This window comes from Uranotaenia lowii, chromosome 2, assembly GCF_029784155.1.
Source record: "Uranotaenia lowii strain MFRU-FL chromosome 2, ASM2978415v1, whole genome shotgun sequence".
Lineage (NCBI taxonomy): Eukaryota > Metazoa > Arthropoda > Insecta > Diptera > Culicidae > Uranotaenia > Uranotaenia lowii.
The window spans coordinates 337,573,392-337,642,130 of record NC_073692.1 but is presented as its reverse complement, the minus strand read 5'-3'; the positions used below and the strand labels follow the sequence as shown (position 1 = coordinate 337,642,130).

Sequence of the window (68,739 nt, the reverse complement as noted above, 5' to 3'; positions counted from 1 at the left end):
AGAAACTTAGAAATTCAATAAAATTGTTGTAAAATAATACTTTTTCTGCATTTTATAGAAGCTCAGATAAAAAATTGTGTCTTTGTTATTTTTCTGGAGCCTCCGAACCGTAGGAACCATCTGATCCGTAGGAACCGTTCGAACCGTTCGAACCGTAGGAACCGTCCAAGCTGTACAAACTGTCCCAATCGTTCAAAATAATAAAGAAACTTTGAAATTCAATAAAATTGTTGTAAAATAATACTTTTTCTATATTTTAAAGAAGCTCAGATAAAAAATTGTGTCTTTGTTATTTTTCTGGAGCCTCCGAACCGTAGGAACCATCTGATCCGTAGGAACCGTTCGAACCGTTCGAACCGTAGGAACCGTCCAAGCTGTACAAACTGTCCAAATCGTTCAAAATAATCCAGAAACTTTGAAATTCAATAAAATTGTTGTAAAATAATACTTTTTCTATATTTTAAAGAAGCTCAGATAAAAAATTGTGTCTTTGTTATTTTTCTGGAGCCTCCGAACCGTAGGAACCATCTGATCCGTAGGAACCGTTCGAACCGTTCGAACCGTAGGAACCGTCCAAGCTGTACAAACTGTCCAAATCGTTCAAAATAATCCAGAAACTTTGAAATTCAATAAAATTGTTGTAAAATAATACTTTTTCTACATTTTATAGAAGCTTAGATAAAAAATTGTGTCTTTGTTACTTTTCTGGAGCCTCCGAACCGTAGGAACCATCTGATCCGTAGGAACCGTTCGAACCGTTCGAACCGTAGGAACCGTCCAAGCTGTACAAACTGTCCAAATCGTTCAAAATAATCCAGAAACTTTGAAATTCAATAAAATTACTGTAAAATAATACTTTTCCTGCATTTTATAGAAGCTTAGATGAAAAATTGTGTCTTTGTTATTTTTCTGGAGCCTCCGAACCGTAGGAACCATCTGATCCGTAGGAACCGTTCGAACCGTTCGAACCGTAGGAACCGTTGGAACCGTAGGAACCGTCCAAGCTGTACAAACTGTCCAAATCGTTCAAAATAATCCAGAAACTTTGAAATTCAATAAAATTGTTGTTAAATAATACTTTTTCTATATTTTAAAGAAGCTCAGATAAAAAATTGTGTCTTTGTTATTTTCTGGAGCCTCCGAACCGTAGGAACCATCTGATCCGTAGGAACCGTTCGAACCGTTCGAACCGTAGGAACCGTCCAAGCTGTACAAACTGTCCAAATCGTTCAAAATAATCCAGAAACTTTGAAATTCAATAAAATTGTTGTAAAATAATACTTTTTCTATATTTTAAAGAAGCTCAGATAAAAAATTGTGTCTTTGTTATTTTTCTGGAGCCTCCGAACCGTAGGAACCATCTGATCCGTAGGAACCGTTCGAACCGTTCGAACCGTAGGAACCGTCCAAGCTGTACAAACTGTCCAAATCGTTCAAAATAATCCAGAAACTTAGAAATTCAATAAAATTGTTGTTAAATAATACTTTTTCTGCATTTTATAGAAGCTCAGATAAAAAATTGTGTCTTTGTTATTTTTCTGGAGCCTCCGAACCGTAGGAACCATCTGATCCGTAGGAACCGTTCGAACCGTTCGAACCGTAGGAACCGTCCAAGCTGTACAAACTGTCCAAATCGTTCAAAATAATCCAGAAACTTTGAAATTCAATAAAATTGTTGTAAAATAATACTTTTTCTATATTTTAAAGAAGCTCAGATAAAAAATTGTGTCTTTGTTATTTTTCTGGAGCCTCCGAACCGTAGGAACCATCTGATCCGTAGGAACCGTTCGAACCGTTCGAACCGTAGGAACCGTAGGAACCGTAGGAACCGTCCAAGCTGTACAAACTGTCCAAATCGTTCAAAATAATCCAGAAACTTTGAAATTCAATAAAACTGTTGTAAAATAATACTTTTTCTACATTTTATAGAAGCTTAGATAAAAAATTGTGTCTTTGTTATTTTTCTGGAGCCTCCGAACCGTAGGAACCATCTGATCCGTAGGAACCGTTCGAACCGTTCGAACCGTAGGAACCGTCCAAGCTGTACAAACTGTCCAAATCGTTCAAAATAATCCAGAAACTTAGAAATTCAATAAAATTGTTGTAAAATAATACTTTTTCTACATTTTATAGAAGCTTAGATAAAAAATTGTGTCTTTGTTATTTTTCTGGAGCCTCCGAACCGTAGGAACCATCTGATCCGTAGGAACCGTTCGAACCGTTCGAACCGTAGGAACCGTCCAAGCTGTACAAACTGTCCAAATCGTTCAAAATAATCCAGAAACTTAGAAATTCAATAAAATTGTTGTTAAATAATACTTTTTCTGCATTTTATAGAAGTTCAGATAAAAAATTGTGTCTTTGTTATTTTTCTGGAGCCTCCGAACCGTAGGAACCATCTGATCCGTAGGAACCGTTCGAACCGTTCGAACCGTAGGAACCGTCCAAGCTGTACAAACTGTCCAAATCGTTCAAAATAATCCAGAAACTTTGAAATTCAATAAAATTGTTGTTAAATAATACTTTTTCTATATTTTAAAGAAGCTCAGATAAAAAATTGTGTCTTTGTTATTTTCTGGAGCCTCCGAACCGTAGGAACCATCTGATCCGTAGGAACCGTTCGAACCGTTCGAACCGTAGGAACCGTCCAAGCTGTACAAACTGTCCCAATCGTTCAAAATAATATAGAAACTTTGAAATTCAATAAAATTGTTGTAAAATAATACTTTTTCTATATTTTAAAGAAGCTCAGATAAAAAATTGTGTCTTTGTTATTTTTCTGGAGCCTCCGAACCGTAGGAACCATCTGATCCGTAGGAACCGTTCGAACCGTTCGAACCGTAGGAACCGTCCAAGCTGTACAAACTGTCCAAATCGTTCAAAATAATCCAGAAACTTAGAAATTCAATAAAATTGTTGTAAAATAATACTTTTTCTATATTTTAAAGAAGCTCAGATAAAAAATTGTGTCTTTGTTATTTTTCTGGAGCCTCCGAACCGTAGGAACCATCTGATCCGTAGGAACCGTTCGAACCGTTCGAACCGTAGGAACCGTCCAAGCTGTACAAACTGTCCAAATCGTTCAAAATAATCCAGAAACTTAGAAATTCAATAAAATTGTTGTAAAATAATACTTTTTCTATATTTTAAAGAAGCTCAGATAAAAAATTGTGTCTTTGTTATTTTTCTGGAGCCTCCGAACCGTAGGAACCATCTGATCCGTAGGAACCGTTCGAACCGTTCGAACCGTAGGAACCGTCCAAGCTGTACAAACTGTCCAAATCGTTCAAAATAATCCAGAAACTTAGAAATTCAATAAAATTGTTGTAAAATAATACTTTTTCTACATTTTATAGAAGCTTAGATAAAAAATTGTGTCTTTGTTATTTTTCTGGAGCCTCCGAACCGTAGGAACCATCTGATCCGTAGGAACCGTTCGAACCGTTCGAACCGTAGGAACCGTCCAAGCTGTACAAACTGTCCAAATCGTTCAAAATAATCCAGAAACTTAGAAATTCAATTAAATTACTGTAAAATAATACTTTTTCTGCATTTTATAGAAGCTTAGATGAAAAATTGTGTCTTTGTTATTTTTCTGGAGCCTCCGAACCGTAGGAACCATCTGATCCGTAGGAACCGTTCGAACCGTTCGAACCGTAGGAACCGTCCAAGCTGTACAAACTGTCCAAATCGTTCAAAATAATCCAGAAACTTAGAAATTCAATTAAATTACTGTAAAATAATACTTTTTCTGCATTTTATAGAAGCTTAGATGAAAAATTGTGTCTTTGTTATTTTTCTGGAGCCTCCGAACCGTAGGAACCATCTGATCCGTAGGAACCGTTCGAACCGTTCGAACCGTAGGAACCGTCCAAGCTGTACAAACTGTCCAAATCGTTCAAAATAATCCAGAAACTTAGAAATTCAATTAAATTGTTGTAAAATAATACTTTTTCTGCATTTTATAGAAGCTTAGATGAAAAATTGTGTCTTTGTTATTTTTCTGGAGCCTCCGAACCGTAGGAACCATCTGATCCGTAGGAACCGTTCGAACCGTTCGAACCGTAGGAACCGTCCAAGCTGTACAAACTGTCCAAATCGTTCAAAATAATCCAGAAACTTAGAAATTCAATTAAATTGTTGTAAAATAATACTTTTTCTGCATTTTATAGAAGCTTAGAAGAAAAATTGTGTCTTTGTTATTTTTCTGGAGCCTCCGAACCGTAGGAACCATCTGATCCGTAGGAACCGTTCGAACCGTAGGAACCGTCCAAGCTGTACAAACTGTCCAAATCGTTCAAAATAATCCAGAAACTTAGAAATTCAATAAAATTGTAGTTAAATAATACTTTTTCAGCATTTCATAGAAGCTTAGATAAAAAAAACTTTGGTAGAAGGATAAAATCATAACTATGTTATCGCAACGAACTGTCCAGCATGTGCTACGGCTTTTTCAATATGAATTAAAAAAAATCATGAGAAAATAGTTTCTTCATCATAGTATTTATATTTTTGCTTTTCCGATTTGAAGTTCAAGTAATTATTTGGGGAAAAAAAATGCGATTTTACATAAAATTTTGATCTAATTTTTTAAAAGTTTTTTTGTGAAAAAAATAAATTGTTTTTTTTTATTCAAGTGCAGTTCATTGATATTTCAGGTACCAAACTGAACTATTTGAAAACAAACTTCAACACTCGATTTGAAATTGGTAATAGAGATTTTCATTCTTTTGAAAATATAATACATGTGTCTACATTGCAAAAAATCATCTTTTTTTGTTTCAAGCTTTTATCGCAGAACTTCTTCTATAAGGAGGGTCTTCAGTTTTCACATTAAAAGTAGAAAAAGCACTCAAATAAATGTCAAAAGCTTTCAACTGTAAATTTATTTATGACGCTTACATTTGAAATTCGCCGGTGTTCATGATGCTGAAAATGTTAACGATATATAAGTTCATCTGATGATTCACAATTGAAAATCAAAATCTTATTTCTCAAGTGGAAATTAAAATTAGTTTATTTTAAAGTATTTATTTTCAATTGGTTTTTATCAAAATTTAAAAACTTAGTTCATTTACAAATGAGATACATTCATTTGGTTAAAGCCAAACCCCTATTTAGTGATCAGACGTGCAAAATTTCGACAGTAATATTTTGCCTGTAATAAAGGGTGATACGGCCAAAATTTGGTCAATATCAACTTAACCCTTCGTTTCATAAAGCTACAAATCTGCAACAATTAATTAAAACTGTTCTAAATTTCACATTTAGCTAAAAAGTCAATTTTTTTTTCGATGGGTATAATATTTCTAACTTCAAGATCACGTTCAATTAATAAAAAATACTTTCAGTGTTTAAAGGTACAAAAAAAACCAACTTGAATCTGAAAAATATGGAATGTGGAAAAAGCCATATTTTTCAAACTTTTGGCCTAGTGTAATTCATATTGAGAATTTTTTTTCGACTCAAAAAAAATATTTTCGAATTCCCACTAAAGTAATTCACATATTAAACAAAATTTGAGAATTTTTTTTTGTTTTTTCTCTGATATAATGGGTTTTCAATAATTGTTGCAAATTTGCAACACCATGCAACGGTAGTACCCTAGCTAGTTACATGGGTTCCATAGTGTGTTTTCGAAACTTGCATCGTTTAAACAGTGTAGGTATTTGTTTCCCGTTAAAAGTGTTTTCGTTATTAATGATTTATTATCATGTTATGGCTGTATTAGGAGAGGGGGGGAGGGGATGGGTGAAATTGAAACCCTCCCCCCCCCCCCTGGATTAAGAGGGCCCCGAGGTGAAAAAATAAAAAGTTTTTCTCTAAACCGTTATCAAAAACTAGAAAAATATTATTAAAAGTTCAAAATTTATCAAATCTTAAACTAGGACGGGTCCGAATAATTAATTTATTTATGATTTGTAATTCAGCGTATGTAAAACACATTATTTTGGTTTTTTTTTTCACGGCTCGTTGGTATTACAAATACATATTTTGAATAAAAAAAATGTCAGATGCCTTCATAACTTGCAAAATAAGTAAACACTAATTTCCAAAAGTTCTGCAATATTGAACATGATTGAAATTCAAGTACGGGGCATTATCCAGAGAGTTTGAAATAATAACAAACAACGTATACTTTTTTCATTTTTCCACTTGAAAATTCAGTACTACCTGCCAACATTCGATAACCGAGGTTTGAAGTATTGTTTTGCTTTTTTTTTCTTAGAGATGAATGAATGGTTTGATTGAAAATAACAATCCTCATTATTTTTCACTAAAGTATGAGCCGTTTTATATAATGAATCGACAAAAAATGCTCTTTATTTATACTTATTCAACCTTTTTCCGAGAGCTCTGGAAGTGGATTTTAATTTGAAACTTTTTGTTATTGAATTAAGTTTTATTTTTATTTCTATTTTATTTTTAAACTGATTTCAAGTTTGAATTCTAATTTTAGAATCATGTTCCATATTCTAATGCTCATTCCGAAGAAATCATTATTGTTCCTTGAATTTTGCTAACAAATGATATTTAATAGTTTAATGAAATTTGTAATTGGATCATTCCTTCAAAACTAAATTGAGACTTTGCTCTTCAATACTCAAGTTTGTTTATTAAAACTGGCATATAGTTATGGTAAGATTTAAGATTTAGTATCGGACACTTTGTACAGCTTGGACGGTTCCTACGGTTCGAACGGTTCGAACGGTTCCTACGGATCAGATGGTTCCTACGGTAAGGACGGTTCCAGAACAATAACTAAAACACAATTTTTCATCTAAGCTTCTATAATATGTGATGAAAGTATTATAATTCATCAAATATATTGAATTTTTTAGTTTCTAGATTGATTTGAATGATTTGGGCGATTTACACCGTCTGAAATGTACAAACCGTCTAAATCATTCCAAATAACCCAGAAACTGAGAAATATCGCTCAATTCATGTCTCATAATGTTTTTTTCAATTTTCTTTGAAGCTTAAATGAAAAAATGTGTCTTAGCTTTTGTTCTGGAACCGTCCTAACCGTAGGAACCATCTGAACCGTAGGAATCGTTCGAACCGTAGGAACCGTCTGAAATGTACAAACCTTCCTTATCATTCCAAATAACCCAGAAATTGAGAAATATTGCACAGTTTATGTCTCATAATGCTTTCTTCAAATTTTATAGAAGCTTAGATGAAAAAATGTGTCTTAGCTTTTGTTTTGGAACCGTCCTAACCGTTCAAGCCTTTCGAATCGTTCGAACCGTAGCAATCGTCTGAAAAACCGTTTATCTCCGGAACCACCAGGCGGTATTTGTCAATGAAAATTTTCTGGCTGAAAACCAACCAGGTAACCGCTAAGGGTTCGTTCTGCTGTTCTTTAAGGAACTTTTCAAAATATCTTCCCGCTTGACTGTTGGTCAGCTAGAAAAGCTTAAAAAAAGGTGTTTTGTCACTTCCGAATTAGATTTTTTATTTGCGCTTCACACTTAGCATAGCATAGCATTGGGTGACTACACACATCTTGCATTGGCTGATACACAAAGTACAACTCAATAATCAAAACAAACACAAGATGCCAAAAACGAGTTTCTGGATAAAAAACTCATTTCAAGTGTTTGTTTTGAAAATAAGTGTGGTACGATAATGCACACCGTGACAAGTCAATGTAATCATAATGGGGATGATCTGATACAGCTAAATGAACTATTCAGGTGCAGAGAACTCATACGACCCAGGGTGCTGTATTCAGATAGGTTGGGGAAGGGATATACACATGGGAAATCCTACTTGGCAAATAGGACTGATACGCAAAATAAATTTAATATGATGTAAATGCATTAAATCAAAAAATCGAAACGATCTCACCAAAGTCCATTAAAAGGTGGTGTTTTTCAGCCGGTGCTGTCTCTATTCTTCCTGATTCCTGTCATTTTGAAATGGGTTGCTTCCAAATATGTTTTTTTAAATATCTGTTGCCTATGAAAAACGCGGCATCGCAGCAATCAGGAAAATCACGCTGTCGTTTGCCCATAGCGGCTTCAACTTTTTCTCACTTTCATTAACCTTTAACTCAGGCTGCGCCACGACAATATCTATTTGCCAAATCCTTCAGATTTTTTTACACCAACTTATTCTGGCTTTACCAGCATTCGACCACTAAAACACATTATTGTACCAGGTTTTTTATTTGCGCTTCACACTTCACACAAAATTAACACAATTGTAGCATTAGCTGGTATAGCTTTAAAACTGTCTAATGTTAACTATAGAGAAGGAACACTAAGAACAGTACAGAATTTTCCAAAGATAAATAACTATCCTCAACATCTTGTTACAAAAATTATGAAAGAACGAACCCACAATATGTACAACAGTCTGAGTGAAACAAAAATTTGCAACCCAAAAATTTTATTACAATTCCATACTGAGCAGGTCTAGATGAGAAACTAGCCAGATATTTTAAACAATACGATATTAAGGTTGCCTTCCAATCTTTGAACAAAGTTATGAACACTATTTTCACAAAAACTAAAGACAAAATACCAAAAGATAAAACAGCAAAGGCACAATTTTTCCGTATGTTTGGATAACGTGCCGCTATTAAGCCTACTCCCATTTTGATGTGAAAAATCCTATTTTGTAGAAACAAGTCAATTCTTACAAAAAAGATTGGAACAACATAAAAACAATGTTAAAAACAAAAAACTGGAGGAACCGGACTTGCACAACATAGTATCGAGTACGATCATGTTTTTGATTTAAAAAATACCAAAATTTTAGAAAAAGTCTCGAAGTACAACACCAGAATCTGTGCAGAAATGTTTTACATTGAAATTAAGGGCGACAACGACGTTGTTAACAAACAGAAAGATTCAATTAACTTCAAACCAGCATACAACTTCATTTTACCAAAGAGCAAGACACTGACAGATCAATGTAAACATAACATCAAAAACAAACAAAAAACAGCGAATAACAGTACGACGATCGCTAGATAAAGAAACATAGTTAGTTCTTTAAAATGGAAAATTATACCATTAATAAATTTAATTTTAAGGTCCACTGAGGAGGAGCGAAACGCCAAAAGTAGCTCAAAACGTTTGGACCTACTGGCGAGTGATTTTGTTTTTATTTTCGCCGAAAAAAAAAACGATGATAACAACAAACAATTCATCTCGGCGATTAACCAGTTAATCAAATAATCAACATATTTTATGCAAATAATTGAGCGTACTCAAACCAAAGCATTGTGTACCATTTTTTTTTTTATTGAAATTCAATGCAAAACTTAAATTGATCGTTTATTAGCAACGAGCATTCTATAAAACCTGACAAAAATCAAACTCTCGATACCAAAAAAACACAGAATATGAACAACAAATTTTTAAACTACAGCAGCATGAATAAAAATCTGTTTAAAAAGACAAATCACGATTTTGTAATTATCAACATACAGATAGCTGTGAAAACAACCCGCACGATTCTCTGAAACAAGCAAAACGTTCGCAGTTCATGCTTTATTGCTGGAGATTTGCTTAGCCTTGAATATGTTTGTGATGCCAAAATCTGCGACAGCAAAACTGAGGTGGGTAAACTCTTATCAGTTTGGCAATCTTATTGTGCAAAAAATAAAATTTTTGGTTTGCATAGAAAGCTGATAATATTCTTAAAAAAATACTATAAAAAGCATCAAGCACCACTGGAATCCTCAGTAATAGGTCAGCACAATGATTGCGAAAATATCTTTGGTGCTTGTCGCACTCCTCGGAGTGTCCTCGGGTGAGGTAGAAGTTCCTGGAACGTTGATTTGGGAAAAACCATCCGGCCTCTCGATTGTGGGACTTGCTGAAGTAACTCCTCCGACCTGCGATATGGTCAACTATTACAGCACCTGTTACGATTGCAATCAAATCTTGGTGTGTTCCGGTAAGCTATCGAGCGCCCAGCAGGACTGCCGTGTGACTTCTCCTACCAAACCGTTTTGCTCCAACGGAATTTGTTCGGCCGTGTCAACCTGTCCTCCGAAACCTCTTACTTGTACGGATGTCGGCAAGTTCCCTGGTAAGTCGAACAAGTAATTTCTTTGTCAAAATTATGGTTTTCTATTCAATGTGAACCAATTGTAGATCCGTTCAACTGTACTCGATATCACTACTGTGATACAGCCGACACGGAATCGTCGGTTTACGAATGTCCTCCTAAATACGTATTTAATCCGGAAACTGAACTGTGCAAAGTGCAAGTCTACGTAGCGGACTGCATGACTGCCAAATGTGACCCAAGCAAAGCCTTCGGAACCTATGGCACTTCTAAGAAGTTCTTTGCCGTTTGTGCGTACACTGATAAGGGCGTCGTAGATACGGTCAATATGGCGAAATGTCCCAACAACACCCTGTTCGATACGGTCAATTCAAATGGATGCAAATTCACCTGCCCCAAGGATGGCAACTTCGCCAACCCGATGGATCCCACCTTTGCAACGTACTACATGTGCTACACTTCCGGATTAACCAAGGTAGCATCGCTGCAGACATGTGCGGAAGGAAAGGCCTTCGATATTTCAGCCGGTTTGTGCACAGCTGCTGCTTATGCTACAACCACTACTGCTCCCGCTCCGGCTCCAGCTCCAGCACCGGCACCAGCTCCGGCTCCCGCCTAAGCTGCTGTCCTCACTATTTGAATTTCGAGGCTCGAGAACATTCTACGCTGGTCGTTCCATTCATCAACAAATGACTACTGTAAATAGTTATCAAGCAGTTATCACTTCCACTTTTTCATTCACGTACTTAAAGTCTTCGTTAGATTTGAATAGATCAAAACTGTTATGAAATAAAATGAATTCTGCTGACAGTATGTAAGAGCAGCTCAGCGCACTTCATCCTCAAGTTATACAATTCTCATCCAAGATACTGAATTGAAAAGAACGTAGGGTGAATCGGGGAATACTTAGATACCTATAAATAAAAGAAGACTATCTCTTAAACCTGAGGATTACTTTAAATTTATCCGAAATCCTAGATACTTTGTTTTATAAATTGATGGTGTTTTTTTTATACAGTTTTGTTTATAAAGAGACTCTATCCGAAACTCAACGCATCCCGCAAAGACTTCGAACCGTAATCCGAAATGTGCCGGAACAAGGACGGAGGCATCCTGACGGACAATCGTGAGGTGTTCAATAGGTGAAAACAGAACTTCGATGAACATCTGAACGGCGCACATGCAGGAGACCAAGACGGCGGGAGAAGGTACATCGCTGGCGTAGCCAACGACGTAGAGGAGCCACTCCCAACGATGAGTGAAGTTAAGAAAGCCATTCGCCAGCAACAAATCGGCTGGGAAGGATGGAATCGCAGCTGAACAAATCCAAATGAGCCCGAACAAGTTGACCGATAACCAACCTACACCGGTTGATAGTCCGAATCTGGGACACAGAACAGCCACTGAGGAGTGAAAGGAGGGGATAACATGTCCCATCTACAAGAAGGGCGACAAATTGGACTGTGAGAACTACCGAGCGATCACTGTCCTCAATGCCGCCTACAAAGAGTTGTCCCGAATCCTACTCTGCTGCCTAACGCCACAAGCAAACAGATTTGTGGGAAGTCATCAGGCCGGTTTCATGGAGGGACGATCTACGACGAACCATATATTCACATTACGGCAAATCCTCCAAAAATGCCGTGAACACCAAGCACATACGCACCATCTGTTCATCGACTTCAAAGCAGCATATGACACGATCGACCGTATCAAGCTTTAGAAAATCATGGACGAGAACGACTTTTCCAGGAAGCTGATCAGACTGATCAAGACGACGATGAATGGATCGTATTAAGTGCTGTCTGCGGATTTCAGGTGAATTGTCGAGCCCATTCGTATTGTGCAGGGAATTCAACAAGGCGATGGTCTATCGATGTTCAATGTGGCGCTAGGAGGTGTTATTCGACGAGCAGTGGGCGAGATGCGGGGCACGATTTTTAACAGATCCAGTCAACTTATCTGCTTTTCCGATAACATTGATATAGTCGGCACATCATCTGCGGCGGTAGAGGAGGCAAACTGAAACGCGAAGCAGAAAGATTGGGTTGATGATCAATTCGTTCAAGAAGAAGTATATGCACTGGCCTGCGGATCCAAGACCGACCGAACAATAACCGACCGAAATAACAAGGTCTCGATCGACGGTGACGCGCTAGAGATAGTCGAAGACTTCGTCTATCTCGGCTAACTGGTAACCGCAGACAATTATACCAGCCATGAGATCCAGCGTCAAATGATCAGCAGAAGTCGTGACTACTATGGACTCCACAAGAAACTGCGTTCAAGAAGACTTAGCTCTTGTACTAAGTGTAACATTTTAACGACGCCCATTAAACCGGTTGTCCTCTACGGGCACGAGACAAGGGTATTGCTCGAGAAGGACCTGCGAACACTTGGAGTATTCGAGCGACGAGTGTTAAGAACCATCTTAGGCGGCGTGTAGGAGAACGGAGTGTGAAGGCTAAGGATGAACCACGAGCTCGCGAGACTCTATGGCAAACCCAGTATCCAGAAGGTGGTGAATGCTGGCCGGAAACGCATGGCAGAGCATGTTGCAAGAATGCTGGACGACTGTTCTGCAAAACAGGTATTCGCTCCCAATCCGGTCGGAACGAGACACGCAGGGGCTCAAGGAGCGAGGTGGTTAGACCAAGTGGAGCGTGATCTGGCAAATGTTGGATGTCCGAAAAATTGTAGAATGATTGCCATGAGCCGAGTGCATTTCAAGAATTATGTTCATCAAAGTATGTCGTGAGATCCTTCTGCGTCTTTCGTTTTTGATTCAGTTAATCGATTTTAGGCACGTGTACTATGAAAAACAATTATTTTGGTTAATTTCCGTTTACTACATTTGGTTTGCCACTGAAAACTTTAAAACGAGAAATTTTAAACGAAAAACTAGAACTTTATTGGTTTCTAGCAAAGCCAAAGCTATGTCCTATCGAAACCTTATTTCCCACAGGCTTCAAAAGGAATGTTAAAAATATAAGAAAGTAAAGAATTTAAGCAGCAGGAGCAGGAGCAGGGGTGGTTGTAGCATAAGCGGCAGCTGTGCACAAACCGGCTGCAACGTCAAAGGCCTTTCCTTCCGCACATTTCTGCAGCGAAGCAACCTTGGTCACTCCAGAAGTGTAGCACAGATAGTAACTGGCAAAGGTGGGATCCATTGGGTTGGCGAAGTTGCCATCCTTGGGGCAGGTGAATTTGCATCCACTTCCGTTGACCGTATCGAAAAGGGTGTTGTTGGGACATTTCGCCATATCGACCGACGACAGGACGCCTTTATCGTCGTAGGTGCAAATGGCGAAGAAGGTCTTAGAAGTGCCGTAGGTTCCGAAGCCCTTGGTGGGGTCACATTTGGCAGTCATGCAGTCCGCGACGTAAACTTGCACTTTGCAGAGTCCTGTGTCTGCGTTATACACGTATTTGGGTGGACATGCGTATACAGAAGAATCTTCTCCGGCAGCCTCACAGTAGTGGTATTGGGTGCAGTTGTAGGGATCTGGGTATCAGAATCAGGTATGAAGCACGCAATTAAGGCAAAAAGTGTTTGTTGTCCAACTTACCAGGGAACTTGCCAGCATCAGTGCAGGAAAGAGGTTCTGGAGGGCAGGTGGGCGTCGCTGAGCAAATTCCAGCCGAACAGTACGGTTTGGTAGGAGAATTCACACGGCAATTCTGCTGGGTACTAGGAAGCTTACCAGAACACACCAAAATTTGATTGCAGTCGTAACAGGTGCTGTAGTAGTTGACACCATCGCAAGTCGGGGGAATTACTTCAGCAAGTCCCACAATCGAAAGTCCCGATGGTTTTTCCCAAATCAACGTTCCAGGAACTTCTACCTCAGCTGAGGACAGTCCGAAGAGTGCGATGAGAACCAAAGATACTATTGCAATCATTTTGATGTGCCACCTATTTCTGATGCCATTCTAAGATTTCCAGCCTCGTTTATATACTCTCTTTTTCATCATCTTGTATTCTGTTGGAACAATCATTTCCCAGAATTCTAATTTCGGCCCTCGCGGAAATTGCATTTTTTTTTTCAAGGGTACACGAGTTCATTGTCTCAACGAAATGTAAATACGCTTATCATTTTGAGGAAAAAAATGGATACAATATACCCAACTCTGGAAATTTCATAACTTAGACTTTCAAAACTAAACAATTTTTTAACTGCAATTTGGACAATTTAGGCAATTTTAACTATTTCGACAGATTGGATCATTTTGAAAATTTTTTAGTGTTGACAATTTTCATGATTTTTCCCTAAATTAATGAATTTTTCTCATAAATTATCAAAAAAATCATTTTTTTTTTAATTTTATAAATAATTATATGATAATTTTGTTGAGCGATCAAAATTTCCACAATATTGTTCAGAAATTTGAAATTAAGTTCTGAAAAAAAAATTCTTCAGTTAACGACATAGCATATTTTTGTGCAATAATAAATAATTACTAATTCACGAGACTGTTTTTCTCAGGAAGATAACGAAACAAAGAAATGATTAATTATCATGTTTACATCTTGCAAAACATTTCCGAAACAATGCACCCGTTAATCTTCAAGATGATCCTGGATGGTCCTAATTAGGTGCGGTTGTAGAAGTTTTTTTTCATACAGTCTTCATTTGGTAATCAGAACTGAAAAAAATTAATTGAAACAATGTTATATGTGTATTGGTGAATATAATGAGATGAAAAACTATATGTGAGTTTATAAAACTTATTGAGAAATTTTCCTGACTGAGTTTTTTTTTAAATCACTAAGCGCTATGCATAAATCGAAAAAAGTAAAAACGTCTCATAAAGAGCTTTTTTCCCAATTAGCATTGTTCATCCTTTCAAAATATGTCTAGAAATGTTGTTTGAATAAGCATCTTGAAAAAAAAAATAATTTTTTTTATCTACATTTTTTTTCCTTTGAAAAAAAAACTTGTTATTGAAAATTCTATTCTATAGTCATGCTGATATGGAAGATAATCCTTTTTTGCCACTGTTAGTACTCGTGACATAATGCTGAGTTTTTTCACCAACACTTTTCAATTTCGGGAAAAACACCCTTAAAAACGACCTCGTTTGTCGTCCGGCTACCTGGTTTATGTTCTGAAGGTTTTTGAGATAGTTTTTCCCTGTCACATCAGTACACGCTCAGCATGTGTGCGTAATAAATGTTAAAATTCTATGGAAAGAAGGTTCTAGCGATTTTTATTTTCCTTTACCGTTCATGACTTGAACCCGCAATCTACGCTTCGTCAAAAATGTTTAACCAAACTAGATTTCACATTTCGGGATATCGGAGTATGATCAGCAAAGTTTTAACGTCTCCCAACATCTTCAAAGTTCTAATGTTGGTGTCATTTAGTAAAAGGCATAAATACATCGATACAAATTAAAAGTGCCGGCTCTATTCAGTATTTCTTTTTCGATACAGTTGATTGGTGAGGGACAAAATTTTCGGGACTGATTAAAATTATCAATACCCTAATGCCTTGTTTTGATATTACTCTAAAGCTAAAATTGTATGTTTGTTTTCAATTCGATCAAACTTTGGACTCAATCATTGATTTTTTACGGAAGAAATCTGAATACCAAATCATGCTATCAATTTGATCTCACTTTTCTGCTCTATCGTAAGAAATGAAACCCTTATGATGCCTTGAGTTTTTAAGTTGAAAAACCAAACCAGCTAGTGCATTCATTTTGGTCTCAATGCCTTATTTAGATATTGATTTGGCATCGTATTTCGACATGTTGATACTTCAATGAAACCTTATTTTGCCGTCTGAAAAAAAACGGTACTAAATTATGCTATTATTTTGGTATAACTGTTTGCTACACAGCAAAAAATTTCTAAAAGTATACGCAATCTAAAATACGAGTGATCAACTTTTTGACCAGTGAAATTCAAAACTGATGTAATTTCACAGTCTTTTTGATCTATTTTTGAATCGTTGGTATAAACTTAATTTTGAATGATGTATGTATGTTTACACGCCTTGATTTAAAAAATATATCTCAATATAAAATTACATCGAAAACAATGTAAAACACGACATATCCATTGTTTTCCTTTTTTCACGGCATAACTTGTTCTGTTTTTATCCGAGATGGTGGTTTATTGTGCGAAAAGAAAAAAAAATTCGCTTCCGCAGATAATTTTGTATTAAAACCGAACCAAATTCTTTCAGAGTTGAATTAAAAAATGGTAGGTTATAGTTATAGATGAAATGAAAAAAAAAATGGAACTTCAAATTCTCTTTCGATTGCAGGAATTGCAGTTTTATAAATAGATCAAAAGCCGAATCAATGTTTAATGTTTCTGATGTTTAGGGGATTCCGATTACTATGCTGTTCTGGAAGGATTCAAGAATGCCTGACGCTGATCGGCAAAACATCGCCCTCCTGGGGATCATCGGACACAAGACACAACCACAATTCCAGCTGCCAGTGATGGTGGGTGTTTTTTGAGTTTTCAGTGTATCGGAAATATATGTTAAATAAAATGACACATGTGCCGTATTTATTCATAAACAACACCCTAAATCTGATTATTTAAAAAAAGATTTGTAATATTACCGGTAATATGTTTAGAAATGTATATCATTGTGTATTTTTTCACGACGGTTTATGTCATCCGTTTTTGTGCATTGTTTTCGATCTAAATTTCCCCGCCTTAAAATTTACATTGTTGAGAAAAATACACCGTGGTAGAATTTTATATCAAAATCGATGTTCCGTTTTCGTGCATCGTTTTCTATCTAAATTTACACGATTTTTTCTTGCTGTGTATCGGTGGATTTTTGGTGGAGTTGCGAGCATTTGCGTGTAATTTCCCTAACAAATGCAAAAGTGCTATCATCTCTTTCATATTATTCACAAAGATACAGTAGAAATGCAGTGTTCGGCTGAAAAGCGCTATAATGCTTAAAGCTAACAATTGTCCGCTAACAATTTGTTAGCGGTTTAAATTTTCCACTAAATTTTAATGAGTTATAAAATTAAAAAGTATCGTTTTTTTTTTGGTTCCGCTTGTTGGAGACCACTAACTCCCATATATGTGTGAAAATCTCACGGATTATTACATAAAGAAGTATACTTTTTATCGTTTATCATGTTAAAGTGACATTGGATGTCATATTGATAACAATATGTGGTCCAGGAAACATTCTTCGAATGATCTTGGTGGTGGTTGCCGAAGGGAACTAAAGTAACGAAAGGTCGCATACTTAAGGAAACATGAAATTTCTAGCTTTACATTTAGCTGAACAAAGATTCTATGAGAGTTTGAGGTACTCAAACGTTGAGGTTACACTTGACCCCCTTAACACTTTTAGCGTCTTCTGAAAGGTACAAATTTGAATAATGGAACTTCTTATCGTATTTCACGAAACATCTTTCAATAAAGTGCTTTACCTTCGCCTAATCCTTTCTAATAAACCGCTGAGGACCCTTCTGGGTGTTTTGAAGGACCTATTTGAGAGTTTTATTTGATATATCGAATGGTTTTGTCAATTTTCTGTCAACGCGTTGAAAAATTTCAAAACTCAAAGAAAAATTAAGGATCAGATCTATTGTTAATTAACATCAATCGGCCGGATAGAGCTTTGAGGATGTGTTAGATTGAATATAATATCTTTCATCCGAAAGAGGAATAAATATTTCTCACGTGCGCAGTCTATTTTATCAGCAAGTGATTAGTGATAAGTGCTTTAAGCTTGAAGCGATCGCTTTAGCAGCACATTTAACGTACATTTAATTAGTGATAGCGATCATTGAATGATTTAGCGATATAGTAAGCGGCACAATTTTTCTAGTTAGCGTAGAAATGTAATGTTAAATTACATTTTTTGCTGTGAACCGTCATCCAGCTTCTGAATAAACAGTCAAAGAGACTTAAAATATGAAACAAAATGATGTAAATTGTATGATATGAAATATACCTTGTGGTGAACAAGTTAGTTTTGCGGTTTGTTGGCATACAATTTAGTGCAAATATTCATCTCATATTTTTCTAAATTTTCAGTACCATAAAAAAAAGTATAGTTTTCTATACAAATTCCCATACAAAATCAAATCTTGTTGTCAGTCAGGACTGAATAAATCGGCACGGAATCTACTTCGAAAGGAATGCGACTTTCAAATCCCAATTAGCGAATAAAAACTGTAATCGCTGATGCCTAAATAAGAATTCCGGGAAATGATTGCTCGGATGATTTCAATGAGAGTATATAAACGAGGCTGGTAATCTTAGGACGGCATCAGAAACAGGTGGCACATCAAAATGATTGCAATAGTATCTTTGGTTCTCATCGCGCTCCTCGGAGTGTCCTCAGCTGAGGTAGAAGTTCCTGGAACGTTGATTTGGGAAAAACCATCGGGACTTTCGATTGTAGGACTTGCTGAAGTAACTCCCCCGACTTGCGATGGTGTCAACTACTACAGCACCTGTTACGATTGCAATCAAATTTTGGTGTGTTCCGGTAAGCTTCCAAGTACCCAGCAGAATTGCCGTGTGAATTCCCCTACCAAACCGTACTGTTCGGCTGGAATTTGCTCAGCGACACCCGCCTGTCCTCCAGAACCTCTTTCCTGCACTGATGCTGGCAAGTTCCCTGGTAAGTTAGCTTAGCTTAGCTTAGCTTGATTGACTACTCACATCCACCTTGAATCATTGAACTCGAAATGAATCATAAATAGTTGCAAAGCAATATTCAATTCAAAAAAAAAAATTATGATTGTAATTAAGACACTGTTATAGTGTATAAACATTTCGAATTCCATGATCGCAGGTGTGGCTCAGTAGAACAAGTTCCACATCGCCAATGGTTGCTACTCCGTGATTGACCGAGGCCATCAATTTTGTCCAGAGGTCAAATGAATGGTGTCTGGGATTGACAAAACATTCACAATGAACAAAACTGATGCTCTCTCTTTAAACATCAATAACGGCGCCGGCCACGTCCTAGTAGTCAATGGATAGAAGGAAAATAGAGAGAAAGGATTGAAAGATTCATAGCTCATGCTTTAGGACCGAGGTCACCTCTGCATCCTAGCAAAATAATTTTGATTTGGAAATGGGGGTAGGATATGATTTGGAGACACTTTTGACTAGTGCGATTTAATATTATACATCCTGTTTTTTGGTCTTCCTTTATTATTGAGATTATTATTTCTTTTCTTTATTTTTCTAAATGCTTTTTTAAAAATCTGTTTGCAATTATTCAAAAGCTTTTCGAAAATTTCTTTTAATGTTATTACAGTTTCATTATGATAGACTTTCTTTTTAACATAATTAATTCTTTTATACACTTAATCAATCAAAACTAGGTTTTGATAAAAAGAAAAATTTGAAAACTTATAATAAAACTTGAAACTTGCCTTTGTGATTTTTTCTTCTACACTCCTATGGTTTCCTATGGACTAGCGATTGGAAACTTGGAACATGGAACTGCCGATCTCTAAATTTTGTGGGCAGTACCCACGTGCTCTCCAACGAATTGAAGAGCCGCAAATTCGACATCGTAGCGCTGCAGGAGGTATGCTGGAAGGGCTCCACGGTGCGAACGTATCCAGATGGTCGTGCCATCTACCAGAGCTGCGGCAACACACACGAGCTTGGAACAGCTTTTATAGTGATGGGAAAGATGCAAAAGCGCGTGATCGGATGGTGGCCGATCAACTCACGAATGTGCCGGTTGAGAATCAAGGGCCGGTTCTTCAACATCAGCATCATCAACGTGCACAGCCCTCACCTCGGAAGTACCGGTGACGACAAAGACGAATTCTACGCGCAGCTGGAGCGTGAATACGACCGTTGCCCAAAACATGATATCAAGATCGTCATCGGGGATTTCAATGCTCAGGTCGGCCAGGAGGAGGAATTTAAACCGACAATTGGAAGGTTCAGCGCGCACCAGCTGACCAATGAAAACGGCCTCAGACTTATTGATTTCGCCGCCTCCAAACGAATGGCCGTACGTAGTACCTTTTTTCAGCACCGCCTCCCACACAAGTACACCTGGAGATCACCATACCAAACGCAATCACAGATCGACCACGTTTTGATCGACAGCCGGCACTTTTCGGACATCATCGACGTCAGATCCTGTCGGGGCGCCAACATCGAGTCGGACCATTATCTGGTGATGGTGAAGATGCGCCCAAAACTCTCCGTAGTGAACAACAAGCGAAACCGGCGCCCGCCTCGGTTAAACATCGCGCGACTGAAGCAACCTGAGGTCGCGGCAGACTACGCGCAATCGGTCGAAGCAGCGCTGCCGGCAGAGGGCGAGCTTGACGAAGCCCCTCTCGAGGACTGTTGGGATACCATCAAAACAGCCATCAACAGTGCGGCGGAGAACGTCATCGGTTATGTGGAGCGATCTCGACGGAACGACTGGTTCGACGATGAGTGTAGGAGGGTGATGGACGAAGAAAATGCCGCGCGGGCGGCAGTAGTGCAAAGAGGCACCCGTCGAAATGTGGAAAATCACCGACAGCGGAAGAGGCAGCGAGTCCGACTTTTCCAGGAGAAAAAGCGCCGCCTGGAGGAGGAGGAGCTCCAGGAGCTGGAGCAGCTGCATCGTTCCCAAGAAACACGAAAGTTCTATCAGAAACTCAACGCATCCCGCAAAGGCTTCGTGCCGCAAGCCGAAATGTGCCGGGATAAGGACGGGGGTATCCTGACGGACAATCGTGAGGTGATCAAAAGGTGGAAGCAGCACTTCGATGAACACCTGAACGGCGCACATGCAGGAGATCAAGACGGTGGGGGAAGGTACATCGCCGGCGTAGCCAACGACGAAGAGGAGCCACTCCCAACGATGAGTGAAGTTAAGGAAGCCATTCGCCAGCTGAATAGAAACAAGTCGGCTGGGAAGGATGGCATCGCAGCTGAACTCATCAAAATGGGCCCGGACAGGTTGACCGATTGCCTACATCGGTTGATAATCCGGATCTGGGACATAGAACAGCTACCGGAGGAGTGGAAGGAGGGGGTAATATGCCCCATCTACAAGAAGGGCGACAAATTGGACTGTGAGAACTACCGAGCGATCACTGTCCTCAATGCCGCCTACAAAGTGTTGTCCCGAATCCTACTCCGCCGCCTAACGCCACAAGCAAACAGATTCGTGGGAAGTCATCAGGCCGGCTTCATGGAGGGACGGTCTACGTGATGCTGGCAAGTTCCCTGGTAAGTTGGACAACAAAGTACTTTTTGCCTTAATTGCGTGTTTCATACCTAATTCTCATCTCCAGATCCCTACAACTGCACCCAATACCACTACTGTGAGGCTGCCGGAGAAGATTCATCTGTGTATGCATGCCCACCCAAATACGTGTATAACGCTGACACTGGACTGTGCAAACTGCAGGTCTACGTTGCGGACTGCATGACCGCCAAATGTGACCCCACCAAGGGCTTCGGAACCTATGGCACTTCTAAGACCTACTTTGCCATTTGCACCTACGATGATAAAGGCGTCCTGTCGTCGGTCGATATGGCGAAATGTCCCAACAACACCCTGTTCGATACGGTCAACGGAAGTGGGTGCAAATTCACCTGCCCCAAGGATGGCAACTTCGCCAACCCGATGGACCCCACCTTTGCCAGTTACTATCTGTGCTACACTTCTGGACTGACCAAGATTGCTTCGCTGCAGAAATGTGCGGAAGGAAAGGCCTTTGACGTTTCAGCCGGTTTGTGCACAGCTGCCGCTTTTGCTACAACCACCCCTGCTCCTGCTCCTGCTGCTTAAATTCTTCACTTTCTTTTACTTTTACTTACATTTATTTTTTGTGCGAAGATTCAGGTTTGATTGAAGAAAAATAAATTTCAAGTGTTTTGTTATTAATTGACTTGTTCTAATTTTTGCAATACCAATGAAAATTCGTTCAGTTTAAAAGAAAAAAATCGAATATTAAACGAAACAACTGATTTAACAGAAAAATGAGATTAATCTTGCTAGATTGAGAGATTGGTAGGTTAGCCATTGATTGATCGAACAGCCCAGCTCTAACTTCGGACTTAGCGATTTGAACAATTCTCGAGTATGTACTTACTTACTCAATGTTCCCGCGCCGATCCTCCGGTGCATAGGGCCGTGGTAAAAGACCTCCACTGTTGACGATCCAGAGCCAGCGTCTTCACTTGGTCCCAGTCAAGACTCTCGTCGACAGTTCGTACTTCGGCGGCTAGGCTTCACTCCACGAGTTTCTGGGCCTGTCTCTCCTTCGATGTCCCTCTGGACCTGGATTCCATTCAAGCGCCTCTTTGCAAATCTCGTTCTCATCTCTTCGCAGCGTGTGCTCAATCCATCTCCCGTTACGCTCCCGAATCTCGATTTCTAGCGCCCTTTGATTACACTGGCGATGTAGTTCCTCATTTGAGATCCAATTGTCAGGCCACCAAGCGAATTGTCAGGCAGCGATTCACCAATAATTGCAGTTTTCGCGTCGTTACCGTATATGTGCACCAAGTTTCACACCCGTACAACAATACGGATTTGACGCTTGAGTTGAAGATTCGGATTATCGTTCGTAGAGATATCTGACCGCCAGATGTTCCGAAGACTCGCAAACGCAAATCGGGCCTTTCTGATCCGGGTTTCGATGTCTTTTCTGGTACCACCATTAGGCGTTATCTGGCTACCAAGATACTGGAAGCACTCCACTTTCGCAACTTGTTGCCCAGCTACCACGAAATTGGAACGATTTCCTGTGTTGATTTCCATCGACTTGATCTTTCCGACATTGATTATGAGACCTGCTGCCTTGTAGCTTTCGGTGAGGTCATCAAGTTTGCTCTGCATGTCTTGCCAGGTCAAGGTCGTTCAGCTGCTCCATTGTCGAAAGATTCCACAGCAATCCTCGCTTTGGACTACAGTGAATCGATCCAGTCAAGATCTCATCCATTACTAAGAGAAATAGCAGCGTTGATAAGATACATCCTTGTCTCACTCCAGCAGTTACCGGGATTGGTTCGGACAAGACACCGTCGTGCAAGCTTTGCACGAAAATGCTTCGTACTGTGCTTCGATGAGATGAACTCGTTTCTCTGGGACCCTTCGTCGTCTTAGAGCAGCCCAGATGTTTTCTTGGTTAATTCGGTCAAATGCTTTTTCGAAATCAACGAACACCAGCAGAAGAGAGTCCTGGAATTCGTTGATTTGTTCCAGTATGATTCGTAGGCTCTCGAGTCCCGGAGGGAAATACACTCAGTTGAGAACTAAGGAAATAGTTTTTATTTTGGTTTTTGAGCGGGGCAATCGGCGGTTAAAAAATAAACGCGGAAGAGGGTTGAACTAATACTTACTTTCTTAAAGTAGTAGTGCGACGTGGTTGCTCATCATTCCTGCTTTTTGCCAACAAACAAATACACGCACATTTTAGATTTCGGAAGTCATCTTACCCCCGGGACTTTTATTTGTTCTCGAAAATGACATGAGGCTTAAAAAAACAGCAACAGTACGATAGAAAAGCTTAGGGTGGTAAAGTGGGCAGGATTTCGAAGCAGGAATTCTACATTGTACTAGGTATTACAAACCATATTCAAACGTAGGCTTTTATTATAACGTTTTTCATAGTTGAGCTATGCGTACTTTGAACCACTATGAATACATTCAACTTGGCAATCAGATTCTCATATCATCTGTGTCCAAAAATATCTTTTATAAATCTTTCTAAAATTTCGCGAATGTGTGTGGTTCGACCCTAAACTGTTGTCAACGAAGGATCCACAGTCGTGGTAAGTGATGGATCCAGTGTTGTAGTCAATGACGGATCCAAAGTCGTGGTTAATGACGGATCAACGGTTGTAGTCAATGAAGGATCAACTGTGGTTGTTAAAGATGGATCTACAGTGGTTGTCAAAGAAGGATCTACCGTAGTAGTCAACGAGGGGTCTACAGTTGTGGTTAACGATGGGTCTACAGTCGTAGTCAATGATGGATCTACAGTTGTAGTAAGTGAAGGATCTACAGTCGTAGTCAATGAGGGATCTACTGTTGTAGTCAAAGATGGATCTACAGTAGTAGTTAGAGATGGATCTACAGTGGTCGTCAAGGAAGGATCTACAGTGGTCGTCAAAGAAGGATCTACCGTAGTAGTCAAAGATGGATCAACAGTTGTAGTCAACGCAGGATCTGCTGTTGTCCCTCCAGCGACTGTAGTCGTTGGAAGACCAGCCGCCGTTGTAGTAGTAGCTGCCGATACAGTTGTCGTCGCAACAGGTGTCACACAAACTCCCTTTTCATTGTCGAACTTTCTACCGTCACTGCAAGATCTTGACAGCGATAGGAATATCCATCCGAAACGGTAACAGGTATAGTAAGATGCACCGCTAACGTCAAAGGGGTTTGCGAAATTTCCTTCGCTGGAACAGGAGAACACACATCCGGTACCTCTGGCGGTATCGAAAATCGTGTTTGGAGGACACTTGACGATCTGAATACCACTCACAGCTCCGTTAGTGTAACTGCACATGGCGAAGTAGTTCTTGGAGGTACCGTAGTTGATGAAAGGTCGGTTGATGTCACATTTCACAGTGAGGCAGTCAAATCTGGAGCGCTGTCTACGGCACTTGCTGCTGGCCGGGTTAAATACATATCGTGGAGGGCATTCGTATACGGACGACTCCTGTCCTTCCTGCTCGCAGTAGTGGAATTTGTTACAACTGTAAGGATCTGTTATACGAGAATAGTTTTTTAGTATTTTTGAAAAAAATAATTTCACATTGTCAATCTTTAACAAACTTTGCAAAAATCTTTAGAATTTTTCCTTCATTTTTCTATCTAACTTTCTATCAGCAAAAAGTTTAATCAAGGACAGTATCGATCCACTTTTACTTTTCGTAACTTTCACATATTCCTACAGCGGAAATCGAAATTCATTCTGTTTTATACATTTTCTCAAGAACAAATTGTACGAATTTCCGGCACACTTCAAGAGTTTGGGTCACAGATCATAGATATTTTGTAGGACTTCTAAGACGTTCCACAAAGTTTTTATTATTTCACTTATCTTCGAGTCCAACTTTTTCTTTTCCCCATAACAACATACCCGGATAGAATCCCAAGCCGGTGCAGGGCAGCGCAACCGCAGGACACGTGGCCGTTGCCGAACATTTTCCTTCGGAACAGTATGGTTTATTGGGCGATACCACTCGGCAGTCTCGTTGGAAACTTTTCGATCCGGAACACACCAGGATTTGGTTACAATCATAACAGGTGCTGTAGTAGTTCTTATTATCACAGGTAGGTGGCACCGGAGCAGCAAGATCCATAATCGATACACCAACGGAAGGTTGGATCAATGTTCCCGGAAGCTCATCGTTGGCCCGAGAAATTACTAGAACAGCGGCTAGAGCAACGATTATTCCGGCTATCATGTTGAATTTACACTAACTGGTTCGGTGACGAGATAAGTTGCTCATTTTTATAGGGAACGAAACTATTCCATCACCTGAGTTTAACTCCATCTTCAGATCAGAGAATACATACATATGTCGACAGCTTTAGTTTAGCAATCTGGAAACGGGAACTGTGTCATGCTTCTTATCGTAGCATAGATAAAAGTTTATGTGACCCAAGGCCATCGACGAATCATAAGATATGAACGATGTTGACCCATTCTAACGAGATAAATTTTAAAAGAATCTGTGAGCCATTAAGATCTAATTATTTTATTTATGTTTTGGAATAATTATTGGGACGAAAAAAAGTGATGACTGGACATTTTATAATAAAAAGGTCTTTATTTCCGTAGTAACAAACTGAGATTTTTTTCTAGTTTTAAGTATTATTGATAACATTAACATGTGTCAGAAATAAGAAAATTTTAAAATAGCTTACTTGAAAGTTGCAATACATGTATTACAACCATCACAAGCTTTGAAGGCCCATCCAAGATAATATTCATTTCATCATTGGTAATTTGATGCATGAACTTTTAAAGTTGGCTTCTAAATCAACGATCACCATTTTTATTCAAAAGCTTCATACGCCATCTAGCAATGTCATCAGGTTTAATTCCGACAAGCATTTTCAATATTCCACGGGAAATTTGTTTTCAATAAAAAAAAACTCATTTAAACAGAAAGGAGAAAAATTAAAAAATAAAATTCTGTACCGTAAACTGGGGGAATTTTGACCACCGGGGTAATTTTGATCAATATGAATTTTTTACTGATAACACTGAGTAACAAAAAAAGATTTTTTGAAAATAGTCTAGGGTTTTCCAACTGAATTAGACTAATATTGACGCCCTGAGTCCGAAAATGATCATGGTTTTGTTCAATCAGGTCAGGATATTAGAATACATAAATTTTTAAAAGTCGATTTTTCGCCAAAAAACAAATTTCTGCGATTCCTCAGCTGAGAAACCCCTAACGATTTTCTCGGTTTTTCTTAAGAAATAAAAGTCAACATATGCAAATTCTATCAGTTTTTATTTAATCTAAGAAATTTGATAAGCATATTAGCATAATATTAGTATAAGAATGAGCGTAACGAGACACAAAAGTTTAGAGTTTACGGCATAAATCGCCGTTTCTTCGATTCCCGTTTGTGAGCAGCTGCTGGGTTGTCTCTCTTCAGCGACCAGCAGTAGTCCGCCATCATGACTGCGTCCCACCTCCCCTGGTACCTCTCCTCCATTTGGCGCATGTCTTGATGGAACCTTTCTCCCTGCTCGTCGCTCATCGCCTCTAGGTTTTCAGGAAACTTCTCCATATGTGAGAACAAGAAGTGCATCTTTATACTTATCAAACACCCCAGTTTTTTGAAGGCCTCTATCATGCTGCTGACGAGTGTGGCGCGGTTTGCTGCCTTCGTGTTCCCCAGGAAGTTGATCACCACCTGCACAAACGATTTCCACGCAGCGCGCTCTAGTGTGTTCATGGAGTTTTCAAACTCTGCGTCCTTCATCAGTTGCCGTATCTGTGGGCCATCGAAAATGCCTGCCTTCAGCTTCTCAATGGTCAGTCGAGGAAAGGCTTTGCACAGGTAGTTGAAGCATTTCCCATCCTTGTCCAGGGCGCGCGTGAACTGTTTCATTAACCCTAGCTTCATGTGTAGTGGTGAGATCAATATCTTTTCCCGGTCAACACAGGCGGCGGCAACGCTATTCAAACCGTATGGAGCACATCTCTCAGATTTCCCCTTTTTTTTCCCCTCGTTTTGACAGATTTAAGCTTTCGTCTCCTATGCTCTCAAGGCAAAAAAAGCTTAAATCTGATAAAAAAAAGCTTAAAAACGAGATTCACGACCACTTATTTAAAAGATGTTGGTCACACGATACATAGACAAAACGTGTAAAGTTGCCGCCGCCTGGGTCAACAAGAGGTTCGTTTATGATGTTTCTCGCCCCAGGTACTAACTGCTCTCGTGCCGGCCACTCTTTCTTAACATAGTGGTGGGCTCTGTTTCGACTGTCTCACATACATATAAAGCATGAGTACTTCGTAGACTCGGACTGTTGACCAAGTAGAAAGTTCACCATCTTAAAGTCGACACAGATGATCCATTGGTGCTGCTCATATTGGATTTTGTCGAGCACGTACTTCACTGCTTCATATTTCTCTACAAGAGTTGTGGAGTGCGCAAGAGGGATTGAGGCGAACTGGTTCCCGTTGTGGAGGAGCACACACTTCAAAGAGCGCTTACAGCTGTCAATAAACAGTCGCCATTCTCTCGGATCGTAGTGAGGAGCCCCAAGTTTAACAAGAAGACCGGCGACATCTCGGCAGTACACTAGGTCTTCCTCCTGGCAGAAGTAGCCCATGTAGTCCTCATGCCTTCTACGAAAGTAAGTGATACGCGCGTCCTCGCCAAGTAGATTTTTCTCTTTGAGTCTGGAGGCCAACAGCTTGGAGGAAGTCTTTGACAAGCTGAGATCCCGAACAAGATCATTAAGCTCACATTGTGAAAAGGGCTGCGGACCATCTCGTGCTTCATACTCTTCTGCATATCCTCCCTCGTCTGTACTGGTAGTGGTGGCCTCGTCGTCGCAGTGAGGAAACTCTGTGAACGATAGTACAGGAATTTCTTCGCAGTGAGCAACTGGATGGCGGGCAGATGGAAGGTCGGGTTACTGGAGGCTGTGCCGATTCTTCCGGTTGATACCAGTAGTATTGATTGCACAGAAGTAACAATCCGATGCATGGTCAGACGGCTCCCTCAAAACCATCGGTATCCCGAACTTCAGTGAAGTTTTCGTGCCCTTCGTCCACCGCCGGAGGTATTCCACGCACGTCTTGCACACCTTGTGCGGTGCCCAGGACTTATCTTGGTCACCCAGCTTGACTGTAAAGTAAGCCTGGTAGGCGCTCTTCACAAAGCCTGTGATGTTCTTCCTGTCCGCTGCCAGCGTGTATTCTCCGCAGATGTAGCAGAAAACGTCAGGCTTATTCATGCAAGAATGTCGAGCAGAAGCCATATTAATAATCTGAAATAGTAATAGCAATATGTAGCCTACTTTCAGATAATAAATTTTGTTAATTTTGTTAATAAGTTAATTTTATAATTACATAGATTGAACTCAAAACCCCTATTACTAGCATACTGAAGCGTATATAGCCATATGGCTGTAAATCAATGTGATATTCTAACTCAGGACACAAAAATTAGTCTAAATCAGCTTTGAAACCCCAGACTATTTTTTGGCTGTCACATTTCTCGTATCCAAATACCCTCAAATGTCCCATTTGGTTGACTAATTTTCGAGTTATATTGAAAATTATAAGAGAGCCCCCTTCCTCCCTTCCAGGGGTACCTACCCCCAGGGGTACCGAAAATTCATAGAAATATCCTCCCCCTTCCAAAAAATGTGAGATTCTTGAAACTATGTATTACTCGGATACAGTATTTAACTTCTTTTTTACCGTCCGTTTCTATGTGATGGTGTTACAAAGAAAACTCCTACATTTTCGTATATCAGACTAGCTGAAATGCAAAAATAAATAAAATTTGTTTAAATTATCTAAATTGCCTTCAGTTTCTTTAAAAAGGGAAGTATTCACCAAAAAGAAACAAAAATATAAGGAGAAGGATGCAGCCACCTTAAATGCAGATAAGACATTTTTATTTTAATACAAAAATACATGATTTTTTTAATTATCTAAATTTTCAAGTAATTGGAAGTACCATTTTCAATCAATTTCAGCATAGACCAGAAACAACTATTTCAAAATGAAACCTGCAACTGGCGTTCGGAATTGGAAGATTTAATTTTATTAAGTGTAACTTGATCTCTACATTGCTTTTCAAAATCTGAAATTTTTATTTTGGGTTTGTTAATTACATTAGTTCTCTAGTTATGCCAAAGTGTATGATAGATTGGTATGGATTCTTCTCTTTCTGTTCTTCCAAAGAGGGAAGAGCTCATGAAATTACATAAAAACATTGTTGGTTTCTCTTTCTCATAATATATGGTGTCTTTTGATTGATAAGTGCTCGATTCATGCTAAAAATATGCTTTCCTCTTCCCACCCCCACTACTTGAAGGAGGCAGGCGTTTCTTATAATCATTAAAAAAAATTCGTTTCTAAAAACTCACTCATAATAAATTTATTCCATTGGATGATATGGTCTGTACGTACATAGGTATGTGGGTCAACCACCATGGGTGCACGGATTCACCGCAATTTCTGCCTAAGTATGTGCTCACATGCATTTTGAGATTATTAGGTTCTACAAATCTCCTATGCAACGCGTACAACATACCCGGACCCCATGGCTTCGTATGATCTGTTATGAAGTAAATGTATTGTGTTGTTGAAGGTTTATTTTGGAAGAACGAGTCAATCAGGTGAGCTAGTTTTACTTACAGGTATTCCGGCATCCGTGTATATATCTGCCGGCTGGCAACTGATTGAACATTCTTATTATATAGTCAGTTATATGAGGGAACACATCCTACCTGTCGGCTGCTTTTGGGATTCGAACCCAAAACTTTTTTTGCCAATACCAGGAATCGAACCCAGTACCCCTGGCATACCAAAACCAAACTCGCGCCAGCCTATCCGCTAGACCACATCGGCGCTGCTGTTCCTTTGGATGACACAGCAAAAAAAAAATCTAAAAGTATACGGAATCTAAAACACGAGTGATCTAAGTTTTCACAAGTGTAATAACAAAAAGTAATTTTCCACCCCTTTTGATGTTATTTTAATTTTTTTTTTTCAAAAAGCGAATAGAAATAAATATTTTGCTATAATACTACATTCCGTGATGTAAAAATCATGTGATTAATGAAATTTATATCACAAACAGAGTAAAATTACATCTGTTTGATTTAAAACTGCATGACATTGTTAATCTGTGCCATTTTCCAGTTGAATCATTGTTTGAAAACCGAATATCATCGTTCCAAGACGCAGCTCCTGAATCTCCATAGTTTCCTAAAAGTGGTAGGTTTGTTTTCAAATACCCTACTATGAATCAATTGGATCCATTAGCTCTAATTGTTCACGAGATGAGGAATAAAAATCGTTTGAGAGCCTCATTTTTCCCTTTTTATTTTTTAATAGAAGAAGGGAAGGGTCTCACATAATCATAGAAATATTTCTCATAGACAAATCTATATATATAAAAATGAATTTCTGTCTGTCTGTCTGTCTGTCTGTCTGTCTGTCTGTCTGTCTGTCTGTCTGTTCCCTATAGACTCGAAAACTACTGAACCGATTTGCGTGAAACTTGGCAGGTGGGGGTATTGGAGGCTGAGGAAGGTTCCTATTATGGTTTGAGACCCCTCCCTCTCTCAATAAGGGAGGGAGGGGCCTCCCAAACAAAAGACAATTTTTTGCATAACTCGAGAACCCATCAAGCAAATGGTATCAAAATTGGCATGGGGTGGTATTTGAGTACGAAGAATATTTCTATGAATATAAGGTATCCCTCCCTCCTCTCAGTGGGGTGATAGAAAGGGGGGAGGGGGGCTACCTTACAATTTTTCATATAACTCGAAAACTAATCAAGATATCGGAACCAAATTTGGCACGGGAAGGTGTTGGGATACGAAAAATATTTCAATGATTATTTGAGACCCCTCCCCCTTTTTTGTAGAAAGGGGGAGGGGGCCTCTTTCATATATTTTTACATAACTCAAAAACTAATAAAGCAAATGGAACCAAATTTGGTATGGGAGGGTATTTGGATATGAAAAATATTCCTATGATTATTTGAGACCCATCCCTCTTTCAAGTAAGGAGAAATAAACAAAAGAGTGGCCTCTTTTATAATTTTTTACACAACTCAAAAACTAATTAAGCAAATGAAACCAAATTTGGCATGGGATTTGGGAACGTGACATGTTCTTATGATTGTTTGAGAACCCTTCTTTCTTCCAGTGGGGAGAAAGGAAAGAGGGAGGGGAGTTTCATACAATTTTTACATCAACAGCAAAAAAAAAACTACAACAGCAAATGGAACCAAATTTGGCATGGAACCATATTTGGGTACGAGATGTGCTTCTATGAATATTTGGTATCCCTCACTCCTTCAAAGAGGTGGATGAAAAGGGGGAGGAAAGGTCTTCCTTACAATTTTCAGTATAACTGGAGAGTTGATCGAGCAAATTTAACCATATTTGGCATATGAGGGTATTTGGATTCGAGAAATGTTTCTGTTATAAATTGAAGCCCCACCTTTTTTTCAGCGGAAAGATATTAAGAGGGAAGGGGGAGCTTCCAGGTAATTTTTTTTGCATAACTCGAGATTTTATCGAGCAAATGAAACCAAATTTGGCATCAAAAAGTTTTTGAGTACGAAAAATACTTTTTCTACGTGAAACTATTCCTTTCTTGCAGTAAGATGATAGAATTGGGAATATAGGAAGGGAAGACGAGGCTTACATTTAACTCTTTTTTTTTTAAAAAATCCGAGAAATGGACAAAACTTAACATGGAAAATCATTTTGGTATGATTCTATGATTATCTGACACACCATCCCCACTGAAAGGGGTACATAGGAGGAAGGAGGTGAGCCCAATACAATTGTGTTAGCATATGTTCTCAATTTATGCTAACGAAGCCAACAAATGGAAACAAATATGGCATGGAAAGGTACTTGGGTACGAGATATCTTTCTACGATTGTTATAGATCCTTACGCTTTACGGTGTAGAGAGGGGAAGAAATGAGGAGGGTCCATATAAATTTTTGTTGTAAAGCTTAAAAACTTATCAACCAATGGAACTATATTTGATATAAGAGGATTTTTGGGAACGAAAAAATTAGGTATGATAATTAAAAATCACGACCTGCATTCAGCAGGGGGTGAAGGTAAAGACAGGGGAGGGGCTCTCTTATCAGTTTTTCAGCATAAATCCAGAACATATCAAGAAAAAACAACCATATTTTATAAGTTAGATGGTTTGCGATTAATTTGAGACCGTATAGACAGCTTCAAATTATCAGATCTTTAACACAAATTTATAGAGCGAGATTTTGAATATTCGTTTAAGTTATCTTTGTGTTGAAATTCGAAACTCCAGCTGCAGCTCTCATTTTAGCGAATGCTTAAAAATTATGTTATAATTTGATTTAAAGTAATGCCAATAAAACAATAAAAATTTGAATAATTTCTGAAAATATCATTTGATTTTGAAAGGTGTAGCAAAGCACACCGGGTCAGCTAGTCTATATATATAAAAATGAATTTCTGTCTGTCTGTCTGTCTGTCTGTCTATCTGTCTGTTCCCTTTAGACTCGGAAACTACTGAACTGATTTGCGTGAAACTTGGCAGGTGGGGTATTGGAGGGAGGGGAAGGTTCCTATTATAGTTTGAGACCCCTCCCTCTCTCATGAAGGAAGGGAGGGGTCTCCCAAACAAAAGACAATTCTTTACATAACTCGAAAACTAATCAAGCCAATGGTATCCAATTTGGCATTTTTGGGGTGGTTTTTGGGAAAGAGAAATATTTCTATGAATATTAGGTACCCCTCCTTTCTCTCAGTGGGCTGATAGGAAGGGGGGAGGGGGGCTACCTTACAATTTTTCATATATCTCAAAAACTAATCAAGATATTACAACCAAATTTAGCATGTGAAGGTATTTGGATACGAAAAATATTTCAATGATTATTTGAGACCCCTCTCTCTTTCCAGTTGAAAGGGGGAGGGGCCTCTTTCATATTTTTTAACATAACTCAAAAACTAATAAAGCTAAAGGAACCAAATTTGGCTTGGGAAGGCATTTGGATACGAAAAATATTTCTATGATTTTTTGAGACACCTCCCTCTTTCCAGTAGGGACATATAAAGGGGGAGGGGGCCTTTTTCTAAATTTTTTACATAGCTGAAAAACTAATTAAGCTAATGGAACCAAATTTGACATGGGCGGATATTTGGGAACGTGACATGTTCTAATGATTGTTTGAGACTCCTTCCTTCTTCCAGTGGGGAGAAAGGAAAAAGGGAGGGAAGTTTCATACATTTTTTTTCATAACTCAAGAACTACAACAGCAAATGGAACCAAATTTGGCACGGAACGATTTTTGGGTACGAGAAACGCTTCTATGAATATTTGGTACCCCTTTCTCCTTCAAAGAGGTGGATGAAAAGGGGGAGGAGAGGTCTCCCTTACAATTTTCAGTATAACTGGAGAGCTGATCGAGCAAATGAACCATATTTGGCATTTGATGGTATTTGGATACGAGAAAAGTTTCTATTATAAATTGAAGCCCCACCTTTTCAGCGAAAAGATATAAAGGGGGAAAGGGGGGCTTTCATAAATTTTTTTGCATAACTCGAGAATTTATCGAGCAAATTAAACCAAATTTTGGCATCAAAAAGTATTTGAGTACGAAAAATACCGTTATGAATGTTAAGTTCGCACTCCTCCATTCAACGGGGAGAACGGAAGGGGGGATGGTACTTCTTTTCAAGTTCATGTATTACTCAAGAATTTACTAATTTCAGTGAGTAGGTACATAGGAGAAGGGAGGTGAGCCCAATACAATTTTGTAAGCGTAAGTTCTCAATTTATGCTAACGAAGCCAACAAATGGAAACAAATATGGCATGGAAAGGTTGGTTACGAGATATGTTTCTACGATTGTTATAGACCCTTACGCTTTACAGTGTAGAGAGGGGAAGAAAGGAGGGGGCTTCATATAAATTTTGTTGTAAAGCTTAAAAATTTATCAACTAATGGAATTATATTTGATATAAGAGGATTTTTTGGTGCGAAAAAAAAATGGGTATGATTATTAAAGATCCCGATCTCCATTCAGCAGGGGGTGGAGGAAATGACAAAAGAGGCGCTCTCTTATCAGTTTTTTAGCATAAATCTAGAACATATCAAGCAAAAACAACCATATTTTATAAGTTAGATTGTTTGCGTACGATTCATTCAAGACCTTTCTTTTTAAGGGCGAAGCTTAAGGAAACAGATTAAAATTATCAGATCTTTAACACAAATTTATAGATCAATATTCAGAAAATTAGTTTAAGTTATCTTTATGTTGCAATTCGAAACTTCAGCTGCAGTTTTCATTCAATAGCGGTTGCTTATGAATTATGTCATAATTTGATCAAAAATAATGCCAATCTATATATATAAAAATGAATTTCTGTCTGTCTGTCTGTCTGTCTGTTCCCTATAGACTCGAAAACTACTGAACCGATTTGCATGAAACTTGGTAGGTGGGGGTATTGAAGGCCGGAAAAGGTTCCTATTATGGTTTGAGACCCCTCCCTCTATCATGAAGGGGGGCAGGGGCCTCCCAAACAAAAGACAATTTTTTCCATAACTCGAGAACCAATCAAGTAAATGGTAACAAATTTGGCATGGATGGGTACTGGGGTACGAGGATTGTTTCTAAAAATATTTGGTACTTCTTCCTCCTTCCAGAGGTGAGATAGAAAGGAGGGGGGGGGGGCATACCTTACAATATTTTACATAACTAACTGAGCTAATCAAGCTAATGGAACAAAATTTGGCATGGGAGGGTAGTGGAATACAAAAAATGGTTCTTTGATTATTTCAAACCCCTCCCTTCTTCCTTTGGAGCTACAGGAAGAAGGGGGTGGGGGCTTTAACCACTTTTTTATTGCATAGCTTGAACACTATTCGAGCAAATGAAACTAAATTTGGCTAGGAAGGGTATATGGGTACGCTAAATAGTTCTACGAATATTTGGTACCCTTCCCTCCTTCCAGTGAGAGTAAAGAAAGTGGGGAGGAAGCTCCTTTACAATTTTCAGCATAACTGGATAAATAATCAAGCAAATGGCACCCAATTTGGCGTGGAAAGGTATTTGATTACAATAAATGTTTCTATGATATTTTGAGAACCCTTCGTCTTTCAAGTCGGAAAATCTTAAGGGAGGAGGGTCCTCCCATATAATTTTTACATCCCTCAGGAACTTACTAAGCATATGGAACGAAGTCTGGCTTGAGAGGGTATTTGATCACAGGGAAGATTTCTGTGAATATTTGGTACCACTGCCTCCTTCCAGTGGGGTGATATGAAGGAGACTGGAAGGGGAGGGGGAGGGGGGCTCCATTACAATTTTTCGCATTACTCGAGAACTAATCAAGCAAAAGTTTCTGAAGGGATGAGTAGTATCTGGTAAATACCGAAGTGCTCCATCTAATTCAACGGCTTTTTACCAGTTTTCACTACTATTTATTCTGCCCTAACAGTTAAATCAACTCGTGAATAGTTCCAAGTGAAGATCCGTATCGAGTTCTATCCGTTGAAAGCACATTCTATGTGGAAATAGATTCGCATTTATCTAAGAATCCGCTATTGTTATTTATAGTGCCATATTGTGTGCTCCCTTCAAAAACATTCACTCATCGTAGTGTGATCGACGAACGTCAACCTGATGTCGAAAACCACGAGCCAGATGTCTACCAAAACAACGAGATCCACATCACAACAATCACTTGCTGCCGAAAATGACTCGCAAGCAAAAAAACGCTCGCGGGAGGATCTAGATGTTGCTGGTACCGAAGATGTTGTGAGCCTGAACGATTTGTGGGCTAAAATCGAGGCGAAAATCGATTCCTTCCATTCGCAACTCGAAAAGCGGATCGACGATATTGAAAGTAAGTTGACTACAATTAAAGATGAATGCTCCGTCCAAATCAACACCTTGGCTGCCGATATTAGAAATGTCAAGTCGGAGGTTCACCTTGCTCAAGAAAACACCAATCGCCTGAGTCGAAATCGAGAAATTATCATATCTGGAATCCCCTACGTGCACCAAGAGGATCTCGGTGAAACATTTCGAAAATTAGCCACCGCTCTTGGTTTCGATTCATGTCCCATTGCCGAGCTAAGCCGTCTTGCTAGATTTCCGATTATTCCTGGATCATCACCACCCATTCTTTGTGAGTTCGCCCTCAAGAGTTCTAAAGTTACTTTCTACCAAAAATATATTGGCTCCAGAGCACTAACGCTCCGTCATATTGGTTTCGAATCGAATAACCGTATTTATTTCAACGAAAACCTTACTCTTGAAGCGCGGAATCTACGCAATGCGGCTCTCAAAATAAAAAAAGAAAGTAGAATCATAGAAAAAGTGAACACAAGAGATGGTGTTGTTCACATCAAAATTCAAAACCGCTCGGATTTGATTGCTGTTAAAAGCCAAAGTCAACTCACATCTATCATCGAAACAAACCCTTCCTAAAAAGCTTTTCTTATCCTTCCCACCTTCCTTTGATTCCTTTCCTTTATTCCTTTGACTCCTATTACCGCTCCTGAAAGTCAAAAAAAAACATACGCCAAAAATACCTTTCCTAGTAAAATCATTTTCCTACCCTCAACATCCTCTGACTCCTATCCTAAGCTATCCGTGTATCCATTCCCCTCCTGAAAGTCATGCAGTTTTTACTGCCCATTGCTGTTGCTGTTGCCCTGCTGATGCTGTTGTTGGTCACCGATTCCGTTGCTGCTGATGGTCCCCCCAAGATGATTCCCTGATGTTGGTTCTGATTCTGTTGCTGCTGTTGGCTGTCCGAGATTTTGACCTGAAGTTGGTCACCTGTCTATTGCTACCAATACCACCAATTGCCTCCCGGCCCAAAGATAAGCTGCTAAAGTGTGCTACTTTGCCCTCATTCACAATTTAGAACCTGAAAATCATCAAAGCGCAAAAACCAAACGATTATCATCATCTTTCGATATTGGTTACACGCTATCATCGCTATCGTTCATCTGATGACATCGGTGACTGAGACGCCCCTGAGCTGAGGTAACGAAGACGTCTTTCCCCATCTATTGGTTTGCCGCACTATCATCGACGCTTATCTAATGACATCACTGAGACGGCTGAGACGCTCCTGAGCCGAGAGAACGAAGACTGCTTTGGAAGACGCTTCTTACTAGGTACCCGACGCTGCCCCAAAGACGAACGAAATGCCGAACCAAAGCAACGACCCGATGGTTCCCGATCTATTGGTTTTTTCCTATCTACCCGACGCTGCCATGATGACGAATTCAATGCTGAGCCGAAGCATCGACCCGATGGTTTCTCGATGACCCTCCTGCCTGAAGAAGAAACTGGATTTGCTACTGGATTTGCTCAAGCTAGAGAACGACGCCACATTTCTCACGCGACGCTTTGATGATGGAGTTGGAACGGTCAGCCAGCGGGTCGGACTGTTGCAGCACGATGGTATCTATTCCCAAAAGATTCACGCCCGTATGTATTTTTTTTTTTGCTATTTCCTGAACAATGGATTGATCTTCCCATTCTACACTTTTGAACGCATTAATTACTTTGATTCAATATGTTTCCGTTGCCGTTGAGTAGTTGGATGCATGATTAGAAGAAATTATTGTTAAATGAGAAAGATGTATGAGCCGTCGATTGTTACTTATAATGCTTATCAAGTTAGTGTGGTTGACTTGAATTCTTATCTCGTAGCGTTTACCCCCTTCCTATCCTATGGATGATATTTTAGTGAACGATGCCCTAACAAGATATTTAATTCCTAAAGCTGTCGTTAATTCTGTTCTTTGCGATGATAAATTGAATATCTCTCACATTAACGTTCAAAGCATTTGTGCCCGCAGTATGAGTAAGTTTAACGAGCTTAAAGATTTTCTTATTAATAGTAAAGTAGATATTTTTTTCTTATCGGAAACTTGGTTAAATGAGACGATCCCAGATTCAGTTATTTCCATAGATGGTTTTAGCTTAGTTCGCAATGATCGAAATCGAAATGGTGGTGGAGTTAGTGTGTATATCAAAAAAGGTTTTAATTATAGAGTTTTATCAAAATCTGAGAATGGCAATGGTAATACGGAGTTCATATTACTTGAATTTACTTGTAACTCTAATGAGATTTGCTTTGGAGTCTACTACAACCCCCCCGGGCAAGACTGTTCCGAGCTGCTCCAAACTCACCATCAGCAATTTATGATGCATTATAAAAATTCATTTTTGATAGGAGATTTCAACTATAATCTTTTGAAACAATCTTCAAGAAACAATATTCTAAAAGATACATTATGCAGCTTAAATATACTTGTTGAGAAATTGATATCTAAATTTTCTTTTTCTGGATCTGCAGCAAAGATGATAAAATCATACCTTCAAGGACGTTCCCAGGCAGTTTTTATAGATGATTGTTTTTCGAGTTTGACACCTATCGAATCAGGCGTTCCTCAAGGGTCTATTCTAGGTCCAATTCTTTTTTCCATTTTTATCAATGACTTACCGTCAGTATTAAAATACTGTAGTATTCAGATGTTTGCTGATGATGTACAAATCTATTTCTGTTCTGAAAAGTCGTTGCCATTAAACGTTGTTAGCAATAGAATAAATTATGATTTACGAAGGATTGATGAATGGTCGCGTATAAATCTCTTGCCTATTAACCCAGCAAAAACAAAAGCATTATTATTTAGCAGATCAAATAGAAGTACCGAAGCTCCAACACTAATCTTGGCAAATTCTGAAATCGCTTTTACAAACCATGCTGAAAACCTTGGTATTATTTTTGACCGTGAATTGTCGTGGGATAGACAGGTTAATAGACAATGTGGCAAAATCTATGGTTCTTTGAAAAGGTTAAACATTACCACAAGACACCTTGACGTTGCAACCAAGTTAAAACTATTCAAAAGCTATATATATCCATTGTTCATCTATGGAGATTTCGCTTATTCAAACTGCTCTGTTAGGACTATGAACAGACTTCGTGTTGCATTAAATTCATGCGTTCGTTACGTTCACAACTTGTCTAGGTTCTCAAGTGTTTCCCACCTTCAAACAACGCTGATTGGATGTCCCTTCGATAATTTTTACAGATATAGATCTTGCGTTGTTATCCAGAGAATACTTTATAGCGGAGGCCCACATTATATTAAAAGTTTATTTGTTCCTGTAAGAAATTCTAGAAATATTAATTTTGTTATCCCATCGCATTCTACAGCTTATTACAACAATTCGTTTCTGGTTAGAGGCATCTCGAACTGGAATAATCTTCCTACCCAATTAAAATCCTTAAAAACGAGATCAGAATTCAAAAAAGCTGCACTAGTAAGATTTGCATAAATTAAGTAACAATCGGATAAGAATAGTAGTAGATATGAAAGTCATCAGAAACTAAATGAAGTAAGTTAGTTAGTTGCAATGAAAATCTAAACAAACCCTAATTGTAACACATAAAAAAGATTTTATCTTATGTTACAAGAGTAAATAAATACAAATACAAATACAAATACAAATGGAAACAACTTTGGCATGGGAAAGCATTTGGATACGTAAAACGGTTATAAGCTTATTTGAGACTTCTTTCTCCTTCAATTGAGAATGCAGTTAGGGAAGACGGAAGCTCATATATGTATGATTGTTTTGCATAAACCAAAAACTTATCTAACAAATAGAACCAAGTATGACATGGGAACAATCATTCAATTTAGCAACTGGGGAAGAATTTGGCATAGGAGTGTATTTGAATACATACACGGAGTGTTCACACAAATAACACACGACGTATTACAGGACACAACACTTAACGTTCTTACTAACGGAAAAAAAAGGAACTAAAATTACCTTTTTGTCGACCGGTTTCGGGCTCGATGTTGCCCATCTACAGGACGATGTCCGACTGATTCCGCAGAAGAAAAACACTAACACAGCATCATACTATCACGTAGTATTTGTCGAAGAGGGGTTGGTTTTTATACATTTTTGTTTGCCAAGTTGAAAAGCGGCGAAATGATAGGCGCGTCATCCTCGTTCATTAAAGGCCTCTCTGAAGTCGTGATGTACATCGATTCCCAGGCATTTAAATGTGACGCTTTTCGAACACATTTTTTGAATTTCACCTTTTCCCAATCTATGGAATGGTTGAATTCTGATGCATGGGCGGCTACACTGGATTCGTTGGATCTGTTGTTTTCTACGGCGTTTTTATGCTCCTTTATCCGTGTTTTAAATTTGCGCCTTGTTTGGCCAATATAGACCGCCGGGCAGGCCTCGCAAGGTATCTCGTAGATACCAGATCTTTCCTCCGGAGGCACCTTATGTTAGTGTTTTTCTTCTGCGGAATCAGTCGGACATCGTCCTGTAGATGGGCAACATCGAGCCCGAAACCGGTCGACAAAAAGGTAATTTTAGTTCCTTTTTTTCCGTTAGTAAGAACGTTAAGTGTTGTGTCCTGTAATACGTCGTGTGTTATTTGTGTAGATAAAAGTTCTTACGTTGGCACAAACCACTAAAATGAGTGACGGAGTGTTCAATCTTGATCCCCTTCTTCCAGGTAGGGGATAGGTAGGAAGAGCGGCTCCGATACAAATTTTAAGGCATAACTCGACAACTAATAAATCAAACGAAACCAAATTTGGCATGAGAGGGTATTCGAGCACAAGATATGTTTATTTTTTCGGTAGTTTAGCATCACTACCACAAATCAGTGGAAAGATATAGAGGGAAAAGAGGACATTGATACAATTTTTTTAATATTTCGATAACTTATCGAGAAAATAGAATTAAATTATCATGGGAGCAAATTTGTGTACGAGCAATGTTTCTTCGATGGTTTGAGAACCCCTTCTCTTGCCAGAGGGGAGATATACAGTGGGGAGGGGGTCACCCAGTTTTTTGAATATCTCGAGAACTTATCGAGAATGGAGTCATATATGACGTGGGATCGTATTTGAGTGTGAAGTGTTTTTCTGATGTTATGAGACCCACCTTCCTTCAATTAGGAATATAGGAATGGGGCTAATTTGTATGATAATTCGAGAACGAATAGGTAAAATAAATGTATCATGATGTTATTTTGGTACTAAAAATGTTTATATGATAGTTTGAGATAGTTTCATGTTTATATAAAAAAATATTTTGGCATAACTTTTGCAAATTTATGAAGTAAAGAAATCCAGAGTCATAAGGATTAAAACGCGGATTTTGAAATTGAACTTAAAATTAAATTAAAGTTAAATAACTAGGTACCACAAGATTCAAAAATTTTTGGAAGGTGTGGCAAAGCACACCGGGTCAGCTAGTACCATATAATGCCAAATATGGTCCCACTTACTTAAACACTTTTCGAGTAATGTAACCAATAGTTCAGGAGCCCCCTTTCCTCTTCCCATCTCCCCAATGGAAAGAGAGAAGGATAACAAAGATTCAAGGAAACATTTATCGTACCCTAATACCTTCCCATGCCAATTTTGGTTCCATTTGCTCGACTTTTTCTTCAGTTATACAAAAAATTGTATGAAACCCCCCCCCCCCTCTCCTATTTACCCATTGAGATGGGGAAGAGGTTTAAAATAGTCATTAGAACATATCTCGTACCCAAATACCCTCCCATGCCAATTTTGGTTTCAATTGCTTTATTAGTTTTTGATTTATGTAAAAAAAAATAAAATAAAATAAGCCCCCTCTCCCCTTTTTATCTCCCTCATGGAAACAGGGAGGGTTCTCAAATAATCAAAGACATATTTATCGTTTCCAAATACCCTCCCATGCCAAGTTTGGTACCATTTGCTTGATCGGTTCTCGAGTTATGCAAACATTTTTCTTTTGTTTGGGAGATCCCGTCCCCCCTTCCTGTTCCTGAGGGGTGTCAAAACCAGGCTTCCGAGAAGTACAGCTTTGCTTTGACAGCCTTTTCCTTGTCGAACAAACTGTCTCGGTTTTCCTTGCCACTCGGTTTGCTGCTGTACCGTCGGAAACGAATTGAAACGCTTCGGCTACATCGCACATGTGCGAGAACCCAGGCTGTATCTGAACAATCGGCTCAAAGCATGCGTTGCCGACAATGTTGTGCTTTAAGCTGTAGCGAACCCAACCGACAGTTAGGTTTTCATCCCTTCATGCCTCCTGTTTCGAAAATAATTTCATCCTAACTGTCGGCTGCAGGGCGTGACAGTTTTGGGCAGAACTGTCACGGGTGACTGTCGTGCCCATACCGTACCCATGCCCGATCGTATGCGAATAGATCGAACGAGCTATATATTCACACCGAGCAGCAGCATACGACCGAGGCGTAACGCGATGTGTGATGCCGGTGCAAGTTAGGCGAAAAGGGGTGGGGAGGGTGATTGAGGTGACGACCACCCGCAGTAGCTTCAAGCAAAAGGAAAATACGTTCGTTCGAAATTAACTCGACCCGAGCGAATCTCGGCTACAGTCGGACGGAGTAAGTAGTACTGTCATGCAAAATTCAACGCATTGAAAACTGTCACAAAGATTTTCCCAAAACTGTCACGGGGCTTAAAGAACTTTCATACCCACGAACAAACTCTCACATGAGGTATATCAAGGCATCGCTGTCCATCGCACGACCGCTCCTTTAACCTTTTAAAGCTGTCGGGGAAGAAATATTCGGGAAGCTTTCATCGAGATGCACGTGCGAGGTTCGCAAGAATACTGTCGTTCGCCAGTACTTTTCGGAAGCCTGGTCAAAACATAATCATCCGCCCTCCAATACCTCACTTGCCAAATTTCACGTAAATCGGTTCGGTAGTTTCCAAGTCTATAGGGAACAGACAGACAGATAGTTTCACAAAACTCGGCAGATAATCACTGCAAATACGTCTATAAAAGGTGTTTGATGACTGTATTAATCGTTGACATAACATTTGTTTCGAAAACACTTTTGAAATGGCATAAATAAAATATTTGACAGAGGATGCATTTAATATTTTATTGAACAATTCTCGGTACTTTTCGACATAGCGCACAATAAATAAGAAATAAATTAAGCATCGTAAGTAACCGAAAATCCCAACTCGATTGAAATGCGCTCAAATCAGGTAACGTCCTCCAGCGTCCACCAACGAGATAGATCTTCCGGACACCGTCGCCGCCGGCGGATTTGTACAGACTTGCAAGGTAGAGTTGAACACCTGGGTCGAAAGCTTGCAATTGAGTTCCCGGGACAGGATTCTGAGACCGGATCTGTAACACTGGTAGTAGGAGCTTGGTTTGTTGGGATTAGGGAATGATCCCTCGGCGGTGCACTGGTAGATACACTTTTGCTGAGTTGCATCGAATTTTGCATTCTTCCCGCAGGTGTACATGACTGGAGTTTGGGGTAGAGTGGCGTCATTCGGATTAGCCATGCAGTAGTAGAAGTACTGGGTGTTGCTCGGATATGGATTGAAGATGGTATTCGTTCCAGGGCAGGTGATGTTTTTGCAGCTGGTATTCAGGATCCTTAGCTGACATGCCTGTACGATAGTATTGTAGGTGTACAGTGGAGGGCATTGATAAACTGATCCGCTGTCTCCCTTATTCTCGCAGTAATAATACTCATTGCAAGAGGTTGGGCTGGGGAACTTTCCAGCAGAGGTACACTTGAAGTCGGAGGCCACCGAAAGATCCGAACACTGAATAACGGTGTCATCAGGAGTGGCTGAGCAGGATCCTTCCTTGGTGCTGCAGAAAGGCGTCTTGCTCGGGCAAAGCTGGGTGGGATTTGGGTCGTCAATAGAGTTAGGATCGACTGGCGAAATGCAGATCTTAATCGTTTGACAACCGACACAAACTGTCAATGAGGACGAGTCACAAGCTTTGGGATCCGGAAAGGGTCTCGATTCTACTGTCGATGTAGGCAATTGACGAAGAGTTCCTTGCACAAACTCATCGGAAACTATTTCATCTTCCACTACTGACACCGGTTTGGGTTTTGGTTTTTTCAGGAAGCTTAATTGTTCTAACTGCAGAGTGTGCACATCAAGTTTTTTGCCCGATTCAGCTGCACATATAACTATGGCAAAAATCTGTAAAAAATATATTCAAAAACGAAAAAAAATGTTACCATTCATAACTTTTATCGATTAAGGGAAACTCTCCCAGATGGTGCAAATACATACCAATAGCCAACCGAACGTCGAATACATCTTAACAGTCCAAATTGAAATGACAAACTATTTTCGAACTTTCAACTCTGGCAGTCTTTTATACCAGGAAACATTTCTCCCACTTTCTTGTTGCCAAACTTTCGGGCCTCATCATGTATGTGCGAATAAATGCGTTTACACAAGCAATTCAATTGTTGACAATATCGAACCGATACCGGTTGAAATAGACTGGATTTTCCAAGGTACCGAAAGAATTGTTCGCAAATTTATTTGGATTGAGAAGATTTTAAAAACTATCAAATTAAAAGTGATACCTAATCCCGTTTCCTTGAAATAATCAGCAAAACAAAGGGATTTTACTTGCCGATTCAATAAGGAATTATTCCGTTGAAATTTTCACAATTTACATATACTTAACAACATATTGACGACCGCACTAACGAATGGAAATTTAAGATCAAGTACACTTTATGATATTGTTTTCAGAGTCGCAATGTTCACTTTTCAACACTGAATAACTTGAAAATATTTTAATCAATTTTCTTTTTTATAACCTTTTTCATTAGATTCAAGATGTTAGCGATTTATCGAAATAGAAGCTTTAATAGAAACTCTCAATCTGTAGAATAGAAAACAATCAGATATATCAATCAAATTTTTTTTCAAAAACAAATCAATCATTTTTTTTAATTTAGTCAATAAATATATTTTTCATTCATAAAGATTGTGAACCCTCCGTACGATTTTTAAAAATTCAATGCTATCAAAAGATATTGATTTTTTCGAGCATTAACACTTTGTTGAACAAAGTTTATTGTTGATTCCCTTTATCGATTATTTCCTCTATGAAATTAATAGTTTTACACAACCAATGAAATTCGACCATTCTTATATAACATCTTTTTTCTTAGATTGTTACACGAATCTGAAAGTCTATATTGAATTTTTGCGTTTATGTCTGAATTTTTAAAACAATAATTTTTTTTCAAGACTACACCCATAGAAGAGGTTGCAAAAATCCAATGCCTTTTTAGCAAATCTCTGTGCCGATAATGCTCTGAAATGTGCACTGTGCCGAAGACGGTATGTTTGAAAAACCGTAACTGGCATAAGGACTCGGCTCCCAACCAAAATGATGACCACTACATTCAAGCGAAACAAGAAAAACATTTTATGGGATTTCATTCCTATTGGATAATTCATCCCAGAAACAAGAAAATAAAAATTAAAACCACAGCGCTGTAGTGAGAATCGAACTTACATCACCAATTGTAACGTCTTGCCAGTCCGACATTCTAACCAGTGTACTATTCGAGCTTCATGTAGGACGAGGTATATTTGTCATAGGCTTTCTGTTACCGATCAATCACAAAAAACGTACAACAGCGGCTTCCCGGCGTTTGGCCTCCTTTCAATGCATTCCTTTGCCTTAAGATGGAAACGGGAAAGGGAACGGGAGTGAAGGAACGGGAAACCCATTGAATGAGGAGAACTGTGCTTTGCTTACTGCCTGCTATTACATACACACGCTACATATACACAGCTGCTAAAGCCGGGCAGCTTGGCCGGTGTTGTTTGCCTGTGAATTGAAGGAATGTTTTTGTTGTTGCTTTTGCTACATACACACGCACAGCTTAGCCGTGTTTGCCGGTTGATTGAATTAGAAGGATGTTTTTGTTGTTGCTTTTGCTACATTCACACGCACAGTGCTCGGTTCGCTGGCTGCCTGGTGTTGGCCGGTATTTATTTCCATCCTTCTTCGGCTTGTGATGCGATGGGGAGGGACGCGAAAACGTTTTATTTTGTTTCATTCAGACATACGCAATTCGGTTGCGCTGGGAGGTTAATGCCGGTGGGCGCAAATCGAATCAGTGCCGGTCGCGTTATCTTCTTGTACCAATGATGCTATGAAATTGACTACACGCCATTGGCACAGAGGCTGAATTTTGGGTGTAACAATATTGTAGAATAACATTTTGGAAAAGTGGAACCTAGTCATAAAAGAAACAAAATTTTCAACATCAATTTTGAGAACCGTAAAACGGGGTAACATTGATCACCGAGGTAGCTTTGATCAACATGAAATTTCGCCTCATAATCATCAATAATTAAGTCTTATATAAACATATGTTAAAATATCTTAAAACATTTGCTACGTTTAAAACCTACCCTACATGTTGAGTTTCAAATTGGGTAAAACTTGGTTTGTTTTTGTAATATTCAAATGTAAGTTAAAATGTAATTTAAATAAATTTAAATGCATATTTTTTCGAAGGCTCGCAAACAAACACCCTTCCTGATGTATCAAAGCGTTTTGAGGCAGCAGGTTGATTTATTTGACAGTTCAACTTTTTTCCTTATAAAATTTATAGTCTTGGTATAGTTTTTGTTGTTTTTTGAGGTAAATTTTTGATATTTAAAAAATAGGTACGTTTTCCAAGATAAAGCCAGTCTATGACAAAAGGCTAGAAACCGTATCAAATGGTAAAGTTTGAAGAAAAAAATTAAATGGGAATAGTGCGAGGGCCTGGAGAATTAAATGAAGGCAAAATTTCATTTGAATTTTGTAATTAAAATTTTATAAATAATGTTAAATAAATAAGCCCATTAATTTATGCAGCATCATGGTCGATCTTTCGATTCTAATTATGTTCGGCCTTAACACACGAATTGCCTTAGTTTATCAATGTCTACCACATAAGGGCGATACGCAACCTCCTCTATGTCTTTTTAAACATTTCTTGCACAATCTTTTACCACGAACCGCGGCCCATCTTTATTCGTAAGTCATTTCGAGAAATTTTATGCATTTCTCCGGATTGACACAACCTCCTTTACATATCAGACAACCGGTGTTAGATTGATGACTCGGCGTTGAGCTCGTTTCTTCGTGTGGTACTCTGTTGCTCTCCGAAACTACTAACTCCGTATGGGTGTAAAGCGCTGCCTTCGTTTTGCGGGTGCCACATCGATAAGTTTCCACAAGTTTGTCCTTCGTTGTTTGCGGTTTAGATACCAAACATGCATCCTCTGCATACGTATAATTCCAATCGCTAAATTTTGCAAGATTGACCCTTTTCATTGTGCGCTGGATCCGGCCCCATTTCATTCTGAGTTCTTCGGGAAGTTTAGCAACGAGATTTTCCAGTAGCGATGTGTGCCTAGAATATTCCTTTTTACAACAAGCGTCTATAGTGGCGCTGAGATTTTGGACCGCTAGGGAAAAGTCTATCAGCTTATCCGTATATTCTGTCTTCAGACTCAGCATTGCTTGGATTTTTTCTTTCAATGCACCTATCACGAACTGTGGCTGGCCGAAACGCAGACGGAGCGCACCAATGGCCTTCGGAAGAGTCGCTGGATGTATCAAAAAACTTCGCACGGCGTTTAGTGCATCTCCTTTCAAGCAAGTCCTCAAACGAATAAGGTTTTCCTCGTCTGTAAACTGACACATGTTGGTAGTGCTCTCGAAAGTGGTTACGAACTTCGGCCACTCTTCAGGGTTCCCGGTGAAAATGGGTCGGGCTGCCAGGTGACTACGATCAAAACTACTGGTTTCCTGGAATCAGAGCTCTGAACCAGTGCGTTTTGGTGTTGACTGTTTGTGTGGTTTGAAGTTTCCTTTTTTTCGTTTCCTCATCCTTCACTGAGTCGGCTTCTGAGGTATCCTCAGTATCCGTAGAGGTCTCCGACTCGGTACTCTGACAGTAACGGCGGGGTGCTCTATTTTTTCGACTACTCTGGAGATTCATGGAGCGTTCCGATTCATCCAACCACTTGTTAACATCGCGCATAGTATGCTGGTCGTTCTGAACCGAGTTCGATTCCTCGATTTCTGCCATTTCTTCTAACAAGCTGAATTTCTTTTCCATAAGCTTTCTTTTCTCCTCTAAAATCTCGGTCTCTGCCTCTACCTTGCGCAGTTGAATCTCTCAATGGGTTTTCGTAGATCCTCGAGAAGAGACTGATCCTGCCTTTGATGTTCGCTTAGCTCCTACTAGCTTACGGATCCCTGATGGCACTTCTGTCTTATCTGTCGATTTACTAGGTCCTGGGAGAATAAACGGGTGCTCCCTCATTACAGCCGGTTTTCGAGCCTTTCAACCTTTTCTCGCATTTTTTGCAGCTCCATGGAATGTTTTCACCCTCTACATGGTCTGTAACACCCACGCATTCGTAGTGATGCCATAGGGAGCAGTTATCGCATAACACCATCCGACTGTTGTCAATTTGTTCACATATTTGACAACTGAATCCAACGGTTTCGTGAATGGCCTCTCCGGAACCCTTTGTCGTAGCAAGTGTTGTTCTATCCAGGCCCATGTTCGATGTTTAAACAGTAAGATCCTCGATAAACGGATTTAAAAGATATTTCTGGATAATGAATACGCCGTGTAGATTTCACGTCTATATTTTAAATCCCTGGGGAAATATGAATTCGTTACATTCAATTCATAATAAGATTTAAGTTAACTCACGTTTAGTATTTTGTCCGAGCTTATCAATGGGTCTTATTGCTGTTAGTCTAACCGGATCAATGAATGGCTCTACTACGCTTATCTCACGATCAGTTTACTACTAAGGAGAGTAAAGTATGAGTCAATCATGTCTATTTGAGTTAATTATAACTTACAGCGTTTACCACGGAACTATTCTGTGAATATAGCTGGATGAGAAGATAGCTCGACTGGGATAACCTCACAATCAGGTTGTGTATACTATAAAATGAATATGAATAAGTTCATTGAGAATAGAAGGATCAAATTATTCTAACTTACGGCAGTAATCACATTTCTATCTACAGTACATGTTTCTGACACTACAGAGTATTTTCTTGTCTAAACTGTAAGTTTAACGAGGTGATATCCGCACTACTATTGCACTACAATCCTGATGAGTTGCACATTCCGATCTCGATGACGTTCTTCCGTTTTCGCCCAGTTGACGTTTACACTCTTCTTAACTTCTCGCATCGTTGCCAGCTGTGTTTGATTATGGACGAGACGAGGAACCCCGTTACACTAGCATTTGAAAATGTTTCGAAGGTGTTTGGTATTCGTATCATCAAGAAAACTGATCTATCATATCATCTTGAAAAAAAATTGTCTTAAAAAAATACAATCCGCCTTGGAATAATTTTTGTTTAATCCAGTAGTTCTGTTGTTATAAATGCTTTTTCGTGAAGTGCTCATGATAAGCGACAAAAATAAGTTATAATGTGGACCGCTCTTATGTTCCTGAAAAAAAAACAGCTGAGGACAAATTCAACAAAAGCAAGTGAATTTTATTTGAAAAATATGAAAAAATGGAAATCGATGAAACTGAAATGAGAGAGTAAAGCTTAGTTTACTATTCATACTTCTACAACCAGAACTTATGTCTCATCCCGGAGAATATAGCAGATTGTAATTGTTCTTCTTGTTTTTGTTCATATTCTTCATTGTGTCGACATGAAAACATAAAAATAATAGAAAATAAAAACTGGCTCCGAAAAGACGTCAGTATCAAAGAGTAAGAAGGAGCGTACACCACCAGTACCATACGCTCCAAAGGGCTATTCGTTTGTCGGTTATGGAAGTACTGGGAACTCGAGGTAATGTACTTTTGAAAATTTAAGCAAAAGAAAAATCATTTTCCATTACTTCGGATTTCTGTATGCCACCATTTCTGGTCATCAACCAAGGTTTAAGCGCCTCATCTCGCGCTTGAAAAAAGGATAAAGATTAATAAGTAGAACACAAAACAAATGTTTACATCATCACACTGTAAAGCAAACCTACTCAAACTGTGATTCACAGTAACACTGCAGTATTGGCAGATAAGAATGAGTAGATTCATCGGACTACTCATTCAGAAATGAGTACTTTTCCGGATAGGGAAGATGAGTGGAGAGTGAGACAATAGCAATCGCTAATGGTTTGTGTAGTTATTATGTGTATTGCACCAAACCGAATAGCGACAGTAAGACTAGCGACGCTTTTTTACTAGCGAGATTCCAGTCACTCGCAGATTTGTTATTCTTTTTTTAGTCCAGTAGGCGATTTCGATGTAGTACTCGAACATTGTTTACGTTATTTACTGTACATTTTCCTTAGGCCATCATTCATAAGCTTCAAGTCTCCTAGGAAACTCGCGATGCGTCGTTATTATTTTCAACGTCGCGACGTATGCGAAATGTCGCTAGTAGGCAAAGCTGCTATGATTATAAGCGCTCATATTTTGGATTTTTTCTGCATGTATAATATGTAACGACTAGACTGACGAAACATGATTTAAGATAACTCAATTCCACCACGTAAATATGCGTTTTCAACAGGTTATGAGCCTTGATACGTCTGGATACGGAAGTAAAGAGTTAGTGAGAGGAGTACTTTCAAGTAAATTATCCTGCTCAAGTAGCCATCTCAGAGAGACTAACCAGCCTACGGACGAGCGAGAGGATGACCGGGAAGGTCATCTAGCAGCCAGGGCCAGAGCAGAGACCAGTCAGCGAGATGCCCCAGGCCAGCCAGGAGGTTCCGCCAAAGGTCGAGTTCGGGGAGGTTTGGTTACTCTCGATTCCGTCACGAGCCACGTTGCGGTTAGCAAGTGTGAATTCGTGACCGACGGACGGGATTGGGGGGATACAATTGGGTGGAACTGATATCCGAGAAGGCTACTCTCGTGCTTTTCTGTGCGCTGCGGTCAGCATACAGGAGTTGATCCAATCACAGCTGACCCGATAACGAAGATGACGATGATGATCAAGAATCCGTCAATCTGGCACAGATTCTGAAACGCAGTCAGCCAATTAGAGAACCTTTAAAGCGCTATGTGGCTTACGTAGCTGCTGGTATCAATGAGGAGGTACCTCAAATCATCAGTGAGTTGAAGCCGTAAAAATGACAGCTATTGCCACATTGATGGCAGCCCTGGAGAAGTACGCGGCAAGGGGAGTGGTTGGTTTATCCTAGATCACAGGTTTCGTGACATGAACGTTCACTGGACCAACCCTTGAGCAGGCCCTGTTCCACAGATGAGACAAAAATGATGCTGACTGCTGCGGTTCAAATTCTCCAAAAAATTATTGAAGAGTTTTGAACCAAAACGAAACTTTTTAGACCCCAGGGTTAAAGGCGGTAATTTAGCACCAACCCTTGAGCAGGCCCTGTTCCACAGATGAGACAAAAATGATGCTGACTGCTGCGGTTCAAATTCTCCAAAAAATTATTGAAGAGTTTTGAACCAAAACGAAACTGTTGATACTTACGGTTTCCTTCAGCAGCAGCACAGCGGCACAGCAGCAAACTTCTGCTGCCACGAGCGAAACCAAAACAGTTTGTTTTGGTTCCGCATGCTTTGAGTCAATTCGCAATTGAAACAATAGCGGTGATGATTGATGATGACAGCTGATGATGGTAAACACGGTATAAATGTTTACATCATCACACGGTTAAGCGAGACAACACAAGTTGGGTTCGTGGTAACTCACCAGTGTTGCCAGATATTCTGAGTGGTTAGCTCAGAATATCACACGAAAATGAGAAAACTAATAAGTGAGGATATCACTTCAGTGAATATTGTAAATAGCTATCGCTTATGTTATAAGTAGTTATTTAAGGACTTGACGAACAAAACGAATAAAGATTAACTCTATTCCACCACTGAAACCTGCGTTCTCAACAGGTTATGGGCCCAGATACGTCTGGATTGGAAAACTATGAGTTAGTGAGAGGGGTACTCTCAAGTGTATTCGACTTGCGGTTAGCAAGTTCTGAAGCAGCCAGCGCAGAGGGACGAACCAGCCCAGAGACGAGCCAGAGGATCACCGGAGAGAGCCAGCCAGCAGCCAGTGCAAATACCAGCCAGCGAGATGTCCCACGCCAGCCAGGAGGTTCCGCCAGAGGTCGAGTCCGGGGAGGTTCGTGGACCGAGAGGGTTACTCTCGATGCCGTCACGAGCCACGCTGCGGTTAGCAAGCGTGAGCTCACGTCCGGAGGCCGGGAGGAGTCTAAGGATCCGCAACCGGGCTGCGCAGGGATGGACAGGTCCAGCTGAAGTAACACCCCGAATTAATTGGGTGGTGCTGATAGCCGAGAGGGTTACTCTCGTGCTTTGGCTGTGCGTTGCGGTCAGCATACAGGAGCTGATCCAAGCACAGACGACCACCAGCGTGGAGGATCGGCAGCGCAGAGGCCATGAGATGCTCCAGGTCGGCCAGAACGTGCCACTGGAGTTTAAGGCCGGGAAGTCAGGTTCCGAGAGGGCTACTCTCGATGCCGACGTAAGCCGCACTGCGGTTAGCAGCATAATTTTATTTCCGACGGCCGGGAGAAGGACTCTCGGAATCTGCAACCGGGATTGGTCAGGTACTAATGCTCCAGATGGAGGATTAGCCCGCATCGGAGATAGGAGGAAGCTGTTTGCCAAGAGGGTTACTCTTGTGATTTGGAGCCACGCAATGATCAGTACGCGTGAGCTCATCCAAGCCCACAGTACGATTTTTCTGTGGCTTTGGAGAAGATGTTTTGCTGTAGAACGTTGCCCTCCGGTTTTATGGAGCGCTCGAAGCGTTGGAGCAAAGGAGCGAATCATCTAGCAGCCAGGGCCAGAGCAGAGACCAGTCAGCGAGATGCCCCAGGCCAGCCAGGAGGTTCCGCCAAAGGTCGAGTTCGGGGAGGTTTGGTTACTCTCGATTCCGTCACGAGCCACGTTGCGGTTAGCAAGTGTGAATTCGTGACCGACGGCCGGGATTGGGGGGATACAATTGGGTGGAACTGATATCCGAGAAGGCTACTCTCGTGCTTTTCTGTGCGCTGCGGTCAGCATACAGGAGTTGATCCAATCACAGCTGACCCGATAACGAAGATGACGATGATGATCAAGAATCCGTCAATCTGGCACAGATTCTGAAACGCAGTCAGCCAATTAGAGAACCTTTAAAGCGCTATGTGGCTTACGTAGCTGCTGGTATCAATGAGGAGGTACCTCAAATCATCAGTGAGTTGAAGCCGTAAAAATGACAGCTATTGCCACATTGATGGCAGCCCTGGAGAAGTACGCGGCAAGGGGAGTGGTTGGTTTATCCTAGATCACAGGTTTCGTGACATGAACGTTCACTGGACCAACCCTTGAGCAGGCCCTGTTCCACAGATGAGACAAAAATGATGCTGACTGCTGCGGTTCAAATTCTCCAAAAAATTATTGAAGAGTTTTGAACCAAAACGAAACTTTTTAGACCCCAGGGTTAAAGGCGGTAATTTAGCACCAACCCTTGAGCAGGCCCTGTTCCACAGATGAGACAAAAATGATGCTGACTGCTGCGGTTCAAATTCTCCAAAAAATTATTGAAGAGTTTTGAACCAAAACGAAACTGTTGATACTTACGGTTTCCTTCAGCAGCAGCACAGCGGCACAGCAGCAAACTTCTGCTGCCACGAGCGAAACCAAAACAGTTTGTTTTGGTTCCGCATGCTTTGAGTCAATTCGCAATTGAAACAATAGCGGTGATGATTGATGATGACAGCTGATGATGGTAAACACGGTATAAATGTTTACATCATCACACGGTTAAGCGAGACAACACAAGTTGGGTTCGTGGTAACTCACCAGTGTTGCCAGATATTCTGAGTGGTTAGCTCAGAATATCACACGAAAATGAGAAAACTAATAAGTGAGGATATCACTTCAGTGAATATTGTAAATAGCTATCGCTTATGTTATAAGTAGTTATTTAAGGACTTGACGAACAAAACGAATAAAGATTAACTCTATTCCACCACTGAAACCTGCGTTCTCAACAGGTTATGGGCCCAGATACGTCTGGATTGGAAAACTATGAGTTAGTGAGAGGGGTACTCTCAAGTGTATTCGACTTGCGGTTAGCAAGTTCTGAAGCAGCCAGCGCAGAGGGACGAACCAGCCCAGAGACGAGCCAGAGGATCACCGGAGAGAGCCAGCCAGCAGCCAGTGCAAATACCAGCCAGCGAGATGTCCCACGCCAGCCAGGAGGTTCCGCCAGAGGTCGAGTCCGGGGAGGTTCGTGGACCGAGAGGGTTACTCTCGATGCCGTCACGAGCCACGCTGCGGTTAGCAAGCGTGAGCTCACGTCCGGAGGCCGGGAGGAGTCTAAGGATCCGCAACCGGGCTGCGCAGGGATGGACAGGTCCAGCTGAAGTAACACCCCGAATTAATTGGGTGGTGCTGATAGCCGAGAGGGTTACTCTCGTGCTTTGGCTGTGCGTTGCGGTCAGCATACAGGAGCTGATCCAAGCACAGACGACCACCAGCGTGGAGGATCGGCAGCGCAGAGGCCATGAGATGCTCCAGGTCGGCCAGAACGTGCCACTGGAGTTTAAGGCCGGGAAGTCAGGTTCCGAGAGGGCTACTCTCGATGCCGACGTAAGCCGCACTGCGGTTAGCAGCATAATTTTATTTCCGACGGCCGGGAGAAGGACTCTCGGAATCTGCAACCGGGATTGGTCAGGTACTAATGCTCCAGATGGAGGATTAGCCCGCATCGGAGATAGGAGGAAGCTGTTTGCCAAGAGGGTTACTCTTGTGATTTGGAGCCACGCAATGATCAGTACGCGTGAGCTCATCCAAGCCCACAGTACGATTTTTCTGTGGCTTTGGAGAAGATGTTTTGCTGTAGAACGTTGCCCTCCGGTTTTATGGAGCGCTCGAAGCGTTGGAGCAAAGGAGCGAATCATCTAGCAGCCAGGGCCAGAGCAGAGACCAGTCAGCGAGATGCCCCAGGCCAGCCAGGAGGTTCCGCCAAAGGTCGAGTTCGGGGAGGTTTGGTTACTCTCGATTCCGTCACGAGCCACGTTGCGGTTAGCAAGTGTGAATTCGTGACCGACGGCCGGGATTGGGGGGATACAATTGGGTGGAACTGATATCCGAGAAGGCTACTCTCGTGCTTTTCTGTGCGCTGCGGTCAGCATACAGGAGTTGATCCAATCACAGCTGACCCGATAACGAAGATGACGATGATGATCAAGAATCCGTCAATCTGGCACAGATTCTGAAACGCAGTCAGCCAATTAGAGAACCTTTAAAGCGCTATGTGGCTTACGTAGCTGCTGGTATCAATGAGGAGGTACCTCAAATCATCAGTGAGTTGAAGCCGTAAAAATGACAGCTATTGCCACATTGATGGCAGCCCTGGAGAAGTACGCGGCAAGGGGAGTGGTTGGTTTATCCTAGATCACAGGTTTCGTGACATGAACGTTCACTGGACCAACCCTTGAGCAGGCCCTGTTCCACAGATGAGACAAAAATGATGCTGACTGCTGCGGTTCAAATTCTCCAAAAAATTATTGAAGAGTTTTGAACCAAAACGAAACTTTTTAGACCCCAGGGTTAAAGGCGGTAATTTAGCACCAACCCTTGAGCAGGCCCTGTTCCACAGATGAGACAAAAATGATGCTGACTGCTGCGGTTCAAATTCTCCAAAAAATTATTGAAGAGTTTTGAACCAAAACGAAACTGTTGATACTTACGGTTTCCTTCAGCAGCAGCACAGCGGCACAGCAGCAAACTTCTGCTGCCACGAGCGAAACCAAAACAGTTTGTTTTGGTTCCGCATGCTTTGAGTCAATTCGCAATTGAAACAATAGCGGTGATGATTGATGATGACAGCTGATGATGGTAAACACGGTATAAATGTTTACATCATCACACGGTTAAGCGAGACAACACAAGTTGGGTTCGTGGTAACTCACCAGTGTTGCCAGATATTCTGAGTGGTTAGCTCAGAATATCACACGAAAATGAGAAAACTAATAAGTGAGGATATCACTTCAGTGAATATTGTAAATAGCTATCGCTTATGTTATAAGTAGTTATTTAAGGACTTGACGAACAAAACGAATAAAGATTAACTCTATTCCACCACTGAAACCTGCGTTCTCAACAGGTTATGGGCCCAGATACGTCTGGATTGGAAAACTATGAGTTAGTGAGAGGGGTACTCTCAAGTGTATTCGACTTGCGGTTAGCAAGTTCTGAAGCAGCCAGCGCAGAGGGACGAACCAGCCCAGAGACGAGCCAGAGGATCACCGGAGAGAGCCAGCCAGCAGCCAGTGCAAATACCAGCCAGCGAGATGTCCCACGCCAGCCAGGAGGTTCCGCCAGAGGTCGAGTCCGGGGAGGTTCGTGGACCGAGAGGGTTACTCTCGATGCCGTCACGAGCCACGCTGCGGTTAGCAAGCGTGAGCTCACGTCCGGAGGCCGGGAGGAGTCTAAGGATCCGCAACCGGGCTGCGCAGGGATGGACAGGTCCAGCTGAAGTAACACCCCGAATTAATTGGGTGGTGCTGATAGCCGAGAGGGTTACTCTCGTGCTTTGGCTGTGCGTTGCGGTCAGCATACAGGAGCTGATCCAAGCACAGACGACCACCAGCGTGGAGGATCGGCAGCGCAGAGGCCATGAGATGCTCCAGGTCGGCCAGAACGTGCCACTGGAGTTTAAGGCCGGGAAGTCAGGTTCCGAGAGGGCTACTCTCGATGCCGACGTAAGCCGCACTGCGGTTAGCAGCATAATTTTATTTCCGACGGCCGGGAGAAGGACTCTCGGAATCTGCAACCGGGATTGGTCAGGTACTAATGCTCCAGATGGAGGATTAGCCCGCATCGGAGATAGGAGGAAGCTGTTTGCCAAGAGGGTTACTCTTGTGATTTGGAGCCACGCAATGATCAGTACGCGTGAGCTCATCCAAGCCCACAGTACGATTTTTCTGTGGCTTTGGAGAAGATGTTTTGCTGTAGAACGTTGCCCTCCGGTTTTATGGAGCGCTCGAAGCGTTGGAGCAAAGGAGCGAATCATCTAGCAGCCAGGGCCAGAGCAGAGACCAGTCAGCGAGATGCCCCAGGCCAGCCAGGAGGTTCCGCCAAAGGTCGAGTTCGGGGAGGTTTGGTTACTCTCGATTCCGTCACGAGCCACGTTGCGGTTAGCAAGTGTGAATTCGTGACCGACGGCCGGGATTGGGGGGATACAATTGGGTGGAACTGATATCCGAGAAGGCTACTCTCGTGCTTTTCTGTGCGCTGCGGTCAGCATACAGGAGTTGATCCAATCACAGCTGACCCGATAACGAAGATGACGATGATGATCAAGAATCCGTCAATCTGGCACAGATTCTGAAACGCAGTCAGCCAATTAGAGAACCTTTAAAGCGCTATGTGGCTTACGTAGCTGCTGGTATCAATGAGGAGGTACCTCAAATCATCAGTGAGTTGAAGCCGTAAAAATGACAGCTATTGCCACATTGATGGCAGCCCTGGAGAAGTACGCGGCAAGGGGAGTGGTTGGTTTATCCTAGATCACAGGTTTCGTGACATGAACGTTCACTGGACCAACCCTTGAGCAGGCCCTGTTCCACAGATGAGACAAAAATGATGCTGACTGCTGCGGTTCAAATTCTCCAAAAAATTATTGAAGAGTTTTGAACCAAAACGAAACTTTTTAGACCCCAGGGTTAAAGGCGGTAATTTAGCACCAACCCTTGAGCAGGCCCTGTTCCACAGATGAGACAAAAATGATGCTGACTGCTGCGGTTCAAATTCTCCAAAAAATTATTGAAGAGTTTTGAACCAAAACGAAACTGTTGATACTTACGGTTTCCTTCAGCAGCAGCACAGCGGCACAGCAGCAAACTTCTGCTGCCACGAGCGAAACCAAAACAGTTTGTTTTGGTTCCGCATGCTTTGAGTCAATTCGCAATTGAAACAATAGCGGTGATGATTGATGATGACAGCTGATGATGGTAAACACGGTATAAATGTTTACATCATCACACGGTTAAGCGAGACAACACAAGTTGGGTTCGTGGTAACTCACCAGTGTTGCCAGATATTCTGAGTGGTTAGCTCAGAATATCACACGAAAATGAGAAAACTAATAAGTGAGGACATCACTTCAGTGAATATTGTAAATAGCTATCGCTTATGTTATAAGTAGTTATTTAAGGACTTGACGAACAAAACGAATAAAGATTAACTCTATTCCACCACTGAAACCTGCGTTCTCAACAGGTTATGGGCCCAGATACGTCTGGATTGGAAAACTATGAGTTAGTGAGAGGGGTACTCTCAAGTGTATTCGACTTGCGGTTAGCAAGTTCTGAAGCAGCCAGCGCAGAGGGACGAACCAGCCCAGAGACGAGCCAGAGGATCACCGGAGAGAGCCAGCCAGCAGCCAGTGCAAATACCAGCCAGCGAGATGTCCCACGCCAGCCAGGAGGTTCCGCCAGAGGTCGAGTCCGGGGAGGTTCGTGGACCGAGAGGGTTACTCTCGATGCCGTCACGAGCCACGCTGCGGTTAGCAAGCGTGAGCTCACGTCCGGAGGCCGGGAGGAGTCTAAGGATCCGCAACCGGGCTGCGCAGGGATGGACAGGTCCAGCTGAAGTAACACCCCGAATTAATTGGGTGGTGCTGATAGCCGAGAGGGTTACTCTCGTGCTTTGGCTGTGCGTTGCGGTCAGCATACAGGAGCTGATCCAAGCACAGACGACCACCAGCGTGGAGGATCGGCAGCGCAGAGGCCATGAGATGCTCCAGGTCGGCCAGAACGTGCCACTGGAGTTTAAGGCCGGGAAGTCAGGTTCCGAGAGGGCTACTCTCGATGCCGACGTAAGCCGCACTGCGGTTAGCAGCATAATTTTATTTCCGACGGCCGGGAGAAGGACTCTCGGAATCTGCAACCGGGATTGGTCAGGTACTAATGCTCCAGATGGAGGATTAGCCCGCATCGGAGATAGGAGGAAGCTGTTTGCCAAGAGGGTTACTCTTGTGATTTGGAGCCACGCAATGATCAGTACGCGTGAGCTCATCCAAGCCCACAGTACGATTTTTCTGTGGCTTTGGAGAAGATGTTTTGCTGTAGAACGTTGCCCTCCGGTTTTATGGAGCGCTCGAAGCGTTGGAGCAAAGGAGCGAAAAGCCATGAAGCTGCAAGTCGAGATGATTATTCTCGTGCTTTGTAGCTGCGCTGCGGTCAGCATGCGCAAGCTTGTATTCGATGTTTGGAAGCTGTTCCTGGTGCTGTGGATGAGGTGGTTAAGGCGACGGCTAGTTGCCAGCTATTTCAGCCATTCCTTGATTTCCAAAGCATTACGGGCAAGTGCTCCCTCACGAAAAACTGCTAATTCTCGAAGCCATCGAGTGATGCTGTTAGCTACAAGAAGTTGTTTTTCTGGGGTTACCAGAAAGCAACAGCCAAGAAATTATTTTCGTTCGCATGCTGAGGTTATCAGCCACCAGAATCAACGAAGATTCGTCATCGATTCTGGTGCCAGTCAGCATACGTTGTTAGACGAGAGCGACTACGAGAGTAGCGATGCCGAAGATGACGATGATGATCTAGATTCCGTCAATCCCGAACCGGCCCAGAGACGCAGTCATCGAGCAGGAGAATCTTATCAACGCTACGTGGCTAACGTAGCCGCTGATGATGAGGTAGAGCTACTTCGAATCGTCAGCAAGCTTAAGGGCCACAGGGACTGTTTTTCCGGAAGACCACCGCAGCCATGAAAGAGAACGAGATTCGGGCTGAACGAAGTGAGGTTATCACTGAGCAGCCGTTCAACGATTTGATCGGTTGTTTGCTGTTTTCGAGGCCGAACATCAGTGCAGCCCCAGATGAGAGCGAGATTTGGAAAGCGGTTTGCTTATTCCAGGTTACAGGAAACCCATTATGTTTCTGACACGAATGTTCGGCGGACGCAGCTGAACAATAGTGAGGTTATCACCGAGCAGCCGTTCAACGATTTGATTGGTTGATTGCAGTCATCAGAATATCAGTGCTGCGGTTAGCGCACTTAGCAAATACCAGGCCAGCCCGGCGGATAGGCATTGGCTAGGCCTGAAGCGTGTTTTGCGATACCTTCGACGTATGACCGATATGGCGTTGGTATAACGCAGATACGCAAACTCGGATCCATTTCAAGAATCTTATTTCGTGGTCAACGAAACGTCATCGACTGGAGCCTTGTGGTATGCGGTGAAGGAAGGTTTGTGGTTAACAAACTTCCTAAGTGATTTGGCTGTGGATAGCACTTCTTTCACTTCGATGGAATCCCATGCATCCAGTACCTGGAAGAGGCGCGGACTCATCAGCGGATGAAGCATCTGGATGTGAAGAATGCTTTCATCAGAGACATCATAAGAAGCGGTCAGCTATCTTTGCGACACATCTCTACTGAGGGTCAGCCAGCTGATGCGTTCACGAAGGCGTTACCAAGGGCGAGGCACGCGAAACTGTTGAGCATTCTCAATTTGCGAATTGAGGGGAGGTGTTGATACTTACGGTTTCCTTCAGCAGCAGCACAGCGGCACAGCAGCAAACTTCTGCTGCCACGAGCGAAACCAAAACAGTTTGTTTTGGTTCCGCATGCTTTGAGTCAATTCGCAATTGAAACAATAGCGGTGATGATTGATGATGACAGCTGATGATGGTAAACACGGTATAAATGTTTACATCATCACACGGTTAAGCGAGACAACACAAGTTGGGTTCGTGGTAACTCACCAGTGTTGCCAGATATTCTGAGTAGTTAGCTCAGAATATCACACGAAAATGAGAAAACTAATAAGTGAGGATATCACTTCAGTGAATATTGTAAATAGCTATCGCTTATGTTATAAGTAGTTATTTAAGGACTTGACGAACAAAACGAATAAAGATTAACTCTATTCCACCACTGAAACCTGCGTTTTCAAACTTACAAACTTACCCAGAGACGAGCCAGAGGACCACCAGAGAGAGCCAGCCAGCAGCCAAAGGACCACCAGTGCCGAGACCAGCCAGCGAGATGTCCCAAGCCAGCCAGGAGGTTCCGTCAAAGGTCGAGTCCGGGGAGGTTCGCGGATCGAGAGGGTTACTCTCGATGCCGTCACGATCCACGCTGCGGTTAGCATGCGTGAGCTCACGTCCGACGGCCGGGAGGATTCCCTGGATCCGCAACCGGGCAGCGCGATGGTCAGGAGGTCCACCCCGGATTAATAGGGTGGTGCTGATAGCCGAGAGGGTTACTCTCGTGCTTTGGTTGTGCGCTATGGTCAGCAGTTATGAGCTGATCCATGCGCAGAGGACCATCAGCGCAGAGGACCGTCAGCACAGAGGCCACGAGATGCTCCAGGTTAACCAGAAGGTGTCACTGGAGTTCGAGACCGGGAAGTCGGGTTCCGAGAGGGTTACTCTCGATGCCGACACGAGCAGCGCTGCGGTTAGCAGCATGGTTTTATTTCCGACGGCCGGGAGGAAGACTCTCGGGATCTGTAACCAGGATTGGTCAGGTCCGAATGCTCCAGATGGAGGATTAGCCCGTATCGGAGATTGCAAGAAGCTGTTTGCCGAGAGGGTTACTCTCGTGATGTGGAGCTACGCTGCGATCAGTACGCGTGAGCTTATCCAAGCCTACAGTATGGTTTTTCTGTGGCTTTGGAGATGTTTTGGGCGACGGTTAGTTGCCAGCAACTTCAGCAACGCATCAGAGCCAGATCGGGCTCATGCTGCTGAACGTTGCTCTACGGCTTTTTGGAGCGCTCGAAGCATTGAAGCAGCAGGAAGAAAGTATATGAAGCTGCAATTCGAGAAGATCATTCTCATGCTTTTAAGCTGCGCTGTGGTTAGCATGCGCGAGCTTGTCTTCGATATTTGGAAGTTGTTCCGGGTGCTGCGGAGGAGGTGGTTCAGGCGACGGTTAGTTGCCAGCGATTTCAACCACTTCTTGATTTTTGCGGCATTTAGGACGAGTGCTGCCGATCGAAGTCAGGCTAATTCTCGGAGCCACCGAGAGAGGGCTTTGTTAGCTACAAGAGGATGCAGAACACAACACTCAAGATATGTTGTGCGGTCGCACGCTGAGGTTATCAGCCACCAGAGTCAACGCAAGATTCGCGATTCTGGTGCCCGTCAGCGTAGGGTACGAAACGAGAGCGACTTCAAAGGTAGCAATGACGACGATGACGATGATGATCAAGAATCCGTCAATCCCGAGTCGGCCCAGAGGCGCAAGCAGCGAACTGGAGTAGCTAATCAACGCTACGTGGCTAACGTAGCCGCTGATGATGAGGAAGAGCAACTTCGAATCGTCAGCAAGCTCAAGGGCCAAAGGGACTGTTTTTCCGGAAGAACATCGCAGCCATGAAAGAGAACGAGATTCGGGCTGAACGAAGTGAGGTTATCACTGAGCGAGCAGCTGTTCAACGATTTGATCAGTTGTTTGCCGTTTTTCGATGATAGCGGAGATTTGGGAAGCGGTTAGTTTTTCCCAGGTTACAGGAAACCCATTTTGTCTCTGACACGAATTTTCGACGGACGCAATTTAACAATAGTGAGGTTATCACCGAGCAGCCGTTCAACGATTTGATCGGTTGATTGCAGTCATCAGAATATCAGTGCTGCGGTTAGCGCACTTAGCAAATACCAGGCCAGCCCGACGGTTAGCCATTGGCAAGGCCTGAAGCGGTTTCTGTGATACCTTCGACGTATGACCAATATGGCGTTGGTTTACCGCAGATTCGCAAACTCGGATCCATTTCGAGAATCTTATTTCGTGGTCAACGAAACGTCATCGACTGGAGCCTTGTGGTATGCGGTGAAGGAAGGTTTGTGGTTAACAAACTTCCTAAGTGAATTGGCTGTGGTTAGCACTCATTTCACTTCGATGGAGTTCAACATCCCATGCACCTAGTATCTGGAAGAGGCGCGAACCCATCAGCGGATGAAGCATCTGGACGTTAAGTATGCTTTCATCAGAGACATCATAAGAAGCGGTCAGCTATCTTTGCGACACATCTCTACTGAGGATCAGCCAGCTGATGCGTTCACGAAGGCGTTACCAAGGGCGAGGCACGCGAAGCTGTTCAGCATTCTCAATCTGCGAATTGAGGGGAGGTGTTGATACTTACGGTTTTCGATGCCGCTCCGTCGGCGAAACCAAAACAGTTTGTTTTGGTTCCGCATGCTTTGAGTCAATTCGCAATTGAAACAATAGCGGTGATGATTGAAGATGACAGCTGATGATGGTAAACACGGTATAAATGTTTACATCATCACACGGTCAAGCGAGACAACACAAATTGGGTTCGTGGTAACACAACAGTGTTGCCAGATATTCTGGGTAAGAATATCAAAGTACTCATTAAGAAATGAGTACTTTCCCGGTTAGGGAATATAAGATGTGGAAGTGACAATTAGCTATCGCTAATTAATATAGTTGTAATCTAATGACCTCATAGACGAAACATGAATAAAGATAACTCTATTCCACCACTGAAACCTGCGTTTTCAACCGAAACTTTTTAGACCCCAGGGTTAAAGGCGGTAATTTAGCATAACGGCTAGCATGTCTGGTTAGTAATTAGGGATCAAATCCCGCCGCTTCCTACTTGTTTAGGAAATTTGTAAGTCCACGGGCGTTAAAATGAAACACAAACACAACAAAATTGTTAACGTATGAAAAAACCAAAATAAAATTGTATACTCTACGGAGTATAAAAGGATGAAAAATAACATATCTCTACGAAGTAGAAAAGATTGTAAAGTTTATGGAGTATAACCAGAAACGATGGTCATATAGTCTCTGTAAATGGACCATTATATGAGTTAGCCGATAAGGCAGTTCTGAGCCGTGCTAAAAATTGAATCGAAGAATAGAATTACATAAAGAAGAAGACCCCAGGGATTGAGAAATTCAAAAATGACCCCAAAGCTCAGTCTAATTTTTGAAGACTCTTATAAACATAGCTTCTGATTTCAACATTCTTAAGCACTTAGTGAAATTTTTTTAAACATTTGGTAGCTAGGTATTCTAGTATCTTTCTTCCGAAGCATGTTTTTTTTATCAAAGACTGTAGCTGAATATTGTCTGAGAAACTTATTTGATATATCTATGTACTTTACTTGGTTTTCAAAACGATAAAATTGTACAAATTTGTTGGGCAACAAGAGATATATCATGGTTTTAGTAACAAATTGACATTCTGAGAACTCTAACGAGTAAAAAGATGTCAAAGGCAGTTCATTTCGCTTGATTAAGGCTGGTTTTGCAAAGAAAGAACTATTTTTCCAGCAGGTTACAGCTAGTAAGATTAATTTCAAAACGAAATTACTTCTGGAGGTCCTGTGACCGGCGGGCAAAAAAGATTTTGGATTTTTAAAATTCCCCCAATTTATGAAGAATATTTAAATGAACCCGAACATTCCATTGGTGGATCCAAGATGCAAAATTTTCGTTAATTTTTTGAATTGCAGCTGAGCTTAAATAATAGGTTGCACATCTGCAAACAGCAAAAAAGCCGGGGAATCTAGAACATTATTTTGAAAATGATTGAAATTTTTTAAAAATTATAATAACGTATGAAGGATTAAGAAATTTTGAGGTTGAGGGCTGTGTTCTAACGAGTGTGTTTAATTTTATGGAATTTATTTGAAGAGTCCGAAGAAGTAAGTGTCAAGCACGACAGGGTTTTCAAACAAGTTTCTTGGTTTTGCTTTTATTTGTTAAATAACTTAGCAATCACATTTTGGAGATGAAAAGTTCATAACTAAATCTCATCATTTCCTTATTTTACCAGATTATTATAACTTGAATCTGGAGATTGGAACAAGTAAAGAAAAATATATTCCAAAAGTCTGACTCCGATAATAACGATTCCGGTGACTTCAATGCCTAACTGTTCCAATCCTGTTTCACACCTAGCTCAATAATTGCTCCTAATCCAGTTGGGAAAACCCCCAAATTCGGATCAAATCTAAATTTCACTTTAGCAATGGATCGTTGCTGAAGTTCAACGACATCAATTTGACTACCGACAGATTCGACTTGCAGTTTCGTTCGAATTCGACCCATATTACGGGTGGTCGTGAAATATTCCCAGCAAATATTTGCCGAATTTGTTCGCAAACAGCTTTGGATTTAGAAAGCACAGTAAGTACCCCCACTCCAAAGATATAAGTAGTTTGTGTACACTTCTATTGATGAAGTGTGGCACTACCCATGTTTGTTACTCACATCGTTAAGATTGGGAACGTGCGAAAAAAAATCTCACACCTGGCTGGGAACGAACGATGTAGCAAATTGAGGTAGGAAATAACGCGTCGCTGCTTTGTGCCTTCTTAAGAAGACTCTTGATGTTGTTGATTTGTCGTCTCTTCTGAGAGAAGTTTAACCGAAAATAGACCCGTTTAACTGGGAAGAAAACTTGTGATTCCTCAATTCGCATTAATCAAAAGCGGTCAATATATTTCCGATATAAAATTGGTACCCCCACAATACGCTAGTTTAGAAACAGTTACAGCACCATGGGATTCAAAGGTATCACTCTAGCACTCCTATTTGTGGTAAGTTGAAATGGATTCAGTAGACGAAAGGTGAACTTAATATTTGTAAATCAATCACTAGGGCTTGGTTTATGCCAGGAATGAGCTTTTTCGTCCAGGAACACGTGTTACCATCGGCCAATCTAAACAGGATCAATCGGTTTTGGCAGACGAGCAGCCCCGGGAAACATGTGACGATTCGGAAAAGGCTGCGATTTGTTTAAACTGTACGGCCATTCAACTGTGTATTGGATCAACTCCAATCGAGAGAGCTTGTCCAACGGCCACTCCGTACTGCAATGTGCTGGATCAGGGCGACAGTTGCCTTGCCGTTCCGGACCCCGAATACAAGGAATGCCAGTCGCAAAACGGTTTCACCTGCACTTCCACTGGACTTTTCCCGGATCCCAAAAAAAGTGATCTTTACCACTTCTGCGAGGGTGCTGGATCTAGCTCAGATGTCTACAGTTGTCCCACAAATTATGTCTTCAACGCCGATAGCGGAACTTGTATCCGGAAGCCAATAGGTTTCAGGGACCCAACGGTAGCTTGCAGTCCGACCAAAGTTTTCGTACCGTACAGTGGAAATAAAAAGTTTTACGCATATTGCGACTACAGTGTTAATGCCCAAGATCCTACGATCTACATGCTTCGCTGTTCCGAAGGATCGGTCTTCAACGGAGCTTTCTGTGTGTTCCAGTGTACCAAAGAAGGAAGTTTCGTTAATACGCTGAATCCAACTCAATTCTACTCGTGCTACTACTCTGGATCTAAACTGGTGGCGACATTGAGCTCGTGCCCCAACTCGGATCAAGTATTCAATTCTACTGCTGCAGTTTGTGTAAATGTTCAATCACCCTAATTGTGAAATCAAATAAAGCGGATGATCACCTGAATTAACATTTGTTTTTATTAACTTGAAAGCATCCTACTAAGCCATTGTCAGCCGGTCAAAGATAAGTTTTGAATCAAGCAACAGAGAAACACAGATTTGATAATGACTGCACTCAGTGATTTAGGACATCTTACAAATTTTAAAACCATTAACGAAAACTTGCCCTGAAAGGTATTATCATTTGCTCATTTTCCCTTCAAATAGGCTCATAACTGAAATCCTGGAATTGGTTCCAATGGGCCCTTTACCTTTTTAAGATCAATGAAAAATAAATTTTTGAAATATGTTTACATAACACTAGAAAGGGACTTTCTAGTATAAACATCTGAATCAAGGCCCTAGGAAGAACCGCCTCATGTGGGGGGTTTTGGTGATCAATTTTAACCTTTGATTTTTTGCCTAACAACACACGAATAAAAAAAATTAAAAAACAAATTATGTTTGTGACTGTTCATTTTTAAGTACTCATTAATAGTTTTCGCTTTAAATCGTAATTTAAGGGAAGAAACGAATGCCACAAGAATGGTAAAGTGTCATTAATAAAACCTTAAAGAAAGTAACTTTAGGAAATTGGTCCTTAGCCTAAAGGGTGAGCTATTTTTTTTAAAGAATCGTCTAGATACAAAATATGAAATTTGCTTTCATCGATCGTTTAAACTTTTAATTTGATTTAAAGTCTGGCAGATCCAAGTTATTTGATTTGAGTATAAAATAAGTTCCTTTAAGGGTAGCCTACAATTTCTTTAAAAAAAAGCTTATTCTTTACTCAAATCAAACAAGCCCAATTTTCTAAACTCCTTAGCAAATTCCAAGATTCTATCCTTTGGTAAAAATTAATCGAATTTTTCAATAAAATAGTAAGAGATAAAAAATTTCGGATTAAATTTTCTTGATGCAAACTTGAACTTATTTATGATTTATGTTTGAAATTTGGCTATAAGAAAAGCTGCAGTTTTAATAATGTTAAACAATACACCGAGAAAATAAAGTATTTTGTGTTGATTTTTTGAATGAAGATCAGGTTCATGTTTCTTAAACAAGATATATTTTTCATTGAGGATCAATTCCATACTAAAAATCTGTGGATGATTTTTTTAATATAATTCGGGATATTTTGCAAGAATCAAAACTTAGAAAATAACTCAGATTTTACTATATATTTGTGATTTATAGCTTTAGATTAAAAACTTTGAAATCTGGAAATTGAATTGACAAGCCAATTTTTAAGTTCATGGCAAGATGGCTTTTGGAAAAGCTGCAGTTTTAATAATATTCAACAATACACCGAGAAATTAAAGTTTATTGGGCTGATTTTTTTCGATTAAGATCAGGTTCATGTTCCTTAAACAAGAAAAAATTTTCATTAATTATCAATTCCATACTGAAAATCTGTGGATGATGATGTGCATGATCTTGAATTTCTCAACAAATTTATGTTGATTGAAACACTCATTCACAAGCTAAATCTTTTTCTGAATTTTAAATCTGAATTCTAAACCTGAATTCAAAAATTGAACTTTGAATCTGTTTCCGTGTTTTAAAAATGTACAAAAATACGATTTCCGATTCTTAATTCCAGATCAGAGAGCCCTTATTCATGAATCTATTATTTAAATTCGGTAGTGCTGGTTTAATCTTAATTCATTATTTCAATTATTTATTTTAAACCTGTTTTGTTATTCTGATTCAAAATGTGAATTCCAAATGATGAATTCGAATCTGGTTTTCAATTTAAGATCGTCACTTAGAAGCTTTAAATGTTTAATTATTGTGTAGAATAAAGTATAAGAACTTTGAATTTGTATATATCATAAATACTTTTTTTTATATATTCGGAAAACTGTTTTCAGAATACACTCAGGTTTTTTTACGCGGTTTTTTTTACGCGGTATTTTTTTACGCGGCTTTTTTTACACGGATTTTAGAATTAAATCGGTTTTTTTACGCGGATTTTCAAATTAACGCGGTTTTTGAGAGAAAATATTCTAAGACTTATTCAAAGGAAAACACATAGAGTGTTGGGAAAATCTTAGCTCTGAGACTAGGAACGTGATACATGAGATCTGAGTCCTGAAACCTGAGACTTGAGACCTGAGACTGAGACATGAGACCTGAGATTTGAGACCTGAAATATGAGACTCGAGATCTGAGACACGAAACATGAGACTTGAGACTCGAGATCTGAGACATGAGACCTGAGACCTGAGACCTGAGACAT

The 68,739-nt window shown here is 40.8% G+C and overlaps 6 protein-coding genes across 6 annotated transcripts; 4 read left to right on the top strand and 2 right to left on the bottom strand.

Moving 5' to 3' along the window:
• The first annotated feature begins 9,716 nt into the window (after positions 1 to 9,716).
• On the top strand, positions 9,717 to 10,975 carry LOC129749278 (uncharacterized). The gene is made up of 2 exons (XM_055744218.1): positions 9,717 to 10,053; positions 10,119 to 10,975. The coding sequence occupies exons 1-2, from the start codon at positions 9,720 to 9,722 to the stop codon at positions 10,649 to 10,651; spliced, it is 867 nt and encodes a 288-aa protein (XP_055600193.1). The 5' UTR covers positions 9,717 to 9,719; the 3' UTR covers positions 10,652 to 10,975.
• A 1,927-nt stretch (positions 10,976 to 12,902) lies between these two features.
• On the bottom strand, positions 12,903 to 13,943 carry LOC129750110 (uncharacterized). The gene is made up of 2 exons (XM_055745333.1): positions 13,602 to 13,943; positions 12,903 to 13,537 (listed from the first exon to the last, which is right to left on the bottom strand). The coding sequence occupies exons 1-2, from the start codon at positions 13,933 to 13,935 to the stop codon at positions 13,038 to 13,040; spliced, it is 834 nt and encodes a 277-aa protein (XP_055601308.1). The 5' UTR covers positions 13,936 to 13,943; the 3' UTR covers positions 12,903 to 13,037.
• A 4,376-nt stretch (positions 13,944 to 18,319) lies between these two features.
• LOC129743014 (uncharacterized) lies at positions 18,320 to 21,437 on the top strand. Its single transcript, XM_055734959.1, has 3 exons — positions 18,320 to 18,657; positions 19,463 to 21,232; positions 21,298 to 21,437. The coding sequence occupies exons 1-2, from the start codon at positions 18,320 to 18,322 to the stop codon at positions 21,213 to 21,215; spliced, it is 2,091 nt and encodes a 696-aa protein (XP_055590934.1). The 3' UTR covers positions 21,216 to 21,232; positions 21,298 to 21,437.
• Positions 21,215 to 21,797, top strand: LOC129743013 (uncharacterized). The gene is made up of 2 exons (XM_055734958.1): positions 21,215 to 21,224; positions 21,298 to 21,797. Exons 1-2 carry the CDS (start codon positions 21,215 to 21,217, stop codon positions 21,795 to 21,797), a joined length of 510 nt encoding a protein of 169 aa, XP_055590933.1.
• Positions 21,798 to 43,227: 21,430 nt separating this feature from the next.
• LOC129749662 (uncharacterized) lies at positions 43,228 to 44,372 on the bottom strand. The gene is made up of 2 exons (XM_055744687.1): positions 44,331 to 44,372; positions 43,228 to 44,237 (listed from the first exon to the last, which is right to left on the bottom strand). The coding sequence occupies exons 1-2, from the start codon at positions 44,355 to 44,357 to the stop codon at positions 43,260 to 43,262; spliced, it is 1,005 nt and encodes a 334-aa protein (XP_055600662.1). The 5' UTR covers positions 44,358 to 44,372; the 3' UTR covers positions 43,228 to 43,259.
• Positions 44,373 to 65,591: 21,219 nt separating this feature from the next.
• LOC129743012 (uncharacterized) lies at positions 65,592 to 66,488 on the top strand. The gene is made up of 2 exons (XM_055734957.1): positions 65,592 to 65,647; positions 65,709 to 66,488. The coding sequence occupies exons 1-2, from the start codon at positions 65,609 to 65,611 to the stop codon at positions 66,486 to 66,488; spliced, it is 819 nt and encodes a 272-aa protein (XP_055590932.1). The 5' UTR covers positions 65,592 to 65,608.
• The last annotated feature ends 2,251 nt before the right edge of the window (positions 66,489 to 68,739 follow it).

Coding starts and splice junctions, on each gene's coding strand:
- LOC129749278 (XM_055744218.1), top strand. CDS start 9,720: ATGATTGCGAAAATATCTTTGGTGCTTGTCGCACTCCTCGGAGTGTCC. Junction 10,054..10,118: donor GGATGTCGGCAAGTTCCCTG/GTAAGTCGAACA, acceptor AACCAATTGTAG/ATCCGTTCAACTGTACTCGA.
- LOC129750110 (XM_055745333.1), bottom strand. CDS start 13,935: ATGATTGCAATAGTATCTTTGGTTCTCATCGCACTCTTCGGACTGTCC. Junction 13,538..13,601: donor TGATGCTGGCAAGTTCCCTG/GTAAGTTGGACA, acceptor TCTGATACCCAG/ATCCCTACAACTGCACCCAA.
- LOC129743014 (XM_055734959.1), top strand. CDS start 18,320: ATGATTGCAATAGTATCTTTGGTTCTCATCGCGCTCCTCGGAGTGTCC. Junction 18,658..19,462: donor GCTGGCAAGTTCCCTGGTAA/GTTAGCTTAGCT, acceptor CCTATGGACTAG/CGATTGGAAACTTGGAACAT.
- LOC129749662 (XM_055744687.1), bottom strand. CDS start 44,357: ATGTATTCGACGTTCGGTTGGCTATTG. Junction 44,238..44,330: donor CGACGTTCGGTTGGCTATTG/GTATGTATTTGC, acceptor TATTTTTTACAG/ATTTTTGCCATAGTTATATG.
- LOC129743012 (XM_055734957.1), top strand. CDS start 65,609: ATGGGATTCAAAGGTATCACTCTAGCACTCCTATTTGTG. Junction 65,648..65,708: donor CTCTAGCACTCCTATTTGTG/GTAAGTTGAAAT, acceptor ATCAATCACTAG/GGCTTGGTTTATGCCAGGAA.